The sequence below is a fragment of the Camellia sinensis genome, chromosome 10 (assembly GCF_055761805.1).
Source record: "Camellia sinensis isolate YWXY chromosome 10, ASM5576180v1, whole genome shotgun sequence".
NCBI classification, from domain to species: domain Eukaryota; kingdom Viridiplantae; phylum Streptophyta; class Magnoliopsida; order Ericales; family Theaceae; genus Camellia; species Camellia sinensis.
In genome coordinates this window covers 2,761,274-2,832,863 of record NC_138970.1, presented here as the reverse complement: position 1 = coordinate 2,832,863, position 71,590 = coordinate 2,761,274, and the positions used below count along the sequence as shown (strand labels likewise).

Here is a 71,590-nt window from a genome sequence, read left to right as displayed (position 1 = left end):
AACGAGAGAGATCGAGAGAATTGATTCCACCAAGCACAACTAATACTCCACAGGCTCAGAAAAGAGTAATGTTTACACATCTTACTTCGCCAAGAACATCTTTAGCTTCACAAAGGAATTGGTAAAACATTGTATTTAATTCTACAAATACATATTCTTATTGTTAAGATTTTTTTTTTTATAAATTTTATTTTGTACACAACAAATATTTGTAGGCCTACACATGCAAGCCCATTCCTCCATGAGACTAGGAATATCGGTGTTGTTATTCGTGATGAGTGCAATCTCAGGCCTCGTTTGGGAACCCTCCCTTTTAGCCAAAAAGCCAACAACCCATACCCAAAAGTCAAAGATTCTCTTTTCTCTCTACTTTTTGCACATCTTTTCGTAAAAAGCCAAAAAATCATCCCAAACATACTAGTTTTTTTTAGCTCATATTTTAGCCAAATAGCCAAAAAGTTACTAAATTGGCCTGTTCCCAAACGAGGCCTTAATATTATCCACAATTCTAAGATAAGTATAAATATCATGTTCAACATATTATTTTTTCGTAATCTTAATAAATTCTATAAATACATGTTCTTTTTCATATTCTGAATAAATTTTATTTATTTTTGGTAGGCAAAGGAAAAGGAAAAGGCCAAGGCAATGTCTAAAGGAAAAGAAAAGGCAACTTCTTTTGACAAAGGAAAGGAAAACGCATGTCCAATGGTATATATTCAACATCTTTAAAAAAATATTTATTGAGTAAAACAAAGCCAATCATGTTATTTAAGTGAATATTGATCATGTATATTTTTAAAAATGTAAACTATGTTGTCAATTTTTTTTGTGTGCTCTTTGTTTTCTGTACACTCAAACAAAGTATTTTTAGCTCTCTTTTACATTTCCTAAAAAATAATTGTAACATTTATCAACTCCAAGAAAAACTTTATAACATCTAAGCAAAGGAACAGAGGAACATAGGCATAGAAAATATTTTTAATTTTCTTAAAATCATCATGAGGCAAGAAGAAAGAGAAAACAATAATTAAAAAACAAATTGTTATATCACAAGGCATGAAGAGGGAAAATAAAGCAAAATGGAAAAGGAAGTAGGACAAAGAAAATGTTAAAATATTCTTAAAATTATTGCAAGCCAGGAAGAAAAAGAAATAAAATAGTATACGATAATATTTGTATTTTAGGTATCAATGATATAATGTTCACATTTTAGGCACACAATGACAATGTTATATCAAAAGCTACATTGGCCCAACGTGCACGGTGAGAACGGGAAAAATCAAGAGAATGTATTCAACCGATACAAACTTCTTTAATACCGTGTCGTCGTAGTCGTGCTTGCTTGGAACTAGGAACAAAGGCAACTGAGGATACTCAGTCGGCGCAAAAACGAACAATGGTTGCACATCCTTCCACATGTTCGTTCTCAATGCCAAGCACATCTTTAGCTCCACAAAGGAATTGGTAAAAGACTGTGTTTAATTCTTCAAATACATACTCCTACTATTACCATTCTATTTTAATTTACACAGAACCAATATTTGTAGGCCTACTTTTACAACTCTTTCCCTTCAAGTGGATCTATGTACTAATGAGGAATTAGAGGATATGCCTATGAGTCCAATGGTTGGTACTCGAGCACATATAAATTCATGTCGTCATTCTCTTGGCAAGATGGAGGTATTATGTCCTTTCTGTTCAGCATTACATTGGATGGATGAAAAATTAGTAAAATCATCTCCAAACCGTCCTCTATTCGGAACATGTTGTTCAAAAGGGAAGGTTAAGCTTCCTCTGCTTATTACACCCCCTTCACTTCTTCAAGCATTATATGATGGGAATGATGATAAATCAAAATCGTTTTGACGTTATACTCGAGTGTACAATGCAACCAATGCTTTTGCAAGTCTTGGTGCTACATTAGATCCAAGAGTACTTACTAGAAGAGGCCCTACATCATTCACTATCCATGGGGAATTGCGACATCGAACAGGATCACTACTACCACAATCAGGGCAAGATGCAGCTTATGCGCAATTGTACATTCATGACCCTGATTCAGCTTTAGAAGTTCGCAATCGTAGAAATCCTCAATTAAGAATAGATGTTCTAAAAACTATTCAAGATAGTTTATTCCAGGTTAATGCATTCGTTGCTAAATTTTGCCAGGCTCATGCAATTTTGAACCAATTAGCCTTGACAGGACGAAATTTGTCTGCTCATCTCCACTACAGTTCATCGACAGATCGACGACGGTATAACCTACCAACTATAGATGAGATTGCAGTTGTAATACCAGGTGATGGAACCAAGGTTAGTGAAATGAGAGATGTTATCTTACATCTACATAGAAATAATGAGCTAATGCAAATCAATGAATGTCATCCAGCATATTTGCCATTACATTATGTTTTATTATTTCCACATGGTAAGCTTGGATGGGAACCTAAGATGAAACTGTGGGATGTTGAACATGATCGGCTTTCAACTAATCGGCTTACTCAAATGGATTTTTATAGTTATCGTTTGTTTGAACGACCCACAGAGTATTCAACAATTTTGAGAGCTGGAAAATTGTTCCAAGAGTTTTTGGTTGATGCTTGGGCCGCAACTGAACAAAATAGGTTGACTTACTACATGCTTAATCAAGGGAAGATCCGTAATGAACTTTACCAAGATTTGACAGATATTGATCCAAATGACCTTCAACCCAATCAAATTGGTCAAAGGTTTGTTTTGCCATCTTCATTTCCCGGAGGTCCTAGACACATGTTTGAAATCTTTCAAGACTCAATGGCTATCACACGATACAACCAACATCCAGACATTTTTCTCACCATGACTATAAATCCTAATTGGCCAAAAATTACTTCGGCATTATTACCGCACCAAAAGCCTATTGATCGTCCTGATTTAATTGCTCGTGTTTTTGAGTTAAAGAGAAAGTGCTTGATGAAGGAGATAGAAACAAACTGAGTGCTTGGTAATAAAGTTGCGCATGTTTTTACAATTGAATTCCAAAAGCGAGGCCTTCTTCATATTCATGCACTTCTATTTCTTAAGGGTTCAGACAAAATTTGAACATGTGCTTAAGTAGACAAATTGGTTTGTGCAGAATTTCTAGATCCAAAAGATAAACCTATGCTTTTTGAAACTATCAAGTATTGTATGGTACATGGACCATGTGGTGCTCGAAATCCACAAGCACCATGTATGGAAAATGGTAAATGCACTAAGAGATACCCTCGGGCGTTCGCAGAAACAACTACTATGGATCAAGATGGATATCCTATCTATCGTCGTCGCAATAATGGTCAAGCTCATATTGTGAGGAGGAAAGAAGTTGATAACAGAGACATCGTACCATACAATGTATATCTTTCTAAACGTTTCAACTGTCACATAAATGTGGAAGTTTGTGCCGGAATGAGATGCGTCAAGTATATACACAAGTGCATTCATAAGGGTTATGATCGTACAACGATGGTGTTGGGATTGATAAATAAGATCCAACAATAACTCGATGCGAGGTATATTGGACCTCCAGAAGCTGCTTGGCAAATATTTGGTTATCTATTGCATGTAGAGATACCAACAGTTATACGCTTAGCACTTCATTTACCTGGAATGCACCGCGTTCTTTTTAATCCTGATAAATCATTAGAAGCAATTGTTTCTAGAGCTGGCCAACAAATGTCAACTCTTACTGGTTTTTTTGCATGTTGCGCTTCTATGGAAGATGAATGTCCATTCACTTACCAAGAATTTCCACAACATTTTGTTTGGCTTAATTCAGAAAAGAGATGGAAACTAAGGCAGCAAGGCTATGCAATCGGTAGAATGTACTTTGCTAGCCCTAATTGTGGTGAGAGATTTTATTTGCGTTTGCTATTAACTGTTGTCAAAGGACCAAAATTGTTTCAATGTTTACGCACGGTCAACAATGTTTTGCATGATACGTTTAAATCAGCATGTGTTGCAAGAGGACTTTTAGAAGATGATGAAGAATGGATACAATGCCTTAAAGGAGCTGCAATTATGAAAACTGGTTATCAATTAAGGAGATTGTTTACTATTATTCTTACGCAGTGTTCTTCACTGCAACCACATGCGTTATGGAATCAATTTTCAATGCATATATGTGATGATCTTGCACATAAGATTCAAACATTGTTTGTCATTTCTGAACCAACTGAGGCTCAAATTGAAGACTATGGTCTATATCTTTTGAATCAAATGCTCCAAGAATCAGGAAAAGGTTTAATTGACTTCTCGCCAATGCCACAACCTTCTACAAATTAGAGTGCAGTAGTTGGTAACAGGTTGATATTCGAACATCAACAACTGCATAATGAGGCACAACAGGCAGATGTAGAAATTATTATTGATCGCCTCAACAATGATCAACGAATAGCTTATGATGCAATCGCTTCCTCGGTCTTTGAAAATAAAAGAACTATTTTCTTTTTGAATGGAGGTGCCGGAACAGGAAAAACGTTTTTGTACAATGCGATTGCATTAAAGTGTCACAACGTTGGCCATATTGTTATTACTGTGGCTTCATTTGGAATTGCATCATTGTTATTGGTAGGAGTTTGTACTGCTCATTCAACATTTTCCATTCCGTTGGATGTATTGGAAAATTCAATTTGTGGATTTAGCAAGCAATCATTACAAGCAGAATTGTTTAGAGAAACAAAACTTATAATCTGGGATGAAGTTCCTATGCAGCATAGACATTGTGTTAAGGCAGTTGATCGCACACTTCGAGACACTTGTGATAGTGAAAAGTCATTTGGGGTATCACTGTTGTTCTTGGTGGAGATTTTCGACAAATCTTACCAGTTATAACCAAAAGAGTCTGTGAGCAAATTGTGAATGCATCATTAAGACACTCTTTTCTATTGAAGGATATACATGTTCTGTCTTTAAATTTGAACATGCGCTTGAATCATGCAAATCTTGAAAATGCTAATTTTGCAAAATTCTTGATGGAGGAAATATTTCTTCAAACTTTTTCTCTATTATATGGTTCTTTTAAATTGACGAAATACATTTACGTTTATGTACTTTAATTGATTTTACTTACTATTTTATTTATTTATTTTTATAAATAGATTGGGACCAATCCTCAGGAAATTGTTAAACTTCCATCAACAATACATAAATGCCAAGATCTAAAAGACATAATCTTAGTAGTTTATCCGCAACTGGATGTGGCAATGACATCGACTGCAACATTTTTAACTGAACGTACAATTCTTTCTGCACGGAATGATGATGTCAGTGCTATCAATACTACAACATTGAATATTTTTCCCGACAACACACATACTTATTTGGCAGCAGACAAGATGTCTGAAGATGATGAAATTGATCGTACTATAATAAATAGATATCCTAATGAATATTTAAATTCATTAGATCCTCCTGGGCTACCGGCTTTTAAGGTAGAGTTGAAAGTGGGTTGTCCTATAATGTTGTTAAGAAATATTGCACCAAAAGATGGACTGTGCAATGGCACAAGATTGATGGTTTCTAGATGCAATACTCGCATAATTGAAGCTCAAATTTTAACTGGAGAAAAATGTGGCAATTTGGTATTCATACCAAGGATATCCTTGACACCGCCTTCTTCAGAAATGCCTTTCCTAATGAGAAGACATCAATTTCCAGTTCGATTAGCATATGCCCTAACCATTAATAAATCTCAAGGGCAATCTGTGAAATTTGTTGGTGTTGATTTGCGCACACCAGTGCTTAGTAATGGGCAATTGTATGTGGCCCTATCTAGATGCACATCCTTTGATCGTATAAGTGTCCTCCTTCCTAATGATAAGCCAGATTCCACTACAAACATTGTTTATCCTGAAATTTTGTTATAGTGTTACTTATGGATCAAACCACTTTTGTCAAAAGGTACAATTTATTTATTAATAAATTTGTTTCTATTGATTACGAATTGTTATTTTAAAAATATTTTACTATATGTGTCGACTTTTGTAGGATTGGGTTAAAAAATATATGGAGCTCAAAAATATAAATACAACTAGATTGCTTCGATGGGGATGTAACAAGGTAATTTCAATTTGAAAATGTTTTGATATATATACATATAAATTTTCTTTTGCTAATATACTAACTTTTTTTATTTTCATAAATTAATAGATTGTCGTGCATGCTTCTCACTGGGGATACATACAAGTTGATACGAGGACTTTTTAGAAAGTGGTGAGGCGCTCCTAGGATTTCTAAGAAAGAACAAGTTTAAATCTCATATTTATTTTTGTGAAAAGCGTACATATGCTAGCTACGATCCATATTTTGTAAAGTTTCCGATCGATGTGAAATTTATTACTTACAATAGTTTTGTAAAGTCTTTTATCTATGTGAAATTTATAACTACATTTAGATGTATGTTAGATAATATTCATTTGAATTATTGATTTATGCTATGAGTTTGTTTTTGTAAATGTAACACACTAGGTGATATATATTTTTTTGTTTTTTTGTTTTTTCTTCCTAATATGCTCTTGAATTAGGTTAAACAAAACTAATCATATTTTTATTTGGTTATCTTTTTATCAGGAAGGATGTTGCATTTTCTTTGTATTACAGAACATTGGCTGGTGTGCTTAATTTGTTATTTGGCATTTTTTTTGTATTGCAGAGCATTAGCTGGTGTACTTAATTTGTTGTTTATTTTTTTCTATTGCATAGCATTGGCTGGCGTATTTTGTCTGATTTTTATATAGATGTTTCTGTGTTGTGGGATTTACATTTTGTTGTTTGTTTAAAATCTTATACTTTTATTGTGCTTGAATTTTACGTAGCATTTATGTGTTTACTTTTCACTATTTCGTTTACCTATAAATTTGAAAAATTTATGTTCAAATTGATTTATTCACCAAGTAGCATACAATTTATTTATTTTTCATTTATTTAATTTTCTGCATAATAAACTGACCACCAAACCATAAAAATTGGTAGATTTTAACCATTACATTAAAATTGATACAAAACTATAGTTTTGAGATCTCTCTTCTTTACTTCAATCAAAACTCACTATCTAAAAAAATGTGGATATTGAAATTTATTTGGGTACTGTTATTGGCTACGATAATAAAATGCTTATTTTCTATTATAAATTGCAAGTGGGTTACATAAACAAAAATACTACAATAGTAAATATTTGGTGATATGATCTTTATTTGCATTTGTGTCATCATACTACAATACTCCAAACTCTTTTAAAAAATCTAATTATAAAATTCATTTGAAAATTCAAAACCATACGGATCATCTATTTATATTTTACCTCAAATTTTTTTCCCAACAAATTAAAAAAATTACATTTTAACCCAATAATTTTATACTCAATTACATTTTCATATATTAATTGTCACCGTGCCTTCAGGCACGGGCATGCCCCAGTATATAATATATACATATATGTAAACCCTAGATCGAAATCCCTAGAGAGAGATACCTAAACAGAGAGAGCAGCGACGGAGGAGTGGCAATGAGGGAGGATCGGAGGATCGCCGGTGAGGAGGGAGGCGCGGCGGTAACAGATGAAAGAGAGAGGGAGAAACCAGTGGCGAGCGAGAGAGAGAGAAAAGAGTGCTGTGTGTGAGTGAGAGGCTCGGTGGTGACGGAGGATCGCCGGTGAGGAGGGAGGTGCGGCGGTGACAGATGAAAGAGAGAATGAGAGACCAGTGGCGAGCGTGAGAGAGAGAGGATCGCCGTGCGTGAGTGAGAGGCAGAGGCTGAGTGTGTGTGTGTCTGTGTCAAACCCTAAACAAATACAAGCATATATATATCCAGGGATAAAACAATAATTTTACCTCGGCGACTATGCGGGGCGGGGCCGGGACCGGGTCGGGTCCTGGTTTGAAACACCTATCTCCGTCCCCGGCCCGGATATCATTGGGGATGAATTTTTGCATACCATCCCCGGCCCGTAGAGGATATTTTTTGGTGAATAACCACTGAATTCGGGGTCGGGGGGTTGGGTCACCGTCGGGCCGATTTCAGATTGCCATCCCTATCAGTCGCAGAACACACTGCTGCCGTTGTTGAAGAAGTTGACCGATTGCTTAATGCCGAGGCAATCCGGGAAGTGACCTATCTTACATGGTTGTCGAATACTGTTGTAGTAAAGAAGAAAAATGGAACTTGGCGTGTCTATGTGGACTTCATGGATTCAAATAAAGCTTGTCCAAGGATTGTTTTCCGCTCCCCAGAATTGATTAACTCGTAAACGCCACGACCCGTCATCAACGTATGAGCTTCCTCGATGCCTACAGAGGCTACCATCAAATCGCCATGCATCCGAAGGACCAAGACAAAACTGTATTCCTTACCCCAAGAGGAACCTATTGCTATAAGGTTATGGCTTTTGGGTTGAAGAATGCAGGGACAACTTACCAAAGACTAGTCACTGCCATTTTCAAGGAGCAACTCGACTGTACTATAGAAGTGTACATTGACGATATGGTGGTCAAGTCAATAGAAGAGCAAACTCACCTGGCCGACCTGGAAGAGGCATTCGACATTTTACGCAAGTACAAAATGAAGCTGAACGCTTTCAAGTGTGCGTTTGGAATCGGATCTGGCAAATTCCTTGGCTACATTGTCAATCACCGAGTAATCGAAACCAACCCGAGGCAAATCACAGCAATCTTGGAACTCGGCTCCCCTCGATCGGTGAAGGAGGTTCAAAAGTTGATGGGGATGGCCGCCGCACTCAACAGGTTCACCAGTCGTTTCACAGACCGCTGCCGACAATTCTTTCATACCCTCCGGCAGGGCAAGGCTTTTGAATGGACCTCCGAGTGCGAAGCCGCTTTCAATGGTCTGAAGACCTGCCTTCGATCAGTTTCACTCTTGACAACACCTTCGGCAGGTGACCCGCTCATTTTATATATGGCAGTTTCCGATCGGGCAGTCAACGCCGTACTGATAAAGGAAGAGCTTAGGGAGCAGTTGCCAGTGTACTATGTGAGCAAAGCAATGGTTGACGCCAAAACATGTTGCCTTCCGTTGGAAAAACTCCTCCTAGCCTTCGTCACGGCAGCAAGAAAGCTGATACATTACTTTTAGGGGCATACTATCGTCGAACTAACAGACCACCCCCTCCGGTCAGTACTCCGTAGTGCAGAAGCATCAGGGTGCGTTTCAAAGTGGGCTCTTGAACTCGGCTAGTATGATATTCAATTTCTGCCTAGAACCTAAATCAAAGGGCAAGTGCTTGCCGACTTTGTGGCCGAATTCACTAGGGGTCTTGCCGACTTCAAGTCTGATGAAATACAACCCAAGCCGAACTGAAGAATTTATGTTGGGGACATTTGGCAGCTATTGTGACAACCCTCACCTTTGATTAGTGCTAATCTCTGATTAAGCATGATAAGTAATTGATCAGACCGAAATTCTAAACTGATTGCATGAGTATGCTACCTTAATTGCATTTTCTATCTGTTTGCCATTGATTGATCTATTCACGTTTTAACTTTGAATTGCGAATTGAAGGTCTTATCGGCGAAAGAATCAGAAATTGATTTGTGTTATATGCCAATTAGGATTTATGTGATTTTATGGTAGGTTTAATTAAAATTTGATTTGGAACGATTAAATTAGATTAAATAAAGTTAAATTACATTAGTTGCAATATTTACACAATTGCCACTTAGTAGCTTGATTCAAGACCATTCTTTTTCTAATTCACTCATGTTTGATATGCCATCCATTTCATTTTTGAGACCAAACGTGTGAGAGAGAGAGAATTGGAAGGAAAGAATTGATTCAACAAAGTTTGGCTTGGAACTTAGGAGAAATTGAAGAGAGATTGTGTAATTGAAGCTTCAATACTTGGAATTCAAGACCTAAGGTAGGAAATCATCTTCTTGATTGTGAATTCTAGTTGTATCTTGCATGGTTCATGAGTCATCAGTGATCTAAGTCAAGAATTGGTTTAAAGAGTTGATTTGAGTAGCTAATTCATGCATGCATGTACATGTTCTTGGGATTTTAGGTTGTTTTCATAAAAAACCCCACATGCATGTCCATTTTCTAGTTGTAGTTCATGAATTCATCATGATTTTGGAGGGATTGACTCATTTGATCATATGTTAGAAGCTTTGAACTCAATTGAATACATGCATATTAAATGTAAATCTTATTATTGAAGTTTATTTGAAATTTGTATTTAATTGACTTACCTTTGGGCTTTGATTCTTCAAATTGATCTTCAAAACATGTTATATTATGGGTTTTAAAGTGCTTTCTAGAAATTGACCCAAAATGATCGAATTTTGAGGCTTTTAAGTCGAGTTTCATGCTTGAGGATCAATCTAGAAATTCCAGATTTTGGACCTACACTCGAGCGGAGGACTTCACGCTCAAGCGTACACTCTGAGTACATGCATTTCCGCTCAAGCGTGGAAAGTCACGCTCGAGCGTGAAATGCATATGCCCAAAAGTTCATGTGTTTTACAGTCCGCTCGAGTAAGAAAGTTCACGCTCGAGCGAGGACTTGAGTCTCACGCTCGAGCGGGGGTCGAGAGTCCATCGAGCATGAATTGCATGCATCCAGTACTTTTCATGAAGTTTGCAGTCCGCTCGAGCGTAGAAAGTCACGCTCGAACGGAGCTCCTTTGTCTGCATGTCCGCTCGAGCGTAGAAAGTCACGCTCGAGCGTGGACCCCTGTTTCAGCAAATTTTGAAAAGTGTTTTAAAGTGCATCCTTGCATCCTCTTTCCATCCTAGGCATTCCTAGGCAATATTAAGGCATCTTAATGAGGATATTGATATAGAACCACACCGAGTCAAGATAGGGACTAAGTTATTGATTCTCGAGTGTATAACTTAGTGTGTGTTTGTTCTGTAACTGTGTAGGGTTGGCACCCGAGGACGCCCACTAGCTGCTTATAGCCCAGTGCTCTGTGAGTAACAATGTTGTAAAGATATGTTCAATTATGATTATTTTCTAAATGATCAACTGTTCTGTTTACTGAAACGTTATTGTTTAATAAATGAATGTTTGTCCTATTTGTAAATTGTATTCGTGGCATCCATAGCAACTTACTCTTACTGTACTGTTACTGCTACTGACACAGAGATCTTTGTCGGTTCCCATGTTTGGAACCACTACTGTTACTGTTATGATGGCCATCGACTGATTGTTCGGTCTGTTAAGACCTACTGTACTGTTTTGCTATGGGATGTACCACATATGACTGCTATGGTTTCTAAGTGACTGATATGACTGTTTAATTACTGCAAGGACATTCATTCTTAACCTCTTTACATAACCGTTATTCACTGGGTTTTAGCTCACTGTTTATATATATATATATATATATATATATATGTGTCCAGGCACCAGACCGGAGCTAGGAGCATCGGATTAGCTATTGTTTTATCAAGCCAACCACCGTGCCTCACCTCAAGGTTCCAAGTCCGTTCAAGCTACGGCTGTTTTGGGGTGTTCGGATTCACCCTTTTGTCTCTGTTTTGTAATAGATGTTATAAACTCCTACTGTGCAGTTATGGCATAGGGATTGAATCCCTCACTTGTATGTATGCATATCCGATATGTAAATGTGTTTTGGTTAATGTGGCACCTTTATAAAAAGTCTTTTTGCATTCGGACTGTCGTAGCTCATTGGACATCTTCAACTTACTGTTTTGGCTTCCGCTAGCCCCTTTACTCTGTATTACTGTCATTACTGTTAAGTAGGCCTTCGCTAATCATGGATTACTGGCCGGTTACGGTACTAAACCCATAGGGGCGAGTTTGGATCGTGACAGCTATACTGTGACGGATCGTCCAATCAACGCGGTATCGGGGCCGGAGCAGTAATCATGGCTCCCGATGAAACAATAATCGAGCAGGCTGTCAAACTCGGCTTCGAAGCATCGAACAATGAAGCCGAATACGAGGCCCTGTTAACCGGCTTGCGGAACGCACATCTCCTTGGCGCTCGGCGTCTGCTTATATTCTGTGATTCAAAACTAGTGATCAATTAGCAAAAGGGGGAGTACGCGACCAAAAACGACCGCATGGCCGCTTACATGAAAACAGCAAACGCCTTACTGGCAAAATTTGACCATCATGAATTGAACCAAATAACCCGTGATCAGAACACACATGCAGACGCCCTGGCTTGCCTAGCCTCGGCCATTAACTCAGAGATTAAACGGACAATTGAAGTGGGTTTCATCTCTAATCCAAGCATTAGCCCTTCAGAGGAAGTCCAGATCAATGTCATAGAGCCAGGTCCGAGTTGGATGGACTCCATTGCTGCATTCCTATCTTCAGAACAGCTCCCGTCGGATAAGAAAGAAGCACACAAACTACGAAACAAAGCCTTGCAACACTATTTGGATCCGCAAGGAAAACTTTACAAAAAATCCCTTTCTGACCCGTACCTAGAATGCGTTCATCCAGATAAAGTCGAGGGACTCCTGACTGAAATACATGAAGGTAGCTATGGTGTCTATTCTGGCGGGCGCTCTTTAGCCCACCGAGCTGTGACACAGGGGTATTATTGGCCGACAATGAGAGCTGATACCGAATGTTACGTGAAGAAGTGTGGACAGTGCCAGAAGTTTTCTCCCTTAACCCATCTGCCTGCTGAAGAGTTAAGCTCTATAACCAATCCTTGGTTGTTTGCCCAATGGGGACTTGACATCGTCGGACCACTGCCTCGTGCCCCCGGCAACAAGCTATTTTTGATTGTCGCAACAGATTATTTCACAAAATGGGTAGAAGCGGAGGCACTAATGCACATTCGAGATACTGATGTGAAGCGTTTTGTATGGAGAAATATTATAACCCGATTCGACATTCCAAGAGCACTCATTTCAGATAACGACACCCAGTTTGATTGCGGTGTCTACCGAGAGCTGTGTAGTAAGAATGGTATCTGGCCCTATTTCTCCACCCCGGCTTATCCACAGAGTAATGGCTAAGCTGAAGCCTCCAACAAAGCCATTTTAGATGGCATCAAGAAGAAGCTGAAGAAAGCTAAAGGCAGATGGGTCGAAGAATTACCGAGTGTATTGTGGGCACATCGCACTACTCCTAGACATTCCACCAGGGAAACGCCATTCGCTTTGTGCTTCGAAAATCAAGCAATCATCCCCTTAGAGATCGGCCTCCCAACTTTGAAATCAAAAGTTTTTGATATGGGCCGAAACGACATGATGTTGGCCTTGGATTTAACTCTGATTGAAGAACGAAGAGACCGTGCCCTTGCGTCTATGGCATGGTACCAGCAGCAGCTCGCTAAGTCATACAATCAACGTGTCCAGCTACGTTGCTATGTTCTAGGTGAATTGGTCCTGAAAAAAGTTCTTCAGGAATCCGGCTGATGGAAAACTAAGTCCTAACTGGGACGGCCCTTATCAGGTCGACTCAATCACAGGAACAGGGGCATATCGGCTCAAAGACATGTCTGGGAGGAGTCTGCCACGCCCATGGAATTCCTCGCATTTGCGTAAATTCTATCATTGAACCCGACCTGTGGGGCATGATACTTGTTTTGAGTGATTCACCATGTACACATTTCGCTTTTGCAATGCAAAGTTTCCTATTTTCTGTGTGAAACTTAGTTCAAAAGTATGCCGAATAAAAACTTCGGATTCGGAACACCCTTCGTGGATCTCACGATTGGCCGAGATTAAAAAAACCTCTAAATTCGGAGCCCCATCCGTACAGGCCACGTTTGGGCCGAATAAAGACTCCGAATTTGGAGCGCTTTTCGTGGATCTCATAATTGGCCAAGATAAAAAAGACTCCAGATTCGGAGCGCCTTTTGTGGATCTCACGATTGGCCAAGATAAAAAAGCCTCCGAATTCGGAGCTCCATCCGTGTAGGTCACGTTTAGGCCGAATAAAGACTTCGAATTCGGAGCACCTTTTGTGGATCTCACGATTGGCCAAGATAAAAAAGACTCTGGATTCGAAGCGCCCTTCATGGATCTCACGATTTGCCAAGATAAACAAGCCTCCGAATTCAGAGCCCCATCTGTGCAGGTCACGTTTGGGCCGAATAAAGACTCCGGATTCGAAGCGCCTTTCGTGGATCTCACGATTGGCCAAGATAAAAAAGACTCCAGATTCGGAGTGCCCTTCGTGGATCTCACGATTGGCCAAGATAAAAAAGTCTCCGAATTCGGAGTCCCATCCGTGCAGGTCACGTTTGGGCCGAATAAAGACTCTGGATTCGGAGCGCCTTTCGTGGATCTTACGATTGGCCAAGATAAAAAAGACTCCGGATTCGGAGCGCCCTTCGTGGATCTCACGATTGGCCAAGAAAAAAAAAAAACCTTCGAATTCAGAGCCCCATCCGTGCAGGTCACGTTTGGGCCGAATAAAGACTCTGGATTTGGAACGCCTTTCGTGGATCTTACGATTGGCCAAGATAAAAAGACTCCGGATTTGGAGTGCTCTCCGTGGATCTCACGATTGGCCAAGATTAAAAAGCCTCCGGATTCGGAGCCCCATCCGTGTTGGTTACGTTTGGGCCGAATAAAGACTCCAGATTCTAAGCGCCTTCCGTGGATCTCACGATTGGCCAAGATAAAAAAGATTCCGGATTCGGAGCGCCCTTCGTGGATCTCACGATTGGAAAAGATAAAAAAAACCTCCGAATTCTGAGCCCCATCCATGCAGGTCATGTTTGGGCCGAATAAAGACTCCGGATTCGGAGCGCCTTTCGTGGATCTCACAATTGGCCAAGATAATAAAGACTCTGGATTCGGTGCGCCTTTCGTGGATCTGATGATTGACCAAGATAATAAAGACTCCAGATTCGGAGCGCCCTTCGTAGATCTCACGATTGGCCGAGATAAAAAAAAAAACCTCCGAATTCGGAGCCTTATCCGTGCAGGTCACATTTGGGCCGAATAAAGACTCTAGGTTCGGAGCGCCCTTCGTGGATCTCACGATTGGCCAAGATAAAAAAGACTCCGGATTCAAAGCACTCTTCATGGATCTCACGATTGGTCAAGATTAAAAAGCCTCCGAATTCGGAGCCCCATCCGTGCAGGTTGCATTTGGCCCGAATAAAGACTCCGGATTCGGAGCACCTTTCGTGGATCTCACGATTAGCCGAGATTAAAAAGACTCCGAATTCGAAGCCCCATCCGTGCAGGGCACGTTTAGGCCGAATAAGGACTCTGAATTCGGAGCGCTCTTCGTGGATCTCACGACACACGGCGAAAATTAAAACATGCAAGCATTCAAAATGAAATGTTTCATTAAATTGATCGACTGGCACAAAGTGTATAAACGTAAGTTGAAACATGCAAACATTCGAAATAGATTGTTTTATTATATTAACCAATAAATACATAATTTACACTCAATTTGCGTTTGAGCATTACAATGTCTATTTTTATTCGGCATCTCCCTCATTGTCACTCTTCTCGACTTCAAAGGCCGAAAAGGGAAAATGATGACCTTGATATAGCGGAGACGTCGAATCAACTCCTGTTGCTCGGAGAGCGTCCTCAGCTTGAAGTGCCTTGATTTAGCCGTGCTTAAATCCACGATTTTCACATCGGCAGACCTCCTCGGCAAGTTTTTCCTTGGTCTTGTCTATCCCGACCTTCCGGCCATCATGAAAGCCTTTTTCATAGGCCCTGGACTTGGCAGTCTCAATTGTAAACATGCTAGCTATATCACGATCGGCAATCGCATGACTTATTAGCCGCTGAGTCACCATTTCCTCTACGATCGAGTTAGGATGGCCGGCCGAATGTGACTCGGCAGTCTTGATCTTTCTTAGTTCGTGCTCGACCTTCTCCGCGCCAGCTTCCAAGCTTCAAATGCGTTCGTCTCTCTGCTCTATATCCCGTCGTGCGGCATGAAGACGTATGCCGATTTCATAGGCGATGTACAGCCCCTTCATCGCCTTCCCGAAACACTTCGAAATCCTGTCGACCTACTATCGACTGCTGGACTTCAGGTGGAAAAATCTGTCGAGCGAACTCGACTGCCACATTTGGGTCATGAACAATTGAATCCGCTTCTGTCATTGGTCTATTTCCCATGAAGACCGCAAAACTCAACGGGCGCGGTGTCGTATCGGGTTCTCTTCCGGGGCGGGTTTGAAGGGATCTACCCCGTTGTTGCTTTTCTCTCCTAGGTGACCTACTTCGACAACGAGGGGACTGGCATTTCTCCCGCTCCCTCAAAGTCCTACTTCCCGTGCGCACAGGTTCGCCACTTCGATTCATTTCTCCTTCCAGCTCAGCTAATGTCCTTCCCTCTCATCTGCTGTTGAAGAACAGTCTATTTGACATTCGCACTGGTCTAACCTTCCTCAACGGATTGAACTGAGTTGTTGAGTCTAAACACATAAATAGGACCTACGTGCACGAAGCACTCGCCCTATTTATTCCTTACAAGGGCAGCACCCTCGAGGCGTTATCATTAATGCTAAACTTCAAAAGCCTCACGCCACAAACTAACTGTTTTCGGCGTCCTAGTTCAAGTGCTGGCTGGTGCAAGGGCAAATTAATCAATCTATTCGGCATAACTATCAGAGCTCAAGCGAATGTCCGTTGTGGCCCAGCAAATTACTGAACTGCCGTCTTCAGTCTGTTTTGGATCATTAACTTGCTGGGGCAGGGGCAGATTAATCAATCTATTCGGCATAACTATCACAGCTCAGCCGAATGTCCGTTGTGCCCCAGCAAATTACTGAACTGCCGTCTTCAGTTTGTCTTGGATCATTAACTTGCTGGGACAGGGGCAAATTAATCAATCTATTTGGCATAACCGTCAGAGCTCAGCAGAATTTTCGTTGTGCCCCAGCAAATTACCGAACCACCATTTTCAGTCTGTCTTGGATCATTAACTTGCTAGGCCATGGGCAGATTAATCAATCTATTCGGCATAACTATCAGAGCTCAACCCAATGTCCGTTGTGCCCCCAGCAAATTACTGAACTGCCGTTTTTAGTCTGTCTTGGATCATTAACTTGTTGGACCAAGGGCAGATTAATCAATCTATTCGACATAACTATCAGAGCTCAGCCGAATGTCCGTTGTGCCCTAGCAAATTACTGAACTACCGTCTTCAGTCTGTCTTGGATCATTAACTTGCTGGGGTAGGGGTAGATTAATCAATCTATTCGGTATAACTATCAGAGCTCAGTCGAATGTCCGTTGTGCCCTAGCAAATTACTGAACTGCCATTTTTAGTCTGTCTTGGTTCATTAACTTGCTGGGACAAGGGCAGATTAACCAATCCATTCAGCATAACTATCAGAGCTTAGCCGAATTTTCGCTGTGCCACAGCAAATTCTTGAACTGTCGTTTTCAAACTGTTTCAGTTCATTAGTCCGACTGGTTCATTAACCTGCTACGGCAAGGGCATATTCACTAGTATATTCGGCTACGCTGCAACACTTTACAATTATTTTTAATTCGACAGCTCGTTTCATTCATTTCATGATTTTACATCTTACTTGGCTGCTAACAAGCACATTCAATGAGCACAAAAGGCAAAACTAATTTCCATTCATAAGCTATGCGCAAATAGCAAAAATAATTTTCATTCGTAAATTGAGCACAAATAGAATTCATTTTACAAATGAAAACTACCCTATATCAGTTTCTCATAAAAATAAAAACCTAATACATACAGCAAAATCTACATACACTTAGTACCCAAAGCAAAATGGAAAACATTCAATGATCTTCAGGGTCAAACTCCAGTGGTTCAACGTCTACCTGCTCGTACGGAATCAGCTGTTCCGATGTCATGTTAGCGGCAGCCAAGGCCTTGAGCCAGCCGTGTTTGAACCCCATATTTTCAAATTTCGGTACTTCTTCAACGTAGTCCGCCAAGGCCACATTCTTGCCAGCCTGGAATGACTCGGAAAGAGCAAACTTGGCATTCGCCTTCGCCTGCCTAGACTCTTCCAAGTCGGCCTCCAGCTTTGCAATCATTTCATTAGCCAGTCTGAATGCCTCTTTATTCGCTATCGTTTTTTCCTCGGCAGTCATTTTCAGTGCAACAGCAGTCCTGGCCTCATTTGCTTCTGCATCGGCCCTAGCTCTCTCTTCCGCCGCTTTAGCAGCCTCAAACTCGGCTCGAAAAAAGGCCTCAGCCGCTCTCCCTTTCTCCTTCTCTAATTCGGCTGTAAGAAAGTCGATCTGCTTGATTGCGTTGTGTTAGTGACGTCCAATCTCGGCTATTCTCCACGCTGCTTGCAAAAGACCAGTAAGCTAATATAGAAACTCCTATGTTAAGCCTTGCAAATCTGTAAAGGACTACATACCAATATCACCGATTGAGCGGCTAACGCGATAGTCAGCAGATCGACCTCCGCCTTGAAAGTCGCTTTGTCAGCCGGCAAAGAAATAGAGGAAGCCAGGCTCAAGGCTACAACCGGGTCCCTTATAGCCGATGAGTTAGAGCTAATCGGCATGTTTTTTTTTATCTTTGGTTGCACCGTAAACGACACAACCAAGTCTAATTCTTCCAAACGTGGTCGTTTATCCACTAGATCTTCCGAATAAACGGTGTCGTGGTCGGCTGGGCGCTTTTCGCCCCTGTACTCCGTCACTTGAGCCTCCTGTTGATCGACAACAGTTTCCGTTTCGGCCATTTCACTCTGAGCCACCTCTTTAACAGGAACGGGTGGAGTTTCTTACTTGGCGTCAGACGAAGGGGGCGGAGGAGGCGGAGGTTGGTTTTGCTTGGCTTCAGCCTTTCTTCGGGCGGCCATCCTCTCGGCGTTCCTCCGTTTGGCCATTTGGGTGAGCGACTCGCCGGCCATGTTGTCAGGGTAAGAGCCGGGCAACTCCCCTAAGTTTGTAAAAATGTCTTCGAAAAAGTCCCCTTGGCCTAAGGCGGGCGGAGGGTCAGACGAATTCAATCCGGCTTCCTCAAAAGCCGAGTTAAATGCTTCTTCTATCTCAGTTTCCGACTGGTTCGGGTTCTCGGCAACTGGATCGGCTGCTTGTTCTTCCTCTTGTTCCGATTCAGAGGCTTCTAAACCAACCTCCTTTATATTTTTGAAGCTGGGGAAGATAAGGGCAGTAAGATGATCTTCACCACTCGAAATTAGAATGTGTTCAGCCGTTGAAAATGTAGAGTAAGAAGGCATGTATTGCAAAAGAATATGGGCCGCCCTCCCTTGTTTCTGCAGGTTTGGACGGCCAATGAACTGAAGAGCGACTTTAATGTCTGCAAATACAGCGTCGTTGGATGAGACCAACACTTTCTTCAAATTGCTACCTGCAAAAACAAAACGGTAAACACATGGACGGAAAGCCGAATACAAATAAGGAAGTTAGAGAAACTAGAGTGAGCTATACGGCCACCTGGTTCGCCTTTTCACCTTGGCACGGGATCTAGGCAATCTTCACCCTCGCCGAATTCCTAGTTGCCTCGGATAACGACCATCACATCGTCAACACGCTTGCCAGAGCTGGCAAGCATAGTCACTAGGTGATGTTCGGTATCTTTGGCCTTGAGAAAATAGCGTCCCAGCCGGCCAGTAGACTTGGCCAATGCATAACAATGCCGAATCGCAAGTATACCTAAGTTAATCCTAAGACGACGGTTCAACTCTGTAATCCCCATTATGATGCGGAAAAAATTCACGTCGGGCTGGGAAGGAATTAGACCCCAGTGTCGGAGAACGGCTCTTAAAAATGGGTGAAGGAGAAAGCGGACTCCACGCTCAACAATCGATAGGAGAGGAAAGATGATTGTACTCTCATCGGTCCTCTCCATATCAGTGGTGCTGTCTGCCACAAGTGACAGATGGACGTCGTCGGGGATGGAATAATGGCGTCGAAAGCCGGAAATGCGATTCGCAGAAAGGAGCTCTTTCAAATTTTTTGCCATCATGGCCAGCCTAAGGATTATGCAAGACTGAAAGTAAACAAGGAAATGGCGTTGGGAGTGAATGGGAAGAAAACTTACAGGGAGCAGAAGGAATAATGAGAGACGGGAGGAAATTGCAGACGTCGCGAAGTGAATGAGTTGAACTAGAAGGCGAGCCAAAAACTTTGAGGATTCAGAGTATACATTCGAAGAGACAAAGTTTTAAATCACATTAAATGGAGGACGCGTACGAAGAGGTAAGAATTCATAATGATGACCAAAAAATGTGTGCGTTCTGACACACGTTGGAATGAGGTTAACCACTGAATTTTTGACTTTTTGAGTTAAAAACCAAACACGCCGACTAACTAGCGATAGTGGGGTGTTTGGGGGGCATTTGTAGGAACCAGATAAAAATGGACGCAGATAGGCCGAATACCCATTTAGATAATCGGTACATGTACTTGCCCCCGTCTTGAACGTTCTGGATGCCGAATAGATTAGTCAGCCACAAAGCCAGCTGAATGAGGGGCCGATTGGAAGTCGGGTTACAACGAAAGAAGAGCCGAGTGAGCAATCACACGACAGATTAGTAGTGGACCCATCCTGAGGACTGGGAGTGTATATAAATAGAAGAATAACAACCAAAGAGAGGTATGTGAAAACTTTTACGCTTAACTTAAGATACAAGTAACTAAGAGAACATACACTGACTTGACCGTCGGAGTGCTGATTCCAGCACCCCCAACCGGAGTGTTCATTCCTTTTCAGGTTACTAGCTGAGGATCTCGAGCGTCCCAGTGGATCAAAAGAGTATTTCCAAACCACTTCTCCACAATATTATATATTCCACATTTAGAGAATCAATGGCCTCAAAATTTTGATAAGAACAAATCTATAAAATAAAATTAAAATAAAAAAATTTGATAATAGCACAATTTTTTTTACGTTTTTTATTTTTTTATCTTATAATGCCACTCTATTAACTCGATTTTGATATCTCATGATAGTGGTTAATATATTAGTAGTTTAAGCACAACAGAAGTCAAGTCTCTTCGTAGTAGGGGTGTGCATAATACCGCCGAAATCGCCGAAACCGCCAAAACCGCACCGAACCGCACTGCCAAGGCAAATTCGTTATTATTTGCCAATCGAACCGCCGGTTTTTGGTAAGAAAAATGGCAAATTCTAGTGACATTTTTATCAATCCGCCGGTTTCTATTTTTCTTCCAAACCGCACCGACCCGCACCGCTATTAAATCATGTTTTAAAAGATTCTAAAAATTCTTTTTTACTTAAGTTTACTTATTGTTCTATACCTTAGAATATAGTATTACATTACTGCTCGAGGGGAATTCAAGATGTCGGTAATTCAAAATAAAGTTGGATTCCAATTCACTTTTCAATCTTTTTTTTTTCCTGGCCATGTTGCAAACTTGCATCAGCTCACTTTTCAATCTAAATACTTTTCAACAGTAAACATTTTCAATATATTGTAAACCCTAAATGATATTAATTTTATGTATTGTATTTGATCATTGTAGCTTTCACAGATGCTTGTAATGAACTGATGGCATAGTCGTTGATATTATCATGTTGTTGCTACACTTGCTGCATCAGAAGAAATTTTCGCAAGATGCTTAACATCACGGTATCTCTCGTCTTTTTTTTACTCTTTGATTTAAGTTTTGTAATTTGAATTATATTTTTTATAAACCGCCAATCCGCCCGAACCGCCAAGGCAAATCCGCCATTATTTGCCAACCGAACCGCCAGTTTTTTATAAGAAAAATGGCAAATTCTAGTGACACTTTTATCAATCCGCCACCCGCCATACGGTTTCTATTTTTCTCTCAAACCGCACCGACCCGCACCGCGCACACCCCTACTTCGTAGACTCAAATTTGAAACTTATCTTCACACCTAAGTGCCGTCTTCATGGCCAGTTGTACAATAACTTAAATTGATAAGAGTATGATCACAAACCTAATTTTTATACAAATAATTCATTAAGAAAAATAAGAGGGATTTACATGTAAGTCTTAATAGGTGAGTTTATTGTCCAATAGGTCCTATAATAATTAATGACATTTTTTATCAAACATTTGATAAAAAATGTCACTAATTGTTAATTTTCAACGACAGTTTGAAATTTTTGTCACAAAAAATGTTACTAATTATAAGTTTTAGCGACAGTTTAAAAAAATCTTTATAAAAAGTCATTAATTTTCAATTTTCAAAGACAATTTAAAAAATTTGCCATTAATTTTTTTTTACTAATTGCAAATTTTAAAAGTATAACAAAAAAAATCACTAATTGTCAATATTTAGCGACATATGCAAAAAATCGTCATAAAAAAATATTTTTTAACTACAATTTTATTAGAACTTATTTTCAAAAAAAATTTATGAAAATTAAATCTAACTATTATGATCTATTGATAATTTACTCAAAAAATAAACAGTTCCGATTCGTAACTCGAAATTAGTGTGGCTCGAATGGCCCGACATCAAAACGACGTCGTTTTGATTTTTTTTTTCCCTCTTTTTTTCTGCATTTTTTTGATGAAGAAGAAGAAGAAGAAAAGGAAGAAGAAGAAGAAGAAGGGTCTGCTGCGCTAGGTCTGCAGATCTTGTTCATCATCTTCATCAACATCAACATCAACATCAACAAATTGCAACAACAACATCATCATCATCGCGAAGATCAAAAAAAAAAAAATTCTTTGATTGATAGATCTACCAATTCTTTGATTTCTGATTCTTTGATAGATCTACCAATTTTTTGACATCAAGAACAAAAAAAAAATCAGAAAAAAAAAATCAAGAGCATCATCATCATCAACACATCAGCCAACAATTGCCAACAATTTTTTATTTATTTTTTCTTTCATCTTCAGAACAACATCAGGAACAAAACAAAAATTAGAAAAAAAAAAAAATCAAGATCTTCATCATCTTCAACATTATTATCATCTTCATCATCAACAAATTTTATTTTTTTTTTTATGAACTAATCTTCAGATCTAGATCAAATCCAGATCAACTAAAAAAAAAAAAAGTTTGAAAGAGGAGATCGGGCCGTCGATCGCTGCCACCATCACCGACCATCATCGTCGATTGCCTCTTATCTTCTCTTCTCTCCTCTCTCTCTCTCTCTCTCTCATTTTCTCTTCCCTCTCTGTCTGTGTTCGAAAGAATGAAAATGAAAGAAAGAAAGAAGAAGAAGAAGAAAAAAAAAAAACTACCCAAAATGACATTATTTTGGGCAGTTCGGGCCATTCGAGACGGACGAAATTCGAGCTACGAGTCATTTTTCAAAAATAAAAGATTATATCATTTTATATGATAATTTAGTTACAAATTAGGTGTATAGCTTTACCACTTTATATGGTACCACTCCAATGGGCAGTTTCGAATATGCATTATTAATCTTAGAAAAGAAAAAAATAAATTGAAGGAAAAAAAATAAATTTATTTTACATTCCACATTGTGCTTCAATGGTGCTTTATTTGGTCGCAAACCTTGTGGGTCATTATTGTGTTCCGATAACATTGAGATTAGTGCATGCATAGTTTGTGCATTTGAGGTGGAGGAGAAAAAAAAAACGAGGAGAGGATCGTGCAAAATGTTCGATAGTGAAGGTCAGGGATTGTTTAGGATGTCTTAAATAAGTGTATTTTTTAATTTTTTAGATTAAAAAGTTGAGGAAAAAAATATGATTATTTGAGTTAATTTTTTGACTTTTTATGAAAAATGTGTATTAAAAAATTGTATAAATTAGTGTATAGGGAAAAATTAAGATTGAAAGTTGTGCAGTCGTAATTTTTGACTTTTAGTGAATAGTGATAACTTTTTAACTTTTTGAGTAACTTGTTGAATTTTTGACTTTTTTTCAACTTGTCAAACTTGGCCTCAATCTTTCCTCTTTACCAATCTAATTGGGGTTTTATGGCAAAAAAATTATTTAGTGTATTTGATTTCAATTTTTTGAAAAGTAAATTTTTTATTTTTCGTAAATATTTTTAAAAATTTAAGCAATTTTTTATTTTTTTAGATGTACCTTACTTAAATGTATCTAAATAGTAAAATATTTGTGAAAAAATATTTTAAAAAATTAATAAATATACAAAAATATGAAAACTGTATTAAGTTTTGGTATTTTTTTTTAATATTTTTGGTATTTAGTGATTTTTTTATAAAAAAAAATCACAAATATTATACTTTTTAAATGTATTTATGTTAGGTGTGCCTAAAAATTAAAAAAAAAAACTGCTTAAAATATTTTAAAAAATCATCGAAAACAAAAAAAATATAGAAAATAAAAAAGTATAATTTTCTGAAAACCAAAACCAAACAAGTTGATTATTATTATTTAAGGTAAAGTACACTGAATTCTTTTTTATATATGTTAAAATTAAAAAATATTTGAGATCTTAATTTGTTTTAAAAAAAATTAATTCATAAAGATATGTATAAAAATATGTGTCAACTTTTAATTTATCACATATAAGTCCAACTCAATTATTACATCATTATAGATAAACTTGTAAATATAAAATTAGGAGTGTCTAGCATTTCTAATTTAAAATTATAGCTACTTTTAAATTTTTCATATAAATATAATATTATTTTTTGATTTGTGCAAAATAATATAGGACAAATTTTTATATTATCTCTTCGTGCTTTGTGAATTGTAAAGTTACGGGTCTGTTTGGTAACATTTACGTTTTCAGTTTATATTTATAAACAATTTATAAACTGATTTTTGTTTATTTTTTATTTATTTAAAAAAAACATAAACTACAAACGCGTTTGGTAATTGACAAAATATTTAAAAAATTTTAAAAATATAAAAAATAGTGAGAAATAGCAAGTGGTGGCGGAAGATGGTAGTGGAAAGTAGTGCCGGTGGGTGGTGGCGGCGGCGGGTGGGTGGTGGTGGTGGGTGGGTGGGTGGGTGATGGTGGCAGGTGGTGGTGGTAGTGGTGGCGGGTGGTGGTGGTGGTGGGTGGGTGGGTGACGGTGGCGGGTGGTAGCGAGTGGGTGGTGGGTGGTGGTGGCAGGTAGGTGGCGGGTGGGTGGTGGGTGGCAGGTGACTGATGGTGGCGGTGGTGGATGGTGGTGGTAGGTGGGTGGTGAGTGGTGGTGGCGGGTAGGTGGTAGGTGTGAATGGTAGCGGCGGGTGGTAGGTGGTGAGTGGTGGTGGTGGTGGCGAGGGGTGGGTGGTGGTGGCGAGTGGGTGGTGGTGGCTGGTGGGTGGCAGGTGGGTGGTGGTGGCAGGTGACGGGTGGTGATGGCAGGTGGTGGTGGGGGATGGGAGGTGGTAGTGGAAGACGGTGATGGAAAATGGTAGTAGGTGGTGGCTAGTGTTGAGTGGTAAAAAAAAAAACAATTGAAAACTTAAAATGGAAACGCTTTTTTTGAATTTATATTTTTTTGCCAAATTTATAAACTGAGACCACTGATTTATAAATAAAAAATTTACCAAACAAATTTTAATTTGAGTTTTTTAAATTTTTATAAATATAAACAGAAAACTAAAAATGTAAGTATTACCAAACGGCACCTACATATTTTGTCAAAGTTATGTATAATACAAATGTGAGAAAATTATATGTTCATTTTTAAATATTAAAAATATAAATTACATATAAAATAAAATAAGTTGTCATTTTTAATTTGTGCAATGTTTAGACTTATTGTGTGAACAAAATTCAATTTTCTATTCAAGTTTTATGGTATTGGTGTTGCTGTGGGAAAACCTTTTAATGATTAAAAGTAATACAAGCAGACATGTGATATATGTTTTTATATATCTTTAAAAATTAAAAGTGGGTACAAAACCCGACATGGCTTTGTAATATCAAATAAAGAAAGATTCAAAATTAAATAGTTAGACCAACCCAATCCCACCAATTCATCAATTATTTTATTTTCTTTTGCTTGATGCCAATCCATCATTTCCCTTGGACAATCAAGGCTCACTCTTAAAAAAATATTTTCATTTAAAAATATTATATAAATAAAAAATTATAGGTAAGTGTGTAGTAAAAGTCAGACTATGCCCAAACAAAACCCATATTTGTACTATGCACATTTTTATTTGCATTATATTTGATTTACAATTAATTTTCTTGTTTATTATATATATAATATTTTCACTAATTTTACTTTTAACATCTATTCTATTATATAGAAAACACAATCCTATTACAAAAAGAATACAATTATAATTATTTTTTAAAAAACATTCAGTTGCCTAATACTATTTTTTCACTTTTATTTATGATCTCTTTAATTGCATATATTAATGTGTTTGCTCTTCTAATTATTGGTTAAAAAAAATGTTAAAAACCCTTAGAACTATTGTTTGTTTTGAAAAAAATGTAAACAATGTATATAAATATAATAAAATGAATATAACATGTAATTTTTTTTTAATTTATAAAAAAATATATTAAAATTATAAATAGGGTAAATTGCACTGACACTTTCTGAGGTTTATGTTTATTACAATTCCCTCCCTCACCTTTTGAAAATTACATCTCTCCCTAGAGTTTAAAGTTTCATTACAGATTCCCTCCTCAGCAATTTAATTTTTTTAAATACCAATTTTGTCCTCATTGGGTAAATTATATTGACACCCTTCACATTTTAGAAATTACAATCTCCTTTCTAAGGTTTAAAGTAGTGTTACCAATTGCTCTCTCGGTTAGTATTAGTTGGAAAAAAAATTCATTGAAAAAAAAAATTAATTGGAAAAAAATATTTGAAAAAAAAATTGTTAGAATTTTTTTTAAAATTTTTGTTTAAAACCAACGTAAACTCATTTTTTGAATTTACTTTTTTTTCTCAAATTTACAAACTAAGACAACCATTTATAAACCAAAAAAATTATAAGGGCAAATTACATATACACCCCTCGAGGTTTGACTAAATTACAGATACCCCATGAGGTTTCAGAAATTACATCCCGCCCCCTGAGGTTTGTATTTTCATAACAATTTGCCCCCTGAGGTTTATATTTCATAACAAATTACCCCCTAATTTCTTATGCAAATATAGCATTCAGGGGGAATTCGTAATTTCTCAAACCTCAGGGGGCATCTGTAATTTAGCCAAACCTCGAGGGGTGTATATGTAATTTGCCCAAATTATTAAATAGGTTTTTATGATAGTTTTTTTAAATTTTTGTAAATATAAATTGAAAACTGAAAGCGAAATGGTTACTAAATAAGTCTCAGATGATAAAAATGTCGTAAAATTAACAAATAATTAAATAAGTTACCAACGTAAAAAATGATTTATCAAAAGATTTTTAGGCTATGTATGGTTTGATTTTTAAAATTTTTTTAAAAAAATTAAAAATTAATTTGATTAAGAAATAAAAAATAAAAAATAGATTTATTAGAATAGTAGGAACTAAATAAAATAAATAAGGGCAAATTACATATACACCCCTCCAGGTTTGGTTAAATTACAGATACCCCCCTGAGGTTTCGGAAATTACATCCCACCCCTTGAGGTTTGTATTTTCATAACAATTTACCCCCTGAGGTTTATATTTCATAACAAATTACCCCCTAATTTCTTATGCAAATATAGCATTCAGGGGGGAATTCGTAATTTCTCAAACCTCAGGGGGTATCTGTAATTTTGTCAAACCTGGAGGGGTGTATATGTAATTTGCCCAATAAATAAACAAAAACAGCTCCCACTTGACACTCATTGTTTTGAAAAGTTAATTAAAAACTAATTTTTTAATTTTTTAAAAAAATATGTAAAAAAATAAAAAAATAATCAATTGTTTGATTTCAACTTTTTGGATTTAATTTTTTAAAAATTAAATTTTTTGATTTTTATATTTTTTTATTTTTAGTGAATATTTTTTATATTTTAAGTAATTTTTATTTTTATTTTTTTAGATACACCTTACTTAAATATATCTAAATAGTAAAATATTTGTGAAAAAATATTTTAAAAAATTAATAAATACACAAAAATATGAAAAATATTTTTTTTTGAATTTTTTTAATAATTTTTGGTATTTAGTGCATTTTTTAAAGGTTTTTTTTCAAAAATATTATATTTTTAAAGTGTATTTATGTTAGATATGTCTAAAATTTTTAAATTTTTTTAAAAATATTAAAAAAAATCATTAAAAACATTAAAATATGAAAAATAAAATGTAAAATTTTTTAAAAATTATTTTCAGAAAATTAAAACTGATATGATTGAAAATAAATTAAAAACTAAAAATTAATTTTTAATAAGATTCCAAATTGGCCCATAATCAACCAACCTGAACTTTCGATCCCAAACGCCGTTCTGAAAACCCACTCTCTGTTCCCTCCATTACTCTCTCTCTTCAAACTGCGAGAAGGGGAAAGAGGAGAGAGAAAGAAAGAAAAAAAAAACCCAGAGAGCAGAGAAGAGCCGCCTCCTTCCATTTTCTCTCTCCTGTGACAGTCTCTGAAAAACCCTAATTCTTTCTTTCTCCTCCACATCCATGGCTTCCGATCCGACTCAGCTCCAACTCGCCCAAATCGCCGCCATCCTCGGCCCCGATCCCACTCACTTCGAAACCCTAATATCCCATCTCATGTCCACCGCCAACGACCAGCGCTCTCAAGCCGAGTCTCTCTTCAATCTCTGCAAGCAAACACACCCCGATTCCCTCTCTCTCAAGCTCGCCCACCTCCTCCACTCCTCCCCCCACCCCGAGGCTCGCGCCATGTCCGCCATCCTCCTCCGCAAGCAGCTCACTCGCGACGACTCTTACATATACCCCAATCTCTCTCCGGCCACTCAGTCCACCCTCAAATCCACTCTCTTGGATTGCGTCGGCCGCGAAACCGCCAAGACCATCTCCAAGAAGCTTTGCGATACCATTTCAGAGCTCGCTTCTTCGATCTTGCCCGACGGTGGCTGGCCGGAGCTCTTGCCGTTTATGTTCCAGTGCGTCACGTCGGACAATCCGAAGCTTCGCGAATCGGCGCTGTTGATTTTCGCGCAATTGGCGCAGTACATAGGGGAAACCCTAATTCCTCATTTGGATACTCTGCACACTGTGTTTATTCAGTGTTTGAGCTCTGGTGTGGATTCGGATGTGAGGATTGCTGCGTTGGGGGCTGCGATTAATTTTGTTCAGTGTTTGGAGAGTGCCTGTGATAGGGATAGGTTTCAGGATTTATTGCCGGCGATGATGCAGACTTTGACGGAGGCGTTGAATTGCGGTCAAGAGGCCACGGCGCAGGAGGCTCTGGAGCTGTTGATTGAGTTGGCCGATACGGAGCCGAGGTTTCTAAGGCGGCAGATTGTGGATGTTGTGGGTTCTATGCTGCAGATTGCTGAGGCAGAGAGTTTAGAGGAAGGGACGAGACACCTTGCGATTGAGTTTGTGATTACACTGTCCGAAGCGAGAGAGAGGGCGCCTGGAATGATGAGGAAGTTGCCACAGTTCATTCAGAGGTTGTTTTCTATATTGTTGAAGATGTTGGAGGATGTAGATGATGATCCTGCGTGGCACAATGCCGAGACTGAGGATGAGGATGCTGGTGAGACCAGTAATTATAGCGTTGGGCAGGAATGTTTGGATAGGTTGTCGATTTCTTTGGGTGGAAATACGATTGTGCCCGTTGCTTCGGAGCTTTTGCCAGTATATTTGGCTGCTCCTGAATGGCAAAAGCATCACGCTGCACTCATCTGCCTTGCACAAATTGCAGAGGGTTGTTCGAAGGTATTGACTTTGAAGATATTTTTTCGATACCCATGATTTGAATTTAAGTTAATTGTTTTTTTTTTTTTGGTCCGAATTAAGTTTAATTTCACAAGTTCATTTAAGAATTTGGTATTTTATTAGTGATTGTTGATTATAATTGTAGTTGCTCATTGTTTTGTTATGGGTATTATGGTGTTAATTTGAGGTCCAAGTATGATGCTTGACCAGAAAGCTTAATTTTGTTGACAAAAATTGTTTAATATTGTCATGTTTATATTGCAGGTGATGATAAAAAATTTGGAGCAAGTGGTGTCAATGGTTTTGAACTCGTTCCAAGACCTTCATCCTCGTGTGCGTTGGGCAGCAATAAATGCAATTGGTCAATTGTCAACAGATTTGGGCCCAGACTTGCAAGTTCAATATCATCAACGGGTGCTGCCTGCCTTAGCTTCTGCTATGGATGACTTCCAAAATCCACGAGTGCAGGTCAGTGGGCTTGTAAAATTTTCATCTTTGCATAACCATCTGCTCTTTGTTTATGTCAACAATTGTACATTTATGTTCATTTTTGTTTGCATTGCAGCTGTTTCTGACATGGCATCCAACCTGTTATCATACTGAACTAATTATTGCACATTAAACTTTTATAAGAGAATCACCTTTTATATCTTGTCTTTTTCTTTTTTAAAGAAAGAATAGAAACATTTCCTTTTGTCTTTTGGTTTTTTGTTTTCTTTACTTAGTTTCTGATCTGATGGTGTTTTGCTGTATTTACCAATTTCTTCAACTAACAGAAATCAAGCCGAGTAAAGCTACCCTTTTTATTTTACAGTTACTTGCTTTCCAATAAGCATCATTGACTGGACCATGTTATCTTCTACCAACATTTGCCACTGTGGTCCTTTGCTTTGGATTATGGAAATGAAATCAATACTCTGGTTTATGCAATGTCTTAATTAGGTGCAATGTGGTTATGAAAAATATTAAAATGCCTTTATTATCATGAATTTTATTTTAATCAAGATAATCATGGTTGTTCAAAGGGTACCCCAATTCTATAATTTAGTTTTACAATGTGATTCAACACCCCTAATTAGAAGTGTCTTTAATATATATATACACATGTTTATATATGAAATAAAATGAACATATTTGATGGTTATGTTAAAGAGAGAGAGAGAGAGAGAGAGAGAGAGAGAGAGAGAGAGAATTATTCGTAAAATATTTTGGAGATTCTTTTATTGCTAATACTTTAGCTTCTAATTACATCAAATATTCTATTTCTAAGATAATAAAATTGAATCGGAGAATGCAACTATGAAATTCAAATTCCCTCAGAAAATAAGTTACTGATCTCAGTACATCGTTAGGACAAACAGAGAATTGAACAGCATGATGCCTCTCAGGCACCTTTTCAAAGTACTAGGTTACTGGATTTTCTGTCATTAGGTGCTGGAGTTATTCAGGCAGCTACTGTTTCAAGGTTATTGATATTATTTATCTTTTTCCTTTACTATGTGATTAAAACTATTTGTGCATCCATCCTTTGTTGCTTGTTTGGCGCAGGCCCATGCTGCTTCAGCAGTGCTAAATTTTAGCGAAAATTGCACCCCCGACATCCTAACGCCTTACTTGGATGGAATCGTGAGCAAACTGCTCGTACTCCTACAGGTATGTTCTCAATCTGCCTCTGAACTTCACTTTACTCAGATACATCTGTCCAAATGTGTATGTGCATGTTATCTATGATCATATGTATATGCTTGTCTATGTATACATATTAATCAATTGTGTGTGTGTGATGGAGTACATTTTAGCCGTCTTGTTCTGCCAAACTGATTGTACCTGGTTGAACTTATGCATACTGGTTGTGTTCTGTTCAGAATGGCAAGCAAATGGTGCAGGAGGGGGCTTTGACTGCTTTGGCATCAGTTGCAGATTCGTCACAGGTACTGTTTCCACTTATTTTTACTTGGTTAATCTTTCAGTTTCTTTCATAATGGTCCTATTTGACACAATGCATGGTTGACAGGAGCATTTCCAAAAGTATTACGATGCTGTTATGCCTTACTTGAAAGCTATTTTGGTGAATGCAACTGACAAGGCTAATCGCATGCTTCGTGCCAAATCCATGGAGTGCATTAGTTTGGTTGGAATGGCTGTTGGAAAGGATAAGTTTAGGGATGATGCTAAGCAGGTTATAATCCATATATTGCTAGTTTATGATTATATGATCATCTCATAAATGTCTCATTACCATATTGTGGTTGATGATGTTTATGGTTGTTATGTAAGTATATTCTTATGCATGTAAATGAAGCAATAAAATATTGAATTGTTTCAATTTGTCTTCTTGATCTTCTTTTAATGTGTTAAAATAGTTCGGCCATGCATTCTGCTCTGGTTCTGGGTGAATTTTGTGAGCTTTGCAATCCAAGTTGTTTTATTTTCTCAGCAGATACATTAATCATTACAATTGTAAAACATTATGTTTTGTTTAGACAAGGGACTTATGGTTTTCTAATTATTCAAGGTTATGGAAGTCCTAATGACATTGCAAGGATCCCAGTTGGAGACAGATGATCCGACGACAAGCTACATGTTGCAAGTATGTTTTCATCATGTTCACAGATGAGTTTGAGTCTCTACGGACTGTTATCTTTTTGAATAGAAATTGTGCATAATTTTGTTTTATATTAACATAAGAAAATATGAATGTCTAATTGTGTTGCAGGCATGGGCCAGACTTTGCAAATGTCTTGGGCAGGATTTCCTCCCTTACATGAATGTTGTCATGCCTCCTTTGCTTCTGTCTGCTCAACTAAAGCCTGATGTAACCATTACATCTGCTGATTCTGATGCTGATATAGATGAATCTGATGATGAAAGGTTCGAATTTTGGTTTAGTCTAATTGTAAAGTTCTGGAAATGGTTGTAATTTGTAAGATTTGTGTCTTTTCTTTTTAATGTTTTGTTTTTTTTTTTTTGTCTCTTCCAATTTAGTGAATAACACTGTTTTTTGTATTGCTTTGTTTTCATTGTTTTGATGTGTTTTTGTTACAGGTTTCTAATTTCCTAATGTAAGATCTGTGTTGTTATTTGCAGTATTGAGACTATTACACTTGGGGATAAGAGGATTGGAATAAAGACTAGTGTTTTGGAGGAAAAGGCAACAGCTTGTAACATGCTTTGCTGCTATGCTGATGAGTTGAAAGAGGGCTTTTTCCCATGGATTGATCAAGTAAATTTAGCCTTGCATAATATGAAGAATTTCATATTAAAATATCTACCAAAATCTAGATATTTTAACCATGCATAAATTGTGCAGGTTGCTCCTACGATGGTCCCACTTCTTAAATTTTATTTTCATGAGGAAGTTAGAAAGGCTGCTGTTTCAGGTATTAGGGTGAACTGGAAATTTTCAAGTGACTCTGAGGGATCTTGATCAATAATCTTAATGCAATCTTTTTAATTTGTTCATAGCCATGCCGGAGCTGTTGCGATCAGCTAAATTAGCTGTAGAGAAGGGGCAATCTCAAGGTCGTAACGAGACGTATATTAAGCAGTTGTCTGATTACATAGTACCTGCTTTGGTGGAGGCTTTACACAAGGTTATAGTCGTCTGCTTCATCTATTTTTTAGTCTTTTTATGCCAATATCCAGCTTATTTATTTACTTGTTTATTTTATTTTGAAGACTTTGTGCTTTTTGTCTTGACTTGTTTTGGATTACAACTCATCTTCAGGAACCTGAGACAGAAATTTGTGCAAGCATGTTGGATGCTTTGAATGAATGCATAGAGGTTTGTTTCATCTGTTCATGACCTTGACTTCATAAATTTATTACAAAAAATGTGTATAATACATGTGTTATTTCACTCTGTGACTTCATATAACTATTCTAATTGTTGGGAAGTATATTTTCTGAACATATTGGAGCTTGCAGCTGCCAAGCTGCTGACCAATTGTTTGAAGGTTTTAACTCCCTATTTAAAGAATGCAGGTTCTTTTTAATGTTTGGTTTATGGCATGTGATCCCGTGGCAAGCTCAAGGTTGTCATGTAGTTTTGAATTTTTATTTATTCATTTATTTTTTAAAGTAGGCAATGTTACCAATTGCGGCTGAAAAAAGGTAAATTATGTATTGTGATTGTGATGTCTATAAATTGGATTGGCCTGGTACAATTTTGTATTTTTTACATTCTCAATCATGTCTTGTTAATTGATTGATAGCATGTCCTAGAACTTAGAAGTAAGATATATAAATATGATTAGTGCTATTATTTTTTCTTTTCTTTTTGTTGAGTGTAGCAAATTAAATTAAAAAAGGCACTGATGGGGGGTGCCGCCCGTGTACAAAAGGTTAAGCCATGATGACCCATACCAAAAAGAGGCGTATACACTTGAGAGACAAAACAACTTGTAACTACTTACATGAAAGGGAATCCACAATATATATTTCTTTGTTGCTGTGTCCTAGATGTAGTGTATCTTGATTTTTTGAAAATTGCCTTCTTGGTGTGACCATATAACGTGATATTCATTTCCCAATTTCATGTATGCTTTTTAGACTAAAACCATATACATCAATTGACCATATCAGTATGGATGGGGCATTAGCTTGGCAAGGGGATTGGGTCAATCGGTCATTGGTTTGATCACTGGTCAGTAAGTTAAATTGGGTCAATAAAATTGTTTTAAAAATAAATAACCATGTAAATTAATAGGAAGATTAAGAGGTTAAGAACAAAATGACATTTTAGAAATTAAAATAGTTTAGAATTTCAAGTTTATGTATGATAATGTATATAATAATTATAAGATTATAAATATTTGTCTGTTTGTATATGTATACTTATATGCGAATAAGTTTCATACTTGCGTGTTTATACGATCCACATTTATGTGCATTTTCATATGTGTATATATATGTATGTGCTAAGAAGCATGAATACTGATAAGGTGGTGTGTTCATGTCAGACACGTGTTGGGCACAGCCACTTGTCGGATACTCCCCTATATGTGTTGATCTCTCGTTCAATCGTGTCATATTATTATTATTTAAATTTTTTTAGATCCGACATACCTCACTCTTGGGGACAACTAATTATAAATTTCAACATGGTAACTTAGAATGCAATGATAAAAGAAAAAAATATAATTTATATGAATTAGTGTTATGTTGCATTTATATATATAAATATTGTGTATCCCCTACTTCTTGTGTCTTGCGATGTTTAAAAATTGTTGCGTATGTGTCATGTCATGTGTCCGTTTCCCTTAGAAGAGGTGTGCTCAAGGCAACATTATTAAAAGGGGTTCAATAGAAAGTAAAGCCAGTCAGTTCTGAATCCTCCCAGACTAGAGGAATAACTTAATGGCCGGGTTAAACAGGTTTTGGCAGGTTACATTTTTCTCATGTCTGCCAGGTCAAGGGTAAGAAATCGAGCCAAGCGGGTTAGGGTCTGCCAATTATTAATTAATGCCTAAAAGATCAAATAATCTGCAGTACACCAACATGCACTGATCTGAGTGTCACTGCTGAAATATGTAGTTTACTTGTCCCCACCGTTTTCCTGCTAACTTGGCTGGGTGAATAATTAATTAAGTCACAGCTAGTTTTTATTTGGGATTCTGTGATGCGCACTATCAGTCAACTGGTTTTATCTGGCCAATATATAAGTTAATGTTGCATGTTGTTGTACTGGTGCTGATCTTATAATCACAAAACCGTCCACCCTTCCCTCTTCTCCTTCTTTTGCAAATTGATAACTTTGAGCGAGCTTATGTGACTTTAAAGAAGTTTGTAGCTTTATCTGGATAATTTTTTTTGTTTCAGATTGCTGGACTTCTTCTGGATGAAAGCCAAGTAAGGTCAGTAGTTGAAGAGATAAAACAAGTGATCACAGCTAGTTCAACTAGAAAAAGAGAAAGGGCAGAAAGAGCCAAAGCAGAAGACTTTGATGCAGAAGAAGGAGAACTGCTGAAGGAGGAAAACGAGCAAGAAGAGGAACTTTTTGATCAAGTATGTTATTGGAGCATATCTACTGGAGACATTTACCTGTTACCCTGGCTGCTTTGTTTGTTATGTAAATACATACTAATGTTATCTGGTTTTACATCATATGTCATTATATGATCCAGGTTGGTGATTGCTTGGGCACTTTGATCAAAACTTTCAAGGCCTCTTTCTTGCCCTTTTTTGATGAGCTATCGTCGTATTTAACTCCCATGTGGGTAAGTTCTTTTACAAAAAAAATTCTGCTTGTCCCGCCTTTAGCATGCAAGGAGCCTTTAGATTCAGTGGAGGACATTCTTTTCATGCATAGGCATAGAGATGTAACAGTAAACAATTGGCTATATGTGCATTGTTTTAACAAATGAACTTTGTGACAACTCCTGCAATTCTGTTTTGACGTGAGAAACCCTGGATTTAATTTTTGTAAATTTGGTACATAGAACAGGGCCTATTTTATGTGGTGGTTTGCTTTAAAGTTATATTTATTTTCATAAGTGGTGTTCCTTCATGAATTCTCATTTAATGTGTGTTTTCATAAGTGGTGTTCCTTCATGAATTCTCATTTAATGTGTGTGTGTGTGTTGGGGGGGGGGGGGGGGGGGGGATCATCTAGACTCGGCTTAAATGAGACACAAAATGTTTTTGAAGTTTTCTTGATCAGTTTTTTTATTTCCATTGTGTTCATTCACAAATTGCATGCCCATTGCACTTGCTCCATGTTCATCTTATGCCTCCAGTATTTGTTGGGTAGTTGGAGCAGTATCAGAATATAAATAACCTAGAAAACTAGGGGAGTTGCATATTTTATGTGGGAAGTTCTTAAAAAAGTGATGACTTGGGGAAGCAAGGAAAGAATGGTTATGAGTTTGTCTGTAATTGAATAAGATAGAATAGGTAGGGACTTAGTAACAAAAGAAGGAAAAGTTGTGGTAAGCTGGCAACTGTACATGAAGGTGACGGTTTGCTTCCTTGTTTATGGTAGTTTGGATTACTTGCTCACAACATCCACCTATCATCTCTTTCACACTTCCTTTCTTGACAAAGTTTTGCTATGTTTGGATCTTGGATTTGTCAAGGGAAAGGAAAATGAAAAGGAAATTAAATTACTTGTATATATTCATTTTAAATGTGTAACCAAACAAAAAATGATTTTTTTTGACAATTATCTATTCATTTTCTTCTCATTTTTCCAACCCAACCAAAAAAAGAAAGAAATTTATCTGATTTTACATCATTTTTTCCCTTTCCTTTTGCATCCCCTCCACAAATCGAAGATCCAAGCATAGCACTCATGGGACAAAAAAGGAGATATGTTTAGCTTCAGAACTGGCAGATTCATCTTCTTAAATTCTGACGAGGCTGTTTACATGCAGGGTAAGGATAAAACAGCTGAGGAGAGAAGAATTGCTATTTGTATATTTGATGATGTTGCTGAGCAGTGTCGAGAAGCAGCCCTTAAGTAAGCATTTGCCCATAAAAGTTATTTTCAACTGAAGAATTCCTGATTTTCATTCTCCTTTTTATATATCTTTCATTTTGGTGGAACAGATATTATGATACTTACCTTCCTTTCTTATTGGAAGCATGCAATGATGAAAACCCTGATGTTCGTCAGGTATGCCTCATTTGATTATTAGATTATTCTTTGTGTGCTTTTAAGTTGTCATTGCTTCGTTCATGCTAATGTTTAATGCTTTTCAGGCAGCTGTTTATGGGATTGGCGTATGTGCAGAGTTTGGTGGATCAATGTTCAGACCTCTTGTGGGAGGTAGTTTCCTTTCCCATTGCTTAGTAGCAGCTCTATCCTTAAGATTATCCTCTCTCAGAACTGAACCTTTTTTTTTTCCCCCTGCAGAGACTCTTTCTCGACTGGATGTTGTAATAAGGCACCCTAATGCAAAGCATTCAGATAATGTGATGGCATATGACAATGCTGTCTCAGCTCTTGGTAAAATATGCCAATTCCATCGTGACAGCATAGATGCAGCTCAGGTACTTGTAGTTTTGGTTGTTCCTTTTGTCTATAATGCCTTCTTTATTGTCATCGTCGCTGAATTTTCATCCAGTTGTCTCATACTGAATAGGGAGTTGTTGTAAACCTTTTGACATGGACACTGACTACTGTTTCTTTTGTTTTTGGGTACTCGTGTTCGAATCATGATTCATGATCAACTATGACTGCATGTCCTATGAATGCAATCTTTCATCCTTGCATGAACATTGTAAGGGGACAACTCTTTTCATTGTACTTATGCCCACCCAAGTGAGCCCATATGTGGCAGCCTTGGAGTTTTCAGCATCAACTGAAGTAATTTATTCCATGAAAATTATTAACACAATCTTGCCTGTCAATTAATTTATTTGGTGATGTTGAGTTCATTCTAGCTTGCCAGGAAGCTACTCTGGAGACTACACTGGCACTTAAGCCTCCCCAATTGTCTAGAATCAGTGAAAATACTGTCAATGGCATCCATCCTCCACTGTTTCAGTGTACAATGACAATTTGTCGGCTCCAGTATTTAAAAAGAAAGGAAAAAACAAAAATAGATTAGGGAAAAAAGGGAAGGCATTCAACAAAAATCTTAAATATCTTTGGGGTGTTGTAATTCATAATTTGTTCTTTCATTAATTTTATCATTGTTACACCATTACGGTGATATTGTTGTCTTCACTGCCCTGCTATTTGGTACCTAAGCAAATTGTCTTTAAATGGAGGCTTTTGCTTCCTTAGGACTTTTTTAATGATATCTTCCCTTTGAATTGGGCTGGACGGATAAACAGTAATTTCTGATCTATTTTGCAGTCAAGTTGGAATCTGATGTGGTTTGATGAGCTTCTTTTGCTACCTGCAAAAATGTTAAATATCTTTGAGGCATCATTATATAGAATTTCTTCGTATATTTTTTGTAATTTTGATTCGCGAATCACTATTTCTATCATAATGTTCCATCTTCATGACACTTTTTAGTGTTTAAGCAATGTCCTCTAAAAATAAATTTATTGTTTTCCGCTCCATTGTGTAATTTTTGTTCCGTTTGGCAGGTTGTCCCTGCCTGGTTAAGCTGCTTGCCTATTAAGAGTGATATGATTGAGGCTAAAGTTGTACACGACCAGCTTTGTTCTATGGTGGAAAGGTAGAAACTTGAAATTTTAACTTCTTGTAGATCTTGTCAACCTGACATTTATCCAGCTTCTTCTTTCCTTTTGCATTATATTTCTTTATGCTTTAGTCCACATTTCTACATGTATTGAAAATTGAATCGCATCATATGTACAGGTCAGACAGGGAACTTTTAGGGCCCAACAATCAATATCTTCCCAAAATAGTTGCGGTTTTTGCAGAGGTATAACCTATCCTTAATCTACCTTTCCAATTTCTTAATTCTTATGTTGATGTACTTGGCAATTACAAATATAATTGTTTGGGGCACATGTTGAGCTTTTTGGTAAAGAAAGCAGAACCAAGTGCTTGTCAACTTATTAGTTCTTTAGCGCCATTTCCATAATATGTTTAATGCATATGTTATCATTTGTATGGTCGATGGGTAGAGAAATGAGAACATATGTGAAGGCATATGGTCGATGGATGGGTAGAAAAATTCTAAGCAAATTATCGTTACAGGCAGCACATAAAATTCTAGGTCTACCAGTAATAGTGTTGGGTTTACTTTCTTGCTTAAGTATCTGATTTTTTGTTTTCTGTTTTTGCCTCTATTTATTTATATCTTCAAATCCTTGTCGAAGGTTCTTTGTGCCGGTAAAGATCTAGCATCAGAGCAAACTGCCAGCCGAATGGTTAATCTTTTGAGGCAGCTTCAGAATACACTATCACCATCTGCCCTAGCATCAACTTGGTCATCCTTGCAGCCTCAGCAGCTGCTTGCACTGCAATCCATCCTCTCATCTTAGCTGCTTTCGGATTTGTGGGCGTAGTAGCACCATTCCCTTTACCGGTGATTGTGTCCTTTTAGTTTGTATTATGTGTTTCTATTATCCATTCTTTTTTCACGAGGTAAACCATAATTCCTTTGGTCGTGCATTTTGTACCGATGTGCTGTTTGCATTGTTGGTGGAGGTTGTTTCATTTGGGGAAAAGAGGATAAGGAAAAGGTGTGTTGAAGTGAGAATCTGAAAGTTTTGGTGTAGTATGTGTATATTATTACAAGGATGATTGATTGTATGAGGCTTTACCATAAAGGCAGAAAGAAGAGAATCAAGAGTTTGTGGTTTTGATTAGGTGTCATTGTGGGTCGAAGTTCACATGAGGTTGAGACTTGTGAGTGACATCTTGTATCAGTTTTGTGTTGTTTTTAACTTGGATGTGAAGGTGATTTGATATACAATTATGATTTTTTTTGGCTTCTTATTCTTCTGTATGTATGTTTTGCCACTAATTTCATATTTTTCTACATTGTGATTGTTCATTTGGTGGCTATCAGAATTAAGATTAAAAGAAGATTTGGGTGTCTTGGTATTGATCTGGAACAATTTCCTGTGCTTGCGTGGCCTCTGATATCTGATTTTGGGAGCTGTGCTGTGGCTCAAGGTTTAGAATATGCAAAAACTGTGATTTGTGCTTGATAATTGGACCAACCACAATTTAATATGAAAGAAAATAGAAGAAATTTTTTATAATGGAATTGGTATTGCAGATTGAGATCTCACCGTCTGATTTGGTAGAGGTGAGGTAATTCTGCCGATAATGGCCTTTCTCACTACTGATTTGGTCTTTTGGGATCTTCCTCAAGCGTTCATTGTTCTGCTAAACTAAATTTCGATGGTCAAGTTAACAATTGATAAATTTGATACATGCTGATAATAGCATTTACGTAATTTCTTTGGATCTGTCCTTTGAACTCACTAAATTTAAATTTTATAGTCTATATACCTCACTTAATATCGAAATTAGCTTCTGTTCTCCCAAACTAGAACCTTACTGACATCTCCAGCCACCCAAAGCCCCTCTCCACCCACCCCCTACCCCCTAAGCCTTCGCCATCCACCTCCCAACCCGTTCTTCCTTGACAAGTTTGATCCGTTCTTCCTTGACAAGTTTGAAATTGCAAGCGGCAAAGGAGAGAATTTGTGAAGCGAAAGAGAATCACAACTAGAGGGAGGGAGAAATTGAGGGTGGGACGGCCACCTCCCAACCCGTTCTTCCCTGAAAGTTTGAAATTGCAAGCGACAAAGGAGAGAATTTGTGAAGCGAAAGAGAATCACAACTAGAGGGAGGGAGAAATTGAGACAGTGGGACGGCCACCTCCCAACCCATTCTTCCCTGACAAATTTGAAATTGCAAGCGAGAAACGAGAGAATTTGTGAAGCGAGAGAAAATCACAACTAGAGGGAGGGAAAAATTGAGAGTGGGACAGAAAAGGTGGGTGACGAGGGTAGGGTAGGGGGTGGCGGTTGGAGTTGGGGATGGGCATGTAGCTGGAGTGGAGAGGAATTAGGGTTAGGGAGCATAGGGAGACCATTCATCACTGGCAGGCCTGCCCTAGAAGTTTTCTAGTACACTTCAACCAAAGTACAAGACATTTCACTGAATATTTACAATTAAACAATTCAACCCACTCTACCATCACCAACAAAAATGAAAACAGAGATGTCATTCAAACCATTAATGCAAGAAGAGAACCATTATCACAAAAAGAAAGAAAAAAGGCCCAAAGGTTTGGCATCAAACAATAGAAAGATATGCAGGCATTAATAAATCATTCATCTTTCAACAACAAAATTACATTCAGTAGTCTTCTGCTTCATCTTCATCATCAACGCCTTCTGCCCCAACTTCCTCGTAGTCCTTCTCAAGAGCAGCAAGATCCTCACGGGCTTCTGAGAACTCACCTTCCTCCATGCCTTCGCCGACATACCAGTGCACAAATGCTCGCTTGGCATACATCAGATCAAACTTGTGGTCAATTCGGGAGAAAACTTCTGCCACTGATGTGTTGTTGCTTATCATGCAAACCGCACGCTGCACCTTTGCAAGATCACCCCCTGGCACCACTGTAGGTGGCTGATAATTAATGCCACACTTGAAACCAGTCGGGCACCTGATATATATATACACATACCAAAATTTTTAGGATCATGTGAACTGAGAACAATACAAAGAACAACAAAATTTTTATGCTGAGACAACTTACAGTCTGTCATACTATTTTATCATATTACCTTGTATTTCCTTCTCTTTCACTAAGCATTAGAAACAAAACATAAATATTACACTCCATTTGTTTGGGTACAAACCACATTTTGGAAAACGTTTTTCGCAATTTTTGGCATTTGGTACAACAGAAAACTAGTTTATTTGGACGGAATATGTTTTCCACTTTTGAAAGGTAGAGAACATTTGTTGGAATATAGTGTTACCACCACCACCACCACCACCACCACCACCACCCCACCAGTAACACCACCACTAGCACACAAGTTCCAAAGTCACAACCAAACATAGTAAAACATTTTCCATAGAAAACATTTTATGGAAAAAGTTTTTAGTAAAAAATGTTATTTGTTGGAAAATGTAATGTGCCAAAAAAAAAAAAAACAGCGCTTTAGAATATCTAAAGAATAGAAAGCACAATGTGAATACTACAGTAGTGTCAGACAGTAATGGTGATAAACCCACACGAATGAATGGCAACTAAAGTTGGATTGGAGCAGACTGCTACCATTTTTAGAAAGAAACAACTGTAAAATTATGCAAAATTAATGGCACAACCAGGATGACAGCACACCTTATCCATCCTGGTGCAAGCATTGCTATGTCTAAATTAGTGTAATAGTGTCAAAAAAAAACAAGTCATGCAGGACACTCACCAGTCGACAAACTGAACAGTTCGTTTTGTCTTAATGGTACCAACAGCAGCATTGACATCCTTGGGTACTACATCTCCACGATACATCAAACAACAAGCCATGTACTTTCCGTGCCTCGGGTCACATTTGGCCATCATGTTTGAGGGCTCAAACACAGAATTTGTGATTTCAGGAACGGATAGCTGCTCATGGTAAGCTTTTGCAGCAGAGATCACCGGTGCATAAGAAGAGAGCATAAAATGAATACGAGGGTATGGCACAAGGTTAGTTTGGAACTCTGTAATGTCGACATTAATGGCTCCATCAAACCTCAGGGAAGTGGTCAACGATGAGATGACCTGAGATATCAAGCGATTTAAGTTGGTGTAAGTTGGCCTTTCAATGTCTAGGGATCTCTTGCAGATATCATATATAGCTTCATTGTCTAAGAGCACAGCAACATCTGTGTGTTCAAGGAGGGAATGAGTGGACAACACACTGTTGTAAGGCTCCACAACTGCAGTCGAGACCTGGAGATTTAGGATAAAAGTTGTTGTGAGACCTTTAAGATGAAAACCTATCGAATTCTTTAAGAAACAAAATAGTCTTTCTCCCTATTAAAAGTACAAAAACCACTTCTAAAAAAAATCTGAAAAAATAATCTCAAGTTTAAATTTGACAGTCAGCATTTGTTCACAATTATAATCTTGAAAACTTGTCTGTTTGTGCACGAAAAAAATACACATGGCATGTGAAAGATTAGGGAGAAGAATTGATTTTTCAAAATTTCTTCATTTGCTTCAATAGCAACCAAAGTAACATACACGTTCCAAAACATAAACACTTTTGTTCCAAAAAGGTGAATTTAGTGATCCAAAGCAATCCCAAAAATATTTACAAATATAAAATTAAAGTTCCTTAGGAGAAAAAACAAATGAATTATAACAAACTAAAATATAGGAGAGTGAAGTTTTGGTATGACAAAATGTAAAAATTGAGTTATAATGCTGCTAGAAATGTGTTTGAACATGACTAATTTGAAGAGAAAAAAAATAAGAATTTATTGAATATTTAATTGTTAAAGAAAATTGCTCTAGAAATACCTTAAATTCTATTAGTGTAATCTAAACAAGACTACTCATATCATACCACATTTTAGAGAATGTGGCGTACCACGTTCTTGATCCCGTTCCACGTACTGAACGATCCACTTTCCAAGTAACATAGATCTTGCCATTCTGGTAATTATTTTAAGAAAATACCTGAGGAGAAGGATAGATTGTGAAGCCAAGTTTTGACTTCTTGCCATATTCTACAGACAAGCGCTCCAAAAGCAAGGACCCCAATCCAGAACCAGTGCCACCGCCAACAGCGTTAGTAACCAAAAACCCTTGCAAGCCAGTGCAATTGTCAGCTAATTTTCTCACTCGATCAAGGCATATCTCAATGATGTCCTTCCCCACTGCAGCATGTAACCAAAAAAGCAGATTTAGCCAATTTAGTAATGTTTTTAACAAATTACCATTATTAGAATATCAGTATAATTGAACATTGCCTGTATAATGTCCTCTGGCAAAGTTATTAGCGGCATCCTCTTTTCCAGAAATAAGTTGCTCGGGATGAAAAAGTTGTCTGTATTTCCCAGTCCTAACTTCATCGACCACAGTTGGTTCCAGATCAACAAATATTGCCCTAGGCACATGCTTGCCAGCATTGGTTTCACTGAAGAAGGTATTGAAGGCATCATGTGCATAACCAACGGTGGTGTCACTGCAAGTAGATAAGATATACCCTATTAGGTCCAAAAGAAGATTGGAAAGCAGGAATAATACTAACAGTTTTAAAAGTGAATACTAACATCTGCTTATTCATACACAAAGAAGTTTAACTTGTTTGCAACACCAAAAAAGAAAAAAAAGGGATCATGTTTACCATTACTAACTATGTAGCTGATATACACAGGCACAAGCCATGCACTCACTAAATACAGTGGTCACTTTATGACATTTGACAGACTGAGTCTGTTCTGTCCAAATTAACAGTCATAAATGAGAATATTCTTGTAGAAATCATCAAAGTACTACTTGTTGCAATCATCAAAGTACTACTTGTTGCAATCATAACCAGAAGAGAGATTTGGGCAGACAAGTTTATACCAACTTGCTGTTGCAAAAGGCCAAATCCTAGAGTGTCTAGCTTCCATACAGACTTCCATAAAAACCAAATGCTTACAAGGAAAAAGTAACTTTTCTTTATGTTAATTCACTTTTCTAAAGAGCCATTTTCATAAAAACAAATAAATACAACCAAAGGATGTCGCAAGAAAACAATATGCAAGAGTATCAATATGTATCGTTCAGAGTGTTGTATGATGCTGTCAAAGTTTGGAGGAGGTTGACTCAAAAGCAGTGAGCAAGACAGCAATGTCGGTGAGGATTAGATCACAAGGAAGAGTTAGATAAAGAGAATGAGCCCATTAATTTTCTCAAAATCCCTTGTACAGAATAAAGTAACAATAGAAATCAACATTTTTTATTTTTTTTATTTTTTATCATAACAATGGTAATCAACATGAGTGGAAAATTAACACCACACAAAAGGGGATGAGAGTTTTGGGACCGCCAAAACAATGTGTTAACATTAACAGAATATCAAGCCACTTTTTGTGATGCACTTGAATACCAAAAAGCTGTCAGATCGGAAGGGAATAATGAAGAAGATGTCTTCACTGCAGTTACATTTCCCAAGCATTAGAATTGTACATCTTCTTCAAGTCAATATATGTATAAAAAAAAAAAAAAAAAAAACATAGTCGTTCATTGGGAAGCAACAATTAAAAAAGAAACAAATCCAATCCGAATACATTGTTCTTTTTTCTTTTCTTTTGATCTTAGAAATTTAGTTAGGTTAGCACAATGGAGAAATCGATGTTTCTTCATAAGCTTGAAGCCCAAACCTCCCTCTAGAAACCCAATAAACAATAACACAGTACTACCCAAAAAACAAAAACAAAACAAAAATCATTGGCTTGTGACCTAATGAAAGCCATGATAGATACCAACAAAGAAGAAAGAACAATTGAATTCAGGGCCAAAGTAGACCAACAAACAAACCATTCCCAGATTTCTTTTTTTCTCTTTTTTTTTTTTAAGAATCAGAAAAATATGTTTTGTTGAGATCCGTAAAATAAAAAAACGCAAAACACAACAAAATGATGAAAAAAAAAGGACGTATTTACACAAACCCACATGAATAAATCTCTATATATGCATGTATGGATGGATGGAGTTGGAAAAAAATTTGATATACCTGGGCATCATGCCATCGGGAAGAATGCCATGTTCGAGGCAATACAGCTCCCAGCATGAATTCCCCACCTGAATCCCCGCTTGTCCTATGTGAATGCTCAACACCTCCCTCATCTCTCTGTCTCTCTCTCTCAGAAACCCACTTTTTATCTTTCTTTCTTTCTCTCTCTCTCTCTCTCGCAGAAAGTATTGTATTTGAGGGGGAGATTATCTGTTGGAGAGGAAATGACAGAGAAGAAAAGATATTTTTAGATATTTTTTTTAGGGTAAAACCTCTTTGTCAGATTTAGAATAAATATTTATAGTAAATCACTCGACTTTTATATAATTACTCAGGCCATTGGGCTAGTCAAAATTATTTGTTAAAGTGTATTATATAACAAAAAATGATAAAAGTAAGGCCTAAAAATATTTGTGATGTGTTAAGAATTTATTAATTTTAGAGAGCGAGTGATGGTGCAATGGATGTGTTAAGGGATGTATTAAGGTGGGTGTTAAATATATATATATAAATATATATGTGTATATAATAAATAAAATAAATAAATAATTTAGTTTAATCAAAAATTTGAAGCCCAAAATTAAATTTGAAGTCAAAAAAAAAATCTCAAAAAGTTTAAAAAAATAAAATAAAATAAAATTGCCGTTGACCGATCAACTGGTTGGAAACCCGGAAGACAAAAAAAAACACTTCCCTTCCCAACTGCAACGCTCTCAGCAGTTAATAAACAAGTTAGCAACTGACCCTAACACACACGTTAATACGTCCATTGTGAGATCCAAAGGTGATTGTAGCTAACTAAACTTTGACAACTGACACTAACACTATCACTAACACGTCCACTGCGGATGCTCTTAGACCATCTCTAACTAGGTATTAAATTTATCATTAAATTTAAATTTGATAAAAATAATTCTTTTTTCAGCTTCAACGATTTCATCAAATCGATATCAAATTTAGGATTTCATTTTTCTTTCATCAAATTAAGGACTAATGTGTCTTTTATCAAATCACTGTTCAATGCCGTTGGATTTTCATCACCGGATGTTCCCCGGATGTCCTTCCGAATGACCACCTCAAGGCAAAAATTTGTGAAAAAATTACATTGGTCAGTCGTCCTTCCCATCGTCCACCCACTCAACCCCTCTTGATGACCACCTCAATAAGAAAAATTATGAAAAATTTGCACTAACTGGTCGATCTGCCGGATATCTGCCCGATCGTCCACCCGGTCGATTGATGATTTGGCAGAGCCACAAAACTCTCCGTTAGAGCACTTGATATCATAGAGAGCTTTTACTCAAATTTAGTGAAAAAATTGATATACCGTTAGAAATGCCCTTAAATCACCCAATTTTAATAATATTACGTTTACCTTTTTTTTTAATAATGTAGGGGGGTTCAAGGTTAGGAAGGTAATTAGAGAAGCAAAACTATGCTAATGGTCTAACAATGGTGGAAGTGGCTGGAGAATGAGCAGTAACAACTGTTTGGAAAGATAGAGAGTGAGCAGCTGGGTGAGGGTGAAGTACGTAGCTCAAGAAGAAATGTATGGCAGTACACAAATGGGCAGTATCTCCCCGAAATTCCCAAAATTCCTCTCATTGAACCTTGGGAAATAGGTCATATTTATAGGCTTTTCCTTGATACCAAATGGCCAAATAGAGATAGGACATGTGTCCTAGAGGATCACATGGAATATTCAGTCTTAAGCCACCAGGCTGAAGGTGTCACGTGTCCCTGTGCATGTACTGTGTACTATCTATTTTCCTCCACAACTACCTTTTTTGAGTCTCAGCAAGTGTAGTTGCGACATGAGTGTTTGGCGCTGCAACTCCCTTTTGAGCCTCAGCAAATGCAGTTGCAGCGGGAGTGTTTGCCGCTGCACTTGCCTTCTTAGCTCGAACCTCAACAAGTGCACTTGCAGCGATAAACCTTGCTACTGCACTTACCTTCTCAGTTCTACTTGGGCAGTACATGCATTCTCAGGACTTCATTAATCTACTATCCATTACATTCGTGTTCACCTCTGCGAAGCCTCCACCCTTAACCACCTAACCATAAACTTCCCAGCTTCCCAAGACGAAAGCCACAGCTAAGCCTGCTATCAGCCATACTATATCTTAGTACCAAGTCCAAGGGGGCTTCCTTAGTCCTGCCTGTGCGACTAGGGCAGGTCAATGACTTCGGTAATGGAAAAGGAGTCCCTTACACTCGGGCTACCTTGCTCCCATCTTCGCGGGATCGCCGCAGTAAACTGGTATCTCTAGGTTTGCTATCAGCTCTAACCAATAAGTCTTGGGACCTGCTATCAGCGCCAAGCATTAGCCTTTACTTGCAAAGGGGAAGCTTTTCCCAAATGGTGCTATCACGTTCGCGGGATGTTCCCTCCGCAAGTTGGTTGCGACGGCTATAGCTGCTGTGGCAGTCATTTCCTATGGCAAGCTCAAATGGAAAAACCGACAATATTAGAGATTGCGGCACCAACAAAATGCCTCCGCAACTTGGGCGCTACAAGTACTGCCTCTGCAACCTAGTTGCTTCGGTTTTCTCATTTCCTCAGCAACTCCAGGTGGCGGCAGAGCCAACAATACTTGGAATGGCGGCGCTGAGACAAAATGCCTCCGCAACTTGGCCGTCGCAAGCGTCGTCTCTGCAACTTAGTTGCTTCGGCTTCCTCTTTCTCTCAGCAACTTCAGATGGCGGCAAAACCGACATTATTGGAGGATGGTGGCGCTGAGGCAAAATGCCTCAGCAACTTGATTGCTTCAAGTGTTGCCGCTACAACTTGACCACTGCAAGTGTTACCTCTGCAACTTGACCGTTACATGTGTTGCCTCTGTAACTTGATTTGGACATTTTCCTTCGTGGAGTCCGTTTGGACCCTTGGTGGGTCAGACCTACTTCGGCCCTCTGTTGACCCATTTCCCTTGGGCTTTAGCCCATGAAAAGCCCATGCACCTTTTTCATTCCTGGTCTCCCCAAAGTACTTAGGTCCATACTTAATTTGGAGCTTAATTTCTGACCCTCTACAAATAATAATAAATATATTGGTGATATTAAGTTTGATAATTAAATCATTTTCTTACAATTCTCAAGGATCACTTCACACTAAAACTAATTTGAGTAAACTCTGAAATTATTACTACAAGAGATACACAAGCAATGCTGTTTTATTTGTCAACTCATTTTTTATTTTTAAATTTGTTAAAAGTAATTAATATAGAAGTGAAATTATAATTATATTAAATAAAATAAGAGTATTGTTGCAAAGATAATTGCCTTTTAATATCGTGGAGTAAAATATAATGCAATTTGAAATTTAAATGAATTCTGTGTAATTATGTTAATATTGTAAGGTTCATTACAATTCTTCTATTTAAAGGACAGATAGTGTAATTTACATTTTTTTTCCTACTGAAAATTTTTTCTTGGTAAATTTGAGTTTAGTTAGTTGTGTATTTTCAAATTTGATCAAGGCGTGATCTAAAATTGCAAATTTAAATTAAATTTCTACAGGGTCTGTCGATAGAAATTGTCACAATTTGAGGAATCTGACTAACCCTAATTTTATTGTTCATATATATAAATTATATTATAAATATAAAATAATAATTATTTTATCATAATTTCAGTTAAATCATATTACAATATAATATATTCTAATTTTCGATATACATAATTCAAACTAAACTTTTTTATTATGTTTTATATTAATAATTTTTTTGATTTTTTATTTCGGAAAATACAACACATTAGTTTAAAACAATGAAAGATAAGTTTATTGTGTTTAAATTTAGATACCTGAATTCATGTAAAAAAAATTTAGACTTACGCTCAAGTAACTAAATTTTTTTCTGAGTTATGCCTAGAGTATTTGAGCTACGCAACATTTTTTAAGATATATTGCATTTCAACATACGATTTTAAGATAAAATTACATGTTAAAAGCATAATTTTAATTTTAAAATTATACTTTCAAAATGCGATTTCAAAAAACAAGTTAATTTTTCAAATAATTTAAAAAATATGTCAATTTTTTAAATTATTTTTTTAAAATATTAAAATAAAAACTCCACGTTACAAGGGACCCACCAGTTGGCGCCAACTCGTTGTCCTGTATGGCATTGTCGGATTTGCTGGCCGGCTGCCCCAACCACAAATTCTTCATTTTTGTCCTCCACCATTCTTCTGTCCTTGCAAATAACACCTTCTTTTTAGAAAAATGTTACAAATTCTAAATGATTTATTAAATTTTCTATCAAATCTTTTACATTAGACTTATATTTATGTGAGAAGTTTAATAAAAAAATTTAATAAATCATTTAAAATCTTTAGCATAACCCTTATCTTTTTAATTATAATATATTTAATCATAAATTTTGAATATTATTTTAAATAAAGACAACTAAAGATATTCTCTTTACAAAAGGTCCATTTTAAAAGTAAAATCGTCATAAAATTTATTTTGTATTGGTTAACTTGTATATTGTTTAAATGTAATGACATGTTTTTTAATGAATAATGATGACACTTTCTTAGTTATAAAGTTTGAGTTGTTGGAAAATATGTTTTTTATAGGCTTATTTTGAGTTAATTTTGAGCCAAAATTTGAGTGTATCCCAAACGTCTTTTAACCGTTTATGAGTGAATGAGAAGTTGATGTCGTTTTTAAGTTCGTAGAATGGACAAACAAAGAATAAAATTTTAGTTTCCTTATAAGGTTTGTCTCATATTGGAAACTTAAAAGAACTTATATGAGTACATAAGTTTTAGGTGGCAACACTTGGGTTGGGTCTCAAGGGGCAACCCAAGTTTGTAGAATGGAGGAGTTATGGACAAATTAGACCTTGGCTCAAACCACCACACACGTGCGCTGCCCCAGCTAGCCGAGCCGTGCCGGGCGCGGGTATAGGTTGTGGGTTGGGTCAGTTCTAACATTAATTTTTTGAACAAAATTTATTTGAATTTTTTTAAAAATTCTTATAGGAAATTATTTAAATTTCTAAACAAAATTAATTTAATGGATTCAAACTGTTCTAAACAGTTTGAAAAACTGCATAGCAGTTCCGGGTAGTTTTAAAACTACCAGCAGTTAGCAGATCTATCCATTTCGAAACTGTATCTGTTCAAATTGAAGACCGCATCTGTTCAGGGTGTTTTGCACCTGTTCGGACAAATATGTAGGTCACCATTTGCCTATAAATACAAACCATTTCCAGCAGATTTCTGATTCTGAAAAATTTATTTTCTTGCCTTCATTTTGCTCTTTTGCATTATTATTCTTCATACCAGTTTTAGAGAAAAATTCAGAGAGTATAGAACACATGTTTTGTTTATCGTACAAATTATTTAGAGTGCTACTACAATTTGTGTAAAGATCATTATATGTTGGAAGATAGACGTCATTCATCCATAAGCACTGAAACGGGCGAATCTGTCTTAAGAACAAAATGTCACATACTCGACTTGATCTTTTAAATATTTATTCAATTCGGTAAAATAAATTATGTAAGTAATTTATTTTTATTTGTTTGATTTGTTTCAAGTTATTTATTTTATACAGAAGATTGTTCCAACAATCTTAAGACATATTCGAATTATTCTGTTTATACAGAATTTTTCGTTTGTTTCATTTTCTTCTTTTCTTCTTCTCACAAAAATTATTTTCTGTGATTTTACAAATAAATATTTTGGTTGGAAAAACAAATAGCAGTAATATACTGTTTGACAAATAGTAGTAATATACTTGTTTATTTTCTTTGATAACTAGTAGTAATATACTGGTGTCATTAACAATTTAGAATATTTATTTGTGAAGTTTGTCAGAAATTAATTTTGATTTTCAGAAATAATTTATGAGTTTTCATTAATTAAAATTCTGTTTGTAGTATTTTAATTTTTGAAGTGTTACAGGAATATTTTTCTGTGTGGAATTAATTTGTTAAATAAATTTTTTATTTTCAGATTAATTGGAAATAAAAGTTACAATTTTTGTTTCTTTTATTTTTTTACAGAATTTAAATTCTGTGTTTATGGTTTAATTTTCTGTGTAGTATAACATTCTAATTATAATTTTGTTTTATAATTTAGAATTCATGGCTACAGAAACTACTGCTCAAACAAGTACTGGTATGGTGACTGCAATTGCATCAACCCCTCCTCCTGTTGTGACAGTGCCAGTAAATCACGGTGAGAAGCCATAGAAGTTTTTTGGAACTGATTTTAAAAGATAGTAGCAGAAAATGCTGTTTTATGTTACTACTCTGAACCTGGCTTGTTTTCTCCGTGAAAATACTTCTACTCTGAAAGAAGATGAAACCGACCGGCAAGTGGTTGCTGCGGTCGATGCTCGGAAACATGCTGATTTCCTTTGCCGGGACTACATCTTGAACGGACTTGACAACATTCTATACAACGTCTATAGTCCTATCAAGACGGCAAAGGAACTATGTGAGTCTTTGAAGAAAAAATACAAAACAAAAGATGCTGGTTCAAAGAAATTTGTGGCTAGTAAATTCTTGGATTTTGTGATGGTTGATTCTTAGACTGTGATCAACCAAGTTCAAAATCTTCAACTCATTCTGCATGACATTCATGCAGAAGGCATGTCTCTCAGTGAATTCTTCCAAGTTGCTGTCTTAATTGAAAAATTACCACAAGGCTGGAAGAAATTCAAAAACTACCTCAAACACAAGTGCAAAGAAATAATTTTAGAGGAATTGATTGTGCGTTTGAGGATTGAGGAGGACAACCGCAATTCTGAGAAGCGGCCTGATAAGCATCCAATGAAGTCTAAGGCATATATGGTGGAACATGCTCCAAAAATAAATAAACAAAAGTATTTTGGAGAAAGTTCTGCACAAGGTTCCAAAGGAGAGGAAACTAAAAAGTACAAGTTCAATGGCAAGTGTTATATCTGTGACAAAGAGGGACACCGGGCCAAAGATTGTCGTAGCAAATGCAAAGGCAAAGGAAGATCAAGTAAGAAGCCCGCTCAAGCGAATATGACCGAAGTGGACAAAATTTCCAATGGTGTTAATGACATAAATCTTTTGGCAGTTGTTTTCGAGGAAAACCTTGTCGGAAATCCTAAAGAATGGTGGGTAGACACTGATGCTACTCGCCATATTTGTGTCGAAAAAAAGATGTTCACATCTTATTCTATAGTGGACAACGGTGAACAACTTTTCATAAGCAACTCCTTGACTTCTAAAGTTGAAGGACAATGAAAGATTATTTTGAAGATGACATCTGGAAAGGAACTCACTCTCAATAATGTGCTGTATGTACCGGACATTCGTAAGAATCTAGTCTCCGGATCTCTGTTGAGTAAAAATGGGTTTAAGCTAGTGTTTAAGAATGATAAATTTGTACTTACTAAGAATGGGATGTATGTAGGAAAATGTTACATGTCTGATGGCCTTTTCAAAATGAATGTAATAGCTGTTATACCCTCTGTTAGTAATAAAAATACATCTTCTTCTTACTTGCTTGAGTCTTCAAATTTGTGACATAGTAGACTAAGACATGTTAATTATGGATTTTTGCGTAAATTAATTAATATGGAATGTTTATCTAAATTTGACATTGATTCAAATCATAAATGTGAAATTTGTATTGAAGCAAAATTGTCCAAAACTCATTTTCATTCAATTGAACGAAATACGGGGCCACTTGAATTAATTCATAGTGACATTTATGATTTTAAAAAATCAATTCAAACTAGAGGTGGGAAAAAATATTTTATCACTTTCGTAGATGACTATATTAGATATAGTTATATTTATTTAATTCGAACCAATGATAAAGTTTTGGAAACTTTTATTCAATACAAGAATGAAGTTGAAAATCAACTTGATAAGAAAATTAAAAAATTTAGAAGTGATAGAGGTGGTGAATATGAATCACCTTTTGGTGAATTTTGTAAAGAACACGGAATAATTCATCAAACCACTGCTTTCAGCAAAATGGAATTGCTATAAAAGGAAAAATAGGACCGTAAAAAAAATGATGAATTTCATGTTAATAAGTTCTGGATTACCTCAGAACTTGTGGAGGAAAATAATACTTTCTGCTAATTATATACTTAACAAAGTACCCCGAAAGAAAGTGAATCAAACACCTTATGAAATGTGGCATGGGAGAGTACCATCCTACAAATACTTAAAAGTGTGGGTGTATTTGGTTAAAGTAGCTATTCTTAGTCTTAAGAAGACTAAGATATGTGAGAACTCGTATTTTTGCATATTAAATTATTTTGGTAATTATATCTAGCTACTTAAATTTTGTAATCAACATCTATAATCAAATTCCATAACAACATTTTGTGACGAAATTCTATAATTAACTTTTAATTATTTAATTAGTGCAATTTTTATTTTCATAATGTTATTATTGTTGTTGTCGTTGTCATCGTCACTTTTATGACTATACAAATCTAATTCTTAATATATATTATTTTGTATAATCGTTCTGTATAAAGTTTTGCATTAATAAATTGTGGACAAGAAAATTAACCCATAGATATTAATTTTTTCAATCTCAAGTCTTTTAGTTACATATAATAATATTATAATATTAAGTCAATTAATAGTGACTATTAAATTATTAAATTATTATGTTAATACTATCATGATTAATACTAATAAAAAATTCCTTTAAATAAAATTATTTATCTTGTTGTGACTAAATTTCTGTATCAAAATACAGTTGTGAAAACTAAATGGATCAAATTAATAGTAAATAAGCTAGTTAGAATTTAGTAGAAAGAAAACCATTCAGTTGAAAATAATCATATTAAATAAGTAAATAAATAAGTAAAAAGTTATATATATATATATACACTAATATTGTATTGGCATCAATTTCAATTCAATTTAAAAAAAAAAAAGTGTCAAATTGCAAGAAAAGTGGCTAACTGCCACTTCTTTTTCCCTAGGCTGCTATGTTGCATGCAAGGCATACTTGGTTTTCCAATTTCACACTCAACATCCCTAGAGAAGTAAGCATGGCATATGATGGCAATTCCAAGCCAATAGAAATTTTTTTTGCTAAAGAAAGGAAATAATAAAATAAAACAAAAGTGGCTCCCATATTCCCTACATAAGGAGCCTCACCATCAGCCATATACACACACACACGGCTGTGAGAGAAAAGAAAGAGTGGAGAGGAAAAAGAGAGGAGAAAAAGAGAGTAGAAAAGAGAAGAGAAAGAAAGGGGGAAAAAAAAAGAAAAAGGAGAGGGTACTTGGTGAACACCAATTTCAACTTAGTTTGAGAAGTGTTTGCAAAAGCTCTTGAGATAAGAATACATCACCTCTATCCTCTCTTAGATACTTCTAACTGAATTTATATAAATTATATATGCAAGACTAAGCATGGTTAAGTCATATATAGCAAAATAGTACCATGCATGTTTGAAATTTTGATAGGGTGAGGGTTTCATTATGTTATAATTTCATATTCTTTCTTGCAAATATAGATATATGGCTTAGCTACTGTTTTTATGTGTTCAATATCTTCCATTGTTGAAATAATCTTGCAAGAGAGTAAAATGAGATGAGAATGGCTTCCTTTTATCTGAAACTTAGATTCTTCTTCACTGTTTCAGACTTTATCGGATAAAAGGAGGGCTCTAATAAATTGAAAATAATTGATGCTTAAAATCTGTGTATACTGGAAGTAGATATAGGTGTTATACACTGTAAATTTTTTATAAAATCATTGGACACCATTTTCTTACCGAAACAAATATTTTCCCTAAGCGTCGCCTACAACACAACAAAAGCAGTGGCTTCAAACGGGTCCCATTTTCTCTACAAATGGTATTTTTCTACATGACCACTTGGAATAGTTATATATAAGAGTTATCGTTCATTTGCCACTGATTTCACAAAAAATGGATAAGTCTAAGAGGAGAAATTGTAATTTTACTAAAATGCGACATAATCTGTCCAGTTTTCTTAGAAAAATTATTTGACCATCTTCCGTTGATTTTCAGTCTTCGAATCCTTCTGGAAATATGTTCTAAACTCAAGTATCTAACAAACCGTTCTAACCATGCCTCTTTTTGACACCGTTTGAGGACCCTTTTTATTTTTCGAACACAGAACACCTGTGCTGACGTTTTCATGGCCTGAATATATTTTTACTTCATTGCTGTTGGAGGCAGCAACAATGCTGACTTTAACAGGTCACCGTTTATTCCCTAGAATAAAGTTTCAAGTGATTCAAATCGGAAAAGTTAGATTTTTAAGTTACCTTTCAAACGCCACTGGTTTCATAATTTTTTATTAAGTATTGAGAGAGAAACGCCAATTTTTTCAAAATGTGATAGAATCTGTCCAGTTTTTTTATAAAAATTATTTGACCATCTTCGACTGGTTTTCAATCTTCACACTCTACTGGAAATATGTTCTAAACTAAAAAATTTAGCAAACCGTTCTGACCATGCCTCTTTTCGACACCGTTTGAGGACCCTTTTTATTTTTCGAACACAGAACACCTGTGCTGACGTTTTCATGGCCTGAATATATTTTTACTTCATTACTGTTGGAGGCAGCAGCAATGCTGACTTAACCAGGTCACCATTTATTCCCCAGAATAAAGTTTCAAGTGATTCAAATCGGAAAAGTTAGGTTTTTAAGTTACCTTTCAAACGCCATTGGTTTCATAATTTTTTATTAAGTATTGAGAGAGAAACGTCAATTTTTCCAAAATGTGATAGAATCTGTCCAGTTTTCTTATAAAAATTATTTGATCATCTTCGACTGGTTTTTAGTCTTCACACTCTACTAAAAATATGTTCTAAACTCAAAAATTTAGCAAACCGTTCTGACCATGTCTCTTTTCGACACCGTTTGAGGACCCTTTTTATTTTTCGAACACAGAACACCTGGTGCTAGAAGTACTGTAACTCACTGTCCCAGAAAAAAAAAAAAAAAAAAAAACCAGTTTTCTTCCAAAATTTATTTCTCCCTTTTAAAATCGTTTTTAGCTTTAGTATTCTTCTCGGAATATTTTCCTAACTCAATGAACTAGCACCAGTTAAAATATCGTAATGGTTGAACATCATTTGGTATGGGTTTGATATTTTTTTTTACCATACAGTTCTGAAAGAAGTAGTGTGTAAATTCCTAAGGAATTTGGTGATAATTCCTAAGACATTCTATCATATTTATTTTGGTTGTCATACACGATTGTGTTGTGCTATATAAACATTATGTGTCACAGCCCAAACCCGCCCCTATGGGTTTAGCATCGTAACCGGCCAGTAATCCGTGATTACCGAAGGCCTGCTAAATGGTAATAACAGTAATATAGAGTACAGGGGCTGGCGAAAGCCAAAACAGTAATAAAAGATGTCCAATGAGCTGTGACAGTCTGTATGCAAAAAGACTTTTCATAACATAATCACATTCAGAACAAAAACAATATGTACATACATCATATGCAGGCATTCAGGTTAGGGACCAAATCCCTACCATAACAGTACAGTACAAGTCTAAACAGTCTACGCAAAATAGAGACAAGAAAGGGGAAATCTAAAATACCCCGAAGCAGCCTTGGCTTGGACACACTTGGAACCTCGCAGTGAGGCACTTTGGTTGGCTTGACAAAAAAGGGAGTTTAACCCAACGCTCCTAACTCCGATCAGGTGCCTGGACACCTACATATATATATAAACAGTAAGCTAAAGCCCAGTGAATAACATATGCGTAAAGAGGTTAATAATGAATATTCTTTCAGTATTTAAAATAGTCATTTAAACAGTATATCGGTTATTCAATCATAGCAGTCATAAATGGTATATCCAATAGCAAACAGTACAGTAGGTCTTAACAGACCGAACAGTCAGTTGATGGCCATCATAACAGTAAACAGTAGTGGTTCCAACATGGAAACCGACAGAGATCTCTGTGACAGTAGCAGTACAGTACAGTAACAGTAAATTGCTATGGATATCACGACTACAGTTCGTAAATAGGACAAGCATTCATTTAATAAGAAATATCATTTCAGAAAGCAGTATAGTTGATCATTCAGAAATTATTCATGATTGAATATATCTTTACAACATTGTTACTCACAGAGTTCTGGGCTACAGATAGGCAAGTGAGCGTCCTCGGATGCCAACCCTACACAGTTACAGAACGAACACACACTAAGTTACACACTTGGGAATCAATGACTTAGTCCCTATCTTGACTCGGTGTGGTTCTACATCAATATCCTCATTAAGATGCCTTAAACTATGCCTATGATGGAATGAGGATGTAAAGATGCACTTTAAAACACTTTTCAAAATTTTCAGAAAATAGGGGTGTCGCTCGAGCGTGGCTTTCTACGCTCGAGTGGACATGCAGACAAAGGAGCTCCGCTCGAGCGTGACTTTCCTCGCTCAAGCGGACTGCAAAAGTACTGGATGTAAGAAATTCACGCTCGACAGGCACTCGACCCCCGCTCGAGCGTGAGACACAAGTCCTCGCTCGAGCGTGCATTCTCTCGCTCGAGCGGACTATAAACATGCAAAGTATTGGATACACGCATTTTAAGCTCGAGCGTGACTTTCCTCGCTCGAGCGGACTGCATGAACTCAGAGTGTACGCTCGAGCGTGGATCCAAAATCTGGAATTTCTAGATTTGTCTCCAAGCATGAAACTCGACATTTAAAGCATCAAATTCGATCCTTTTAGGCTAATTTTCTGGAAAACACTTTAAAACTCATAATATGACATGTTTCAAATATCAATTTGCAAAATCAAAGCCCAAAGGTAGTTCAATTAAACCCATTTCCAAACAAAACTTCAAGAACATGACGAACATGCAACATGCATGAATTTAATCAACTTCAAAACTTCCAATACATAATCAAATTAGTCAAAACTTCCAAAAACATGATGAATTCATGGATCAAAGCTAGAGTGTAGACATGCATGCAAGAATTTCCATGAAAACAACCTCAAAACTCAATAATGTGTACATGCATGCATGATTTAAGCCTCCATTCAACATTTTGAATCAATTCTAGACTCTAATCACCAAACTTCCATGAAACATGCAAGATACAACTCAAACTCACAATTAAAAGGGTGAGTCTCCCACTTCAAGTCCTCAATTTCAAGAATAGAAGCTCAATTGTGCAATCTACTCTTCAATTCTTCTAATTTTCCAAGCCAATTTTCAAGAACTCAAGTAGTCACCTATCTCTCTCTCTCTTTTTCGGTTGAGTCTAGTGAAATGGAAGAGGTGATGAAACGGTATGTCTAAGTGTATGAATTGAGCCTCAAGATGTTAATAATAGTGGCCCACTAGATGACATTTTGGTAATTAATGCAACTAATGTAATTCAACACTATTTAATCCAATTTAATCATGCCAAATCAAATTTTAATTAAATATACCATAAGATCACATAAATTCTAATTAACATGAAACACTAATCAATTTCAGATTCGGCTGCCGATAAGGCCTTCAATTTACAGTTCAAACTTAAAACATGAACAGATCATTTAACAGTCAAATCGATAGATTTGCATTTAAACTAATATACTCAGTCAATCAGTTCAGAATTTCAGTCAATTAGTCACTTAACATGCTTAATCATAGATTAGCACCAATTAGTGGTGAGGGTTGTCACATTATGTCACTGTAGTTTTCAAACTAAAACGCCTACATGTATCAAAATGTGAATTGGACAAAGTAAAGGGACACAGAATCGAACAGATACATTAAAATTTAAAAGTGATGGGGTGAGCCCGGTTTAGAATCTTGCGCAAGTGAGTTGCAAACCCTAACATGGCACGGGAAGGTATTTCGGCTCTTATCGATGTAGGCGATATAAGGTTGGTGGTGCGGGTGTCACAACATAGACTGTTCCCTTGGGACAGACCATAACGTCACGACTCGGGTACGTAACCCTAGTGCGTGGGCATCATTGGTAGTTACAATAAGTAACATTTGAATATTTGACCAAGAGGGAGTCAGAATTGCCCGTGGCCATTACTTAGTGGTTGAGTGGAAATAGTACTCCGCGGGGAGTTATTTAAACTTACCTGTTAAACTAAATCTATGTGACTTTAAAAAGAAAAGTATGCATTTTCCTTATGATGAATCACTATTTCCGTTTGCCATTTTTATTTATTTATTTATTTATCTATCGTTATTATTTTAACTGTTGGCATTTCTGTTATGCTTATTAAATGCTGCTTATTATTATGTTATTACACAATATTTATTATTTGTGGGTATTATTCTCGGGGTGGGTATTTTCGGGTTGTAGTATCTTATTGAACTCGTCGCTCATTGGCATTCCCATTGCCCTGGCGTTTCATGCCAGGTACCGAAGAAACCGAAAGAAACACCGAGGTGTTGGAAGGCAACATTCAACCCTAGTTAGCTTGAAGCATGCCAAAACTTCATGAACCATTTTTTTTTTGAGTTGTCTAGTTTTTCTCTAGTTCTTCTTATATTTGTGTACTAAAAGAAAAAGTTTAAGTTTGATTGGAGTTGTAATTTAAGAACTTTTAGTTTCCTTGTTGTAAATTAATGGATGATGGCAAATTTGGTGGCAACATTGATGAGGATTCTTAATTAAGAAAAGTGATTTTAAGTTTTAAACCTTATTATGATGTCCTCAAATTTTGGGACGTCACAAGATAGGTCTTAAAACCGTTGATTGCATATTTATTGGTTATGCCATAAATAGTAGTGTATATCGGTTTTTGATTCATAAATCAAAACATTTCGAAATGCATGTAAATATTATTATTGAATCTCGGAATGCATCATTCTTTGAACATGTATTTCCGAATAAAACCGGACAAGAGATTAGTACCAATGAAAGATCTTATGATGCTATTACTAGTCATGATCAAGGACAAGAGCAAGAGATAGATCAAAATGAGGAAGAGGAACCTAGGCGTAGTAAACATGTTAGAATCTCAAAATCTTTTGGTGCAGATTTTCTAACTTTTTTGTTAGAAAATGAGCCTTTAACTTTCAAAGAAGCTATGTCTAGTCCTGAAGCTCCTTTATGAAAAGAAACTGTAAACAGCGAAGTTGAATCCATCCTGCAAAATCACAATTGGGAATTGGTGGATTTGTCATTAGGTTGTAAACCTCTTGAGTACAAGTGGATTTTCAAGAGAAAAATGAAAGCGGATGGATCAATTGACAAATACAAGGCAAGACTTGTGGTCAAAGGTTTTAGACAAAAAAAAGGCTTTGATTACTTTAACACATACTCACCGATTACTAGAATAACATCCATTAGAATGCTAATTGCTATTGCATCGTTGTACAATCTAGAAATTCATCAAATGGATGTTAAAACAGATTTCTTAAATGGTGAGTTAGTTGAAGAAATTTACATGGAACAACCAGAAGGATTTTATGTTCTAGGAAAAGAAAAGAAAATATGTAAATTGGTTAAATCATTATATGGTTTGAAACAAGCGCCAAAACAATGGCATGAGAAATTTGACAAGGCAATAATGTCAAATGGTTTTAAAATTAATGAATGTGACAAATGTGTTTATATTAAAAACATAAACAAGGGTTATGTTATATATGTTTTTATGTGAATGATATGCTCATCATATATTGTAATAATGGCATGATTAAAACTACCAAGAAAATGTTGAATAAATATTTTGACATGAAGGACATGGGGATTGCTGATGTAATACTTGGTATGAAAATTACCAAAGTATTAGAAGGTTATGTTTTGTCACAATCTCATTACATGAAGAAAATACTTGACAAATTTAGCAAAGATGATGATCATCTTGCTAAAACACCTGCGGATGTTAATTTGTTTCTTTCTAAGAATGTACATGAAATTATTTCTCAATTAGAGTATGCCCAAATTATTGGAAGCTTAATGTACTTGATGAACAGCATTCGCCCAGATATTGCTTATGTAGTAACTAAGTTAAGTAGATATACGAGTAATCTAGGAGTAGAACACTGGAAAACTATTATAAGGGTTCTAAGATATCTCCGATTTACTCGTAGCATTGGGTTAAATTATACTAGATGTCCAGCAGCACTTGAAGGATACTGTGATACAAACTGGATATTGGATACTAAAGACTCGAAATCTACCAGTGGGTATGTTTTTACTTTTGGTGGTACGGTTATATATTAGAAATCTTTCAAACAGACTTGCATTGCTAGGTCTACTATGGAATCAGAATTCATAACTTTAAATAAAGCTGGGGAAGAGACAGAATGGCTTCGCCATTTCCTTGAAGATATTCCAATGTGGCCAAAATCGGTACCTGCTATTTGCATACATTGTGATAGTCAATCGGCAATAGGTAAAGCACAGAGTCATATGTATAACGGTAAGTCGCAACACATTTGTCGTTGACATAATGCCGTAAGATGACTACTCTCTAATGGAGTTATTTCCATTGAATATGTGAAGTCTAAAGACAACATAGCGGATCCACTAACCAAAGAGTTAGCAAGAGGATTAGTTAAGAATTCATTGAGGGAAATAGGACTTAAGCTTATTAAATAAGAGTTATCACAATGGCAACCTAACCTAGTTGACTGGAGATCCCAAGATTTAGGTTCAAAGGAACAACCGAGTTGGGTATAACTCAGAAGGATCACTGGGGAGTCAAACTCCAATCCATTTCTATGATGAAATAGTGATATCTGCAGCGTTTTAGGTTAAATAATAATTTTAATGATTCTTATGTCTAGGTATACCTAGTGAAGTATGACAGGATACTCTTCATAAGAATCACCTATATAAGTGTGAAATGGGCCGGTTCTATGAGATTTGTGAATGGCTACAATTCTCTAGAGCATTCATGAAAGACCAGATTGTTCAGGGCCAAAATGAATACAATAGGGAGAACTAAACTGTGTCTGGTAATATACTATGTGAGTTCTATTGTCTTGATTTACACAAACGGCTGAAAAGTTCAAGATATCATATTCACTAGTTAGCTAGTAAATCCGATAGTATCTCGCGTGGGAAATTTCAAAGCCAAAAGCTACCTATCCTTTACAGAATATTTCTAATTTCTGTACTCTTTGTATTTAGATTATGTTGTTGCATTTTCTCTTCGTCAAATTCCATTCATGTGGGGGATTGTTGGAAAGTATGGTTTTTATAGGCTTATTTTGGGCCAACTTTGAGCCCAAATTTGAGTGGGTCCCAAACGTCTTTTGGGGTGGGTCTAAGAGGTGACGTGTTCCTTACCGTGTGGCAAGTCACACGATGAAAACAGTTTGTCAAAACCATTTATGAGTAAATGGGAAGTTGACGTCGTTTTTGGGTTCGTGGAATGGACAAATAAAGAATAAAATTTTAGTTTCTTTGTAAGGCTTGTCCTACATTGGAAACTTAAGAGAACTTATGTAAGTATATAAGTTTTAGGTGACAACACTTGAGTTGGGCCCCAAGGAGCACGCCAAGTTTGTAGAAGGGAGAAGTTATGGACAAATTGAACCTTGGCTCAAACCACCACACACACGCGCTACCTCCGCTGGCCGAGCCGTGCCGGGCGGGGGTGTGGGGTGTGGGTCGGGTCGGTTCTAACATTAATTTTTTGGACAAAATTTATTTGAATTTTTTCAAAAATTCTTGTGGGAAATTATTTAAATTTCTGAATAAAATTAATTTAATTTTTCTTGTCCAAACAATGCCCTTTTCCAATCCATTTTCTAGCAAGTTCAATAGGTTCAAACTGTTCTAAACAGTTTGAAAAACTGCCCAGCAATTTCGGGCAATTTTAAAACTGCCAACAGTTAGCAGATCTGTCCATTTCGAAATTGTATTTGTTCAGATTGAAGACTGCATCTGTTCAGGGTGTTTTGCACTTGTTCAGACAGATCTGTAGGTCACCATTTGCCTATAAATACAAACCATTTCCAGTAGATTTCTGATTCTAAAAAATTCATTTTCTTGCCTTCATTTTGCTCTCTTGGATTATTATTCTTCATACTAGTTTTAGAGAAAAATTCAGAGAGCATAGAACACAAGTTTTGTTCGTCGTATAAATTGTTTGGAATACTACTACAATTTGTGTAAAGATTATTGTATTTTGAGAGATAGACGCCATTTATCTGTAAGCACCGAAGTGAGGTGAATCTGTTTTAAGGATAGAGTGTCACACACTCAATTGCTGGAGGTAGAAATGGAGGCTAAGGTTAGGGTTGGAAAGGTTGAAGATTGGGGATATGTCTGGAATTTTACATAGAGATAAAATGGTAATAAAAAATATTTAGAAGTCAGACAAAAGAAATTTGGAAGGCAACTCCTCCCTAGTCCACTTTGAATTGGGGGATGTTGTTTGGGTGCATGAGATTTATCACTAATTGTATTTTAATAATTTAAATTATTTATTTGTCAATTATTTCATACATTTCATCAATAAAAAATGAAGTCGATTGATAATTATAACTTATTAAATTTATCACATTTGTCACACAAAAAAATAATTTTTTTTACAGGCATTACACAAAATATTTGACAAAATAAACCATTTAAATAATTTAAATGAAATTCAGAGTGACGCCTCTTCAATTCAGATTATGGCCTAAAATAAAAAAAAATTCCTCCCTCAAAATTTGATAGGATCAAATAACAGTAAATAGCTATTATTATTTGGAGAAATTTCAAATCAAGCTTGAAAAGATAATTAAAATTTGTAATTATATTTTAAAAAAATAAACTAAATTATAATTTTCCCTTATTATTTCTAAAGTGCAAAAAAAAAAAATATATATATATATATATATACGACGAGGAGGAGAAAGCAGTAGAAAGGATAAAGAAAATAAAAAAGAGCTGCAAAATGAGTACGGTGAAAGCGGTGGCTGTCATCACCGGCGACCCCACTGTTAGAGGCAATCTTCAGTTCGTTCAGGACTCTCAAGGTCTCTCTCTCTCTCTCTCTCTGCTGTGCTATTTCTTGTATGCGTTTGGTTGGTTCATTACTTGCTCATCAATCCCCAGTCTACTCTTTTGTTGATTTTGTATATATATAGGAGCAACCCATATCAGAGGGAAGATAAGCGGCCTCAGTCCAGGCCTTCACGGCTTCCATATTCACTCCCTCGGTGATACCACCAACGGCTGCAATTCCACCGGTCACTTTTCCCATTTTTTTTTTTTCAAAGCTTACCCACAACACAACATGTTTGTCTGTTATATTCAAATTCCAATTAGAACTTTGCTCTTGTATGAATCATGAATGAGTTCTGTCTGTTGGTTGTTGGGGGGGTTGATTGAGGTTCCTGATTTGATGAATTATTTATAATAGCAGGACCTCATTTTAATCCATTCAAGAAGGATCACGGAGCTCCTTCTGATAAAGAGCGTCACGCTGGAGATTTGGGTAATATTGTTGCTGGCCCAGACGGTGTGTGTTTTCACTTTTTGTTACTCATCATTGCTGTTATTGATATTATTATTTGGAGTGGATTCATTGAATAGCCTATACTTTTGTTTCCATGTTTCAGGGGTTGCAGAGATTGTCATTAAAGATATGCTGGTATATTAAGAGCAATTTTCTTCATTCCAAAATTGTTACTTTTTGTTTCATAATGATGACGAAAAGAAAGAGGATTTAATTGATGTCATATTCTATTAATTTGATTATTGACCTACTACACACAGTAAGTAAGGGATTAACTTGTTTCAATTGCTGCGGGAAAAAAATGTAGTTTCAAGTGCCATATAGAATACTATTTTAAATCTCTCATTTTTCCATGGTATGGAAAGCTTTGATTTGCTGGAATTATGTGTGTGCACCTTGTTTTCAAATTTGTAGATTCCGCTACGTGGGCAACATTCCATATTGGGGAGGGCAGTAGTTGTGCATGCAGATCCTGACGATCTTGGGAGAGGTATGGTTCATTCTTTGCATCTTATGTCATATTACAATGCCTAAACTTGAAAGCAAAAGCAATACTTCCCAAGTATGTATATTTACTTGAGAGATTAAATGTGTGGGGAAATGTGGTACCAAGCACCTGTTATTCTTGGGTCAAAGAGCTAAAGATATTTGAAGTGGATTTTATTATTATTATTATTTTTTGTGGTCTTATCATGGAAGGGGATTTCAATAGGACATTAAAATGCATCAAATTGGTTGTACTTGGGAAATTTTAATCTGAGTGAAAGAGCAGATCTATCTAGTAGGTGGGCTATGTTGATAGAAACTGATACTTTAGCACAAGTGGAATTATATGAAAGGCACATAATAATTCAGTTTCTTGCCAATATTATTAATCCTCTCCACAGCTTGCATCAACTTCGTTTTTAAAGTAGTTCTGTTCTTGATACACCCCCGGAATGGTTGCAAATGATGCTAGTCTTGTGTGCTCTTTAGTATTTATGCAACAGTTCTTGAAATCTAAAGATAAGTTAAAAAGAATATGGTGAGAAAAAAGTTGGGATATACATGTCGGTTCTAGCATTAGTGGACTTAATGTCACTTGAAGTTACTATTCTCTCAATCTTAAATTTCTCTCCTTGCTTTGCGATCTGATTTGGTAACCTCATGTGCAAACAAAAATATTGTCTTCATTATCTTGACTGATTAATGAATTTTATTGGTTAATATATTAGAAAAATATTTGAATGACTGAAAGGAAGGTTAGTGACTCCTGGAGGAGGCAACTACTGTTCTCTAGCCAGAAGAAAGGGTTTTATGTCTTGGGAGACTGTTAGTGATACAATAGTGAATCAGATCTTTCAACTGGTCTCCAAACTCCAAGGTTTCCTTGTAGTTGGAGAGTAATTTGCTGATCTTTCCGTATTGGCATCATGTCTTCTGACTCTGGCCAGTCTCGACAGTTTTGAAACATTAGAATTTATAGATGAAATATGTCTCTTTTGTGCAACTTACGTTTCGTCTCTGCTCATGGGTGGATCTTATGCTCATTAGCCCAATTGCAAGAGTTATATTATGTTACGAGAAAGAACTGTTTTTTCGGAGTTTATAGCTGGATGCTTAAAAAGTAGAGTATCATTTTAAAATTGTTATCCTTCTTCTTCATCATTCACCAACAGAATGGTTGGTGATTACTTCCTTTTGGTACTCAGCCTTTGAATTGCTCAGGGAAAGGGGAAACATTGGCTGCTTTCATCTTTAGTCCAAATGTTATTTCTAGTTTCCTGCTCGTCTGTGCTGTGTGTGGGTTTAAAAGTGGGAATTGTAAGGTATTGATTGTCTAAGTGGTTGTGATATTGCCTTTGTAGCAGCAGTGATTGGGTTTTATCTAATTGTAACAATTGATGCAACAGGTGGACATGATCTTAGCAAGACAACAGGAAATGCAGGTGCAAGAGTCGGATGTGGTAATGACCTTTATTTTCTTTATTCTAGCTTTTGGTGTCATGTGCTATTTGTTTTCTTGTGCTGACCGATGCTAGGTACCAGTAGGATAACCCCCAAAAATATGATGCAAATGAAACAAAAGGATGATCTCACTAGATGACTATTTAGATCTATTGAGTAATTTGCTCTCTGCTCCATTAAAAAACCAAAATAATAGTCAGCCAAGCAGCCTTGCAAGGGTTGATTATAGAACATAGATATAGATATTTATTTCGTAGAACAGTCAAGTTATATTATATGAGCAAGTTGTACCTCATCTATTTGCTAGACAAGAATAAGGGACTTACGGGTTGAGGGACCAATCAATTACCACCAATATATATATATGCTTTCTTATCGAGCAGCGCCAAGAACAAAGATGTCGATTGTAATCGCAATTCAAATAGATCCACATGGGTGTGAGCCGGAAGGTGAGATTTGCAAGCCATATTCTGTATTTTTGTGTTTCTAATTTCTGTGTGCAATGGAAATAGCATAGAAGGATTTTTCTATCTTTAGCATTCTGACACTTGACAATTATCATCCTATTGTCTAGTGCCAAAAGTGGAAAGAAATAAAAAGCCAATTTAGGAAAGTTTCCAAGTGTTAAAGTGGAAGCTTTCTACCTTAACCCTATCCTCAGATTGTATTGCATAGAATTAATTATCAAATTTCTCTGACCTTAGGAAGACAGATTCTGTTTGTTAAATCCTTTTTTGTTGTTTTTTTTTTCTGCCTGTAGGACGAAGCCTAACATTTGTCACATCTGTGTTTGGCAGGTGTCATTGGGCTTCAATCCTCGGTCTAGTGTCAATTGCTCTCATATGTTTCATACAATTTACTTGGATACTTTGTACAATCATGTCAGATGTCTTAACCCTCATATCATCTCGCAAAAAATAATAATAAAATTTTTACATGGATAGTAAGTTGAAATTTTGTTGGAGACTTATATGGCCAAAGAGAACCTTGTTTGGAATAAGTAAATGCATGAAACTTGAAATTTCTTCTCAATTGCACTGTTGAGGAAATTTATGGAGGATTGATATTGTTTGTGATGTTTTTCATTCTGCACCTTTTGGGCATGTATGTTTCATGATTACTGGGATAAGGCTTTGTTGATGAATGTTGCAACCTAATCTCAAACGGGCTTGTGAATTTGTTGGAAGTTGACATTATTAGTTTGGTGGATTTTGTTGCATGAAAGGGGTTAGGGAGGTCGGTCTTTGCTCAATTTTGAAGTTTTGAAAACTTCTCCTCCTTTATTGAGTTACCAAAAGGCAACATGTAACACTAGACTATTACATGCTTCCCAACTTGGAGATTCACGAGACACTGAATCATACTTTTCTCAAAGCTGATGATTGAATCACAATTCAAAAGAAACGTTACTGATTTTCAATTTCAAGTTTTTTAGAGTCCTAAACATTAAGGCTAGGTTTGGCATAACCTATATAATCTATCTTTTTTATTTTTTTTCCGTCACATTACCTGTAAAAAGACAAAAAGTGTACTTTTTTAGGACACTCCAAACCAACCCTAATTCTCCCAAGATATCCCAGTCATGAAATGGAAAAAATAAAATAAAAGTAACAGTACAGGACATGGAAAAGAACCAACTCTCAATCTAAAATTAACGGATGAGATCAACGGTTGGCAAAACCAATGCAGACCACAAGTTACAATACCTTTGCACATTCTAAAATTAAACAGATAAAACCAACAGATTTAAGTCAGGAAGAGTAGGTAAAATGATAACATCATGTTATATATCTTGGGCACATATATCAACCAAGATACGCCATAGGTTGCTAGGTCCTATCACAGGGTAAACTGATTGTGAATATGATCCCATGACAGATGGATCAACAAAGTGCTCGACTCTGCAACTTCTGTTTTGCCTAGCTCGATTGGCAAATCAAGCACATCCCTATCCTCTTAACCAAGTGTTCCTATACGATGACTTGTCACGCAGAGATGCATCATGGGCCTTGTATTCCATCACATAGCTGTAGGGAAGCTTTAAGTTCCGCTTTATTGCATCTCTCAAAGCCATCACAGCCTGGTTACAGATCAAGCAAGGTCCATTATTACATACTTTTTTGGCTTAAATTTTCGAAATAAACAAGTAACGCCAGCTGAATGATGGCAAAAACTGACCTGATGATCAGATGCATTGCGATTCCACACGCTCAATATGTCCTCATTGAACCGAATGCTTAGTACAACACCACATATGTTGTCACGATAATCAAGTTGGTCACCCACTAATGCTAGAACCTACATGTATATCCCAAATAAAAATAAATTACTTCAAATTCCCATGACAAGCAGAGGAGTTTTCAGGGGTAAAATTTTAAACATGTTTAACTGATCCTGTGCTCAGTCTAAACCATTTTGCTCAGTCTAAACCATTTTGTGCACAAAAAAAATTACTAGTGCCAAAAAATGAATAAAGATCACATTTCATATTGTTGGCAAGCAACCTACATTCATTTCTGCTATGTAGTTCCATCCCATGATATAGTGTACAATATTCGAAACATAGATGAAAATAAGGACTTCCTAATACAAATCCTGGTTTCCAGTATTTGGACTGTATTCCCAACATTTCCTCTCCAATATGAATTCAGCATCTAAATAAAAGAAGATTTAAAGAACAGCAGCAGCATAATGCATCTAAACTTGTGGTTTAATAATTGACAATAGAAGTGTTTCATTAATCGAACACCAAAACGATCCATATGGTCCGACTATAAAGGTTTTATTTAAGGTAAACCTCCCACAACCTTCTGTTTCCACGTTTTGGCTGGATGGTTTGAAGTTTAAATGTGTGATATAAATAGAATCAAGGTTAAAATACAGAATACAACTTCACAACTAGGAATGGGATTGGATTCTGAAAATTGATTACCAAGTGATACACACAAGTGAATACATTCTCTATCTTGAATTGATTACACAACAGGAAAAAAGAATTAGAGCATTATTGAGAAGCTATTGATGGACCACAACTGCAAACAAGACGAGAAAACATTGTCTTAAAATGGTACAACCACCATGCACCATAACAACAGATGAATGCACTAATGACAGAGTGTTTAAACTGACAGTGCCACATGGAAATAGTGATCTAAAACGTTGAAAAAGATAAAAATTGTGAATACCAATGAGAAAATTATATGATATTATACTCTATGGAACATGGCCATCAATAAAGCGGAATAGCAAAAAAAAAAAAAACAGTGGATCTGAAGCTCTGCTGTGAATACCTGTTAACTAAAACTTGGTACAATAACATATAGTACTGAATCACTTATTTCTAAGAGGCAATAAGACCAATTATTATCTCACTTTCCAAAAACAATAAAAGGAAAAAACTAATATAACTTTTATGACAAAAATGTTGTAATTATTAGAAGAAGAATGATGACGAAGGGAAACCACCAATGTATACAAAGAAGAAGAGAGAGCACACATCTATACTTAGGGGTTGTTTGGGGTGTCTTAAATAAGTGCACTTTTTGGACTAAAAAGTTGAGGAAAAAAATATGAATGTTTGGGTTAACTTTTTGACTTTTTATGAAAAAATGTGTATTAAAAAATTGTATAAATAAGTGTGTAGGAGAAGATAGGGTAGGAGCCGTATGGAATGGCAGTGGTGACTGGCTGGGTGAGTAGATGAGAAAATATTGTCTACTTCTCGGGCTTTGATTGGATAGTGTTGTTTGGCCCGTGGGGGCCCACCACGGGTCCCGTTTTTCTAATCGGAACCGTTCAATGTGTAGAACCCATCGAGTACTACATGCTTATAAAAAATCACGTTGATTGGATATCGATAACTATCTGATCGTGTTAGTTTTCTTTGTCAACTGTTAACTATAATACCATCCAATTTTTACACAAAACTGATTTGATCATATAGTTAATGATATCCGATAGATTTGATTTTTTACAGGCATATAGTACTAGACGAGTTCTACATATTAAACGGTTCGAATTATCAAAACGAGACCCATGATGGGCCCCCACAGACCCAACTTTACCATGCAAATAAGTGAACGTACACATGTTATTATTTTTTGTTTTTCCTTTCATTGCAGGTGGCTAACGTGTCCGTACGTTGATGGGTTGGTTGGATTGGATTGAACTTTATATTAATTTACCATTTAAATTAATATTTGTATATTATTTTTCTAATTATTTTTTTTTTTGGTGAATAGTGATAACTTTTTAACATTTTTGATAACTTTTTGACTTTTTCAAGAGTTGCCAAACCAGCCCTTAAACTGTTCTACATACCGATATAAAACTTAATAGTATCCACACAATCCAAAAAGGGAATCAAAAGAAGGGCACCCTTCCTATGACAAACAAACACACCCAAAAAAATAAAAATAAAAATAAAAATAAAAATAAAAATCATAAAATATCTAATTTCCTTAAATGCGGTGGAAGCTCAATATCATACTATAAAAAAATTAAATTATGGTGGATGTGTTAAAAGGGGTCGTTTCATTAGAAGCT

General features: G+C 36.4%; 5 protein-coding genes across 8 annotated transcripts in view; 3 read left to right on the top strand and 2 right to left on the bottom strand.

Annotated features, from left to right (window-relative positions):
• The first annotated feature begins 3,273 nt into the window (after positions 1-3,273).
• Positions 3,274-5,888, top strand: LOC114272642 (uncharacterized). Its single transcript, XM_082893281.1, has 5 exons — positions 3,274-3,443; positions 3,534-4,070; positions 4,326-4,803; positions 4,914-5,069; positions 5,121-5,888. Exons 1-5 carry the CDS (start codon positions 3,274-3,276, stop codon positions 5,886-5,888), a joined length of 2,109 nt encoding a protein of 702 aa, XP_082749407.1.
• Positions 5,889-28,077: 22,189 nt separating this feature from the next.
• On the top strand, positions 28,078-39,967 carry LOC114272778 (uncharacterized). 2 transcript variants are annotated; one of them, XR_014343053.1, is made up of 20 exons: positions 28,078-29,601; positions 29,866-30,069; positions 31,150-31,254; positions 31,467-31,532; positions 31,616-31,780; positions 32,117-32,191; positions 32,318-32,472; positions 32,689-32,824; positions 32,912-32,981; positions 33,067-33,194; positions 33,329-33,385; positions 35,422-35,607; positions 35,727-35,819; positions 36,975-37,060; positions 37,150-37,216; positions 37,303-37,369; positions 37,457-37,823; positions 38,644-38,735; positions 38,879-38,945; positions 39,346-39,967. XR_014343053.1 is itself a non-coding variant. In XM_028214489.2 (20 exons), the coding sequence occupies exons 1-20, from the start codon at positions 28,372-28,374 to the stop codon at positions 39,508-39,510; spliced, it is 3,351 nt and encodes a 1,116-aa protein (XP_028070290.1). In that variant the 5' UTR covers positions 28,078-28,371; the 3' UTR covers positions 39,511-39,967. The 2 variants fall into 2 exon arrangements, 1 of the variants encoding a protein (XP_028070290.1); XM_028214489.2 differs by having other exon boundaries at positions 37,457-37,593.
• A 1,224-nt stretch (positions 39,968-41,191) lies between these two features.
• LOC114272789 (tubulin alpha-5 chain) lies at positions 41,192-46,009 on the bottom strand. The gene is made up of 5 exons (XM_028214497.2): positions 45,715-46,009; positions 43,961-44,175; positions 43,668-43,867; positions 42,427-42,935; positions 41,192-41,657 (listed from the first exon to the last, which is right to left on the bottom strand). Exons 1-5 carry the CDS (start codon positions 45,825-45,827, stop codon positions 41,345-41,347), a joined length of 1,350 nt encoding a protein of 449 aa, XP_028070298.1. The 5' UTR covers positions 45,828-46,009; the 3' UTR covers positions 41,192-41,344.
• An 18,471-nt stretch (positions 46,010-64,480) lies between these two features.
• On the top strand, positions 64,481-68,077 carry CSD3 (copper/zinc superoxide dismutase 3). 3 transcript variants are annotated; one of them, XR_003639812.2, is made up of 8 exons: positions 64,483-64,616; positions 64,728-64,829; positions 65,006-65,101; positions 65,202-65,233; positions 65,513-65,588; positions 66,991-67,044; positions 67,353-67,494; positions 67,843-68,077. XR_003639812.2 is itself a non-coding variant. In XM_082893127.1 (8 exons), exons 1-8 carry the CDS (start codon positions 64,535-64,537, stop codon positions 67,869-67,871), a joined length of 537 nt encoding a protein of 178 aa, XP_082749253.1. In that variant the 5' UTR covers positions 64,483-64,534; the 3' UTR covers positions 67,872-68,077. The 3 variants fall into 3 exon arrangements, 2 of the variants coding, with proteins under 2 accessions (XP_028092472.2, XP_082749253.1); XM_082893127.1 differs by having other exon boundaries at positions 67,429-67,494; XM_028236671.2 differs by lacking the exon at positions 67,353-67,494 and having other exon boundaries at positions 64,481-64,616.
• A 593-nt stretch (positions 68,078-68,670) lies between these two features.
• The window catches only part of NCBP (Putative cap-binding protein), a 9,123-nt gene continuing 6,203 nt past the window's right edge, over positions 68,671-71,590 (bottom strand). Inside the window, exons 5-6 of the mRNA XM_028236673.2 lie at positions 69,224-69,343; positions 68,671-69,125 (exon numbers count right to left, since the gene is read on the bottom strand). Coding sequence (XP_028092474.1) covers positions 68,994-69,125; positions 69,224-69,343 — 252 coding nt within the window. The 3' untranslated portion in view covers positions 68,671-68,993. The remainder of the gene's footprint in view (positions 69,126-69,223; positions 69,344-71,590) is intronic.

Excerpts from the sequence above, each read along its gene's own strand:
- LOC114272642 (XM_082893281.1), top strand. The coding sequence starts at position 3,274 with ATGGATCAAGATGGATATCCTATCTATCGTCGTCGCAATAATGGTCAA. Across the intron at positions 4,071-4,325 it reads GGTTATCAATTAAGGAGATT|GTTGATATTCGAACATCAAC; the intron begins GTTTACTATTAT and ends AGTTGGTAACAG. Across the intron at positions 5,070-5,120 it reads CGAAATACATTTACGTTTAT|ATTGGGACCAATCCTCAGGA; the intron begins GTACTTTAATTG and ends TTTTATAAATAG.
- LOC114272778 (XM_028214489.2), top strand. The coding sequence starts at position 28,372 with ATGGCTTCCGATCCGACTCAGCTCCAACTCGCCCAAATCGCCGCCATC. Across the intron at positions 31,781-32,116 it reads TTAGGGATGATGCTAAGCAG|GTTATGGAAGTCCTAATGAC; the intron begins GTTATAATCCAT and ends TAATTATTCAAG. Across the intron at positions 32,825-32,911 it reads TTTTCCCATGGATTGATCAA|GTTGCTCCTACGATGGTCCC; the intron begins GTAAATTTAGCC and ends TAAATTGTGCAG.
- LOC114272789 (XM_028214497.2), bottom strand. The coding sequence starts at position 45,827 with ATGAGGGAGGTGTTGAGCATTCACATAGGACAAGCGGGGATTCAGGTG. Across the intron at positions 44,176-45,714 it reads CCCGATGGCATGATGCCCAG|TGACACCACCGTTGGTTATG; the intron begins GTATATCAAATT and ends ATCTACTTGCAG. Across the intron at positions 43,868-43,960 it reads TGCCAGAGGACATTATACAG|TGGGGAAGGACATCATTGAG; the intron begins GCAATGTTCAAT and ends TACATGCTGCAG.
- CSD3 (XM_082893127.1), top strand. The coding sequence starts at position 64,535 with ATGAGTACGGTGAAAGCGGTGGCTGTCATCACCGGCGACCCCACTGTT. Across the intron at positions 65,589-66,990 it reads TCCTGACGATCTTGGGAGAG|GTGGACATGATCTTAGCAAG; the intron begins GTATGGTTCATT and ends TTGATGCAACAG. Across the intron at positions 67,045-67,428 it reads AGGTGCAAGAGTCGGATGTG|CGCCAAGAACAAAGATGTCG; the intron begins GTAATGACCTTT and ends CTTATCGAGCAG.